General features: G+C 32.4%; 6 protein-coding genes across 7 annotated transcripts in view; 4 read left to right on the top strand and 2 right to left on the bottom strand.

Annotated features, from left to right (window-relative positions):
- Nucleotides 1-81, bottom strand: part of LOC126656379 (B3 domain-containing protein Os01g0234100-like) — a 4,716-nt gene extending 4,635 nt beyond the window's left edge. For both annotated transcript variants that reach the window (XM_050350937.1, XM_050350938.2), the window contains exon 1: nt 1-81. This exon is cut by the window's left edge and continues 242 nt beyond it. The gene's annotated coding sequence lies outside the window, so the exon portion shown is untranslated.
- Nucleotides 82-8,192: 8,111 nt separating this feature from the next.
- Nucleotides 8,193-9,356, top strand: LOC126655670 (uncharacterized). The gene is made up of 2 exons (XM_050349918.2): nt 8,193-8,698; nt 8,778-9,356. Exons 1-2 carry the CDS (start codon nt 8,204-8,206, stop codon nt 9,270-9,272), a joined length of 990 nt encoding a protein of 329 aa, XP_050205875.1. The 5' UTR covers nt 8,193-8,203; the 3' UTR covers nt 9,273-9,356.
- A 5,890-nt stretch (nt 9,357-15,246) lies between these two features.
- LOC126655669 (uncharacterized membrane protein At3g27390) lies at nt 15,247-20,258 on the top strand. The gene is made up of 9 exons (XM_050349917.2): nt 15,247-15,702; nt 15,817-15,925; nt 16,335-16,530; nt 16,637-16,770; nt 17,204-17,492; nt 17,583-17,689; nt 17,885-18,050; nt 18,819-19,267; nt 19,956-20,258. The coding sequence occupies exons 1-9, from the start codon at nt 15,597-15,599 to the stop codon at nt 20,119-20,121; spliced, it is 1,722 nt and encodes a 573-aa protein (XP_050205874.1). The 5' UTR covers nt 15,247-15,596; the 3' UTR covers nt 20,122-20,258.
- A 4,467-nt stretch (nt 20,259-24,725) lies between these two features.
- On the top strand, nt 24,726-26,750 carry LOC126655625 (uncharacterized). Its single transcript, XM_050349866.2, has 2 exons — nt 24,726-25,802; nt 25,882-26,750. Exons 1-2 carry the CDS (start codon nt 25,308-25,310, stop codon nt 26,374-26,376), a joined length of 990 nt encoding a protein of 329 aa, XP_050205823.2. The 5' UTR covers nt 24,726-25,307; the 3' UTR covers nt 26,377-26,750.
- An 8,956-nt stretch (nt 26,751-35,706) lies between these two features.
- LOC126654568 (cyclin-dependent kinase inhibitor 7-like) lies at nt 35,707-37,233 on the bottom strand. The gene is made up of 4 exons (XM_050348475.2): nt 36,762-37,233; nt 36,553-36,605; nt 36,210-36,389; nt 35,707-36,080 (listed from the first exon to the last, which is right to left on the bottom strand). The coding sequence occupies exons 1-4, from the start codon at nt 37,140-37,142 to the stop codon at nt 36,011-36,013; spliced, it is 684 nt and encodes a 227-aa protein (XP_050204432.1). The 5' UTR covers nt 37,143-37,233; the 3' UTR covers nt 35,707-36,010.
- Nucleotides 37,234-56,783: 19,550 nt separating this feature from the next.
- LOC126657622 (methionine aminopeptidase 1D, chloroplastic/mitochondrial) lies at nt 56,784-62,067 on the top strand. The gene is made up of 10 exons (XM_050352332.2): nt 56,784-56,945; nt 57,097-57,172; nt 57,262-57,490; nt 57,644-57,805; nt 57,904-57,945; nt 58,117-58,188; nt 59,013-59,092; nt 59,457-59,554; nt 60,385-60,432; nt 61,784-62,067. The coding sequence occupies exons 1-10, from the start codon at nt 56,828-56,830 to the stop codon at nt 61,927-61,929; spliced, it is 1,071 nt and encodes a 356-aa protein (XP_050208289.1). The 5' UTR covers nt 56,784-56,827; the 3' UTR covers nt 61,930-62,067.
- Nucleotides 62,068-63,850: the final 1,783 nt, after the last annotated feature.

The following is a 63,850-nucleotide window of genomic DNA, read 5'->3' as shown; positions in this document are numbered from 1 at the left end:
GAAAAAGTCCCTGGAAAAGAAAACCCTGGAAAAAAGCTTGAAATAAAAGAGAGAGAAATGAAATAAGCGAGTCTTTCAGGCTTACTAAATACGCTCATTATACTATTTTTTTTACTTTTAAACTGAGTTACCTAACTTGTGAGATTTTTAAAATTTACTGCTTTAACTGTTCAGGATAAAACACATAACTTTAAGGTTTGTGTTTAAGTCTTGGTGTAGATCTCTTTTTCATTTTTGTTTCGCAGGCACCTGATTTTCACGTGTTCTACACCGTTTGTCACGCTTGGGGTATTTTTTCCTGTCATCCCTGACATTCGAGCTTTCCATTACCATAGTCCCTTCGTTTTTGGCCAGCGAATTCTTTAAGTTTTAATTTGGCGATCACAAAAATCCGTTTGCCCAAAAAATGACTAAAATACTCATAGTTAATGTGTAATTAAAAAAAAATTAAACTGATCCAACTCAAAACAATCAAACCTAAAACTACCTAATCAAACCTAAATTCATCTAATCAAATTTAAAATCGACACCCACCCACCCACCGCTACACATCCGACAAAAATTACCTCTGCTACCTCTGCTATCTTCGGATTTGTTTTGGTCACTGAGTGTTTTCTCACCTTAGAAGACGAACCAACTGGTCATCTTCTCACCTAAGAAGACGAGTCAACGGGTGGGTGGAGCGACGGTGGATGGGTGAGGCGGCATCGGTGGTGGGTGGAGCAGCGGCGGGTGGCGGCAGTTAGGTTGCGTGGGTAAATGGGTGGCGGTTAGGGGATTGGATGGGTAGTTTTAGATATAATTGGGTTGGGTTTGGTTTGGTTCGATTTTTTATTTTTTTATTTAGGGGTATTTTAGCTATTTTTTGGACAAAAAGTTTTTTGTGATCACCAAATTAAAATTTAGGGGGTTTATAGGCCGAAAATAAAATTTAGGGACTATGATAATATAAAACTCGAATATCAGGATAGACGGGTGAAATGACATAATAAGTGAAAATGGTCAATGTAACATTATCTCCTTTCTCATATTTCTCATATTGTAAAAATATATTGTACTAAATCTATACTATATATAAAAGCACGGATTGGGGGGAAGGCACATTTACGTTAATATCCTTAACACTATTTAAATTATTATACAATATTAACTATTCTACCTAAATATTAGCTAATTGAAACTACTTTCAATACAATTAAAATACTCACCTATTTTATAGAATTTTATACCATATCTACAACTACAAATTTTTGAGTAATTAAATTTTTTTCTTACTACAACTTGAACAATTAGTAAATTGGCAATAATATCAAATATTCAGCACCGCCGTCCCATTAGTTTTATATATCTATCCATATTTGCAATAATACAAGAAAAATTACTAAAAATATAAGTACACACAATATTGATTAATGTATTTGTAGTGTATTAGTAAATTTTTAAATATTAGTTGTTTTATTCAAATCAAATTCATGAACTCCCAATTCATCTCAAATTTCAACTATATTATATTTTTAACGATTAATAATTATTTTATTCATAATTAATCAATCAATGACCATGAAACTTTTAATAGTTAATCAATTAATAATAAATTAAAAAATTATTAACATGAACATTTAATAGATGCAACAAATCTAAAGTATAATAACTAATGGTTTGCATTAATATGATAAAGAGGAAATTACACACACCACCGTTAAACACATAAATAATCTCACTAATACGACTGGGCATGGCTCGCCACAAAAATACGACATTCTTCTTCTTCATTTCTTTTTCACGTTCTTATTTGATGTTTTTACCGCTCAATATATTGAAATGTACAGCTTCTTTTTTCTAGGTAACATGTTATTCTCAACACGGTCTTTTTCTTCCTTTAATGGCCTGCCATTACTTGGCCATTGTTGGTAGAAGTAATCTGCTAGTTTTTGAGTTCGCTTGGAGTAAACGACAACGTCGAGATTGTTGAGAGTGACGATGATGAGATCGGTGAATCTGACAGTCGAATATTTAATCAAATCTCTTTCGTCTGTTCTAAACATGAGATAGCTCACCAACTGTTTGTTGTTTTATCCAAGTGAAGCTTTGAGCTTATTTTGATTGGTGCTACTTTTTCTTTGGTTTTGATACTGATGGGTGTGTGCCATTTAGAAATTAATGATGATTATTGTGCAGAGTTGAGTGATTTGTACTATTTAAGGAGAGTTTTGTGAATTTGAATTGTAATTATTTATCAATGCTATTAAAAGAATGAGCCATAAAGAATTTGTTTGTTCAGGTGATAAAGAGGGTGGGCTAAGTTTGTGTGCAGTCGGGCCTTTTAAATTCCATGTCACTTTTTTTATGAATAAAATTCCATGTCACTTGCACAAAAACAAGGACATCGTTCTAAATTATTTCTGGAAAATGGATCAAAATTCCACTATATGATTGATTGCTACGGACGCGCCGATAATGTTGAAATGGCTTTCAACTTGTATGATGGTGCTAGAATTGAGAGATGGCTTTTGTTTATTTGCTAATTTGGTGTTCCTGCTCAAACTGCAACCTACTTCGATGATGCCCAGAAGCAAGTTATCAAGGATTGATATGGTAGATGGGAATTGTCTCTAACAAAAAAAGATTGTGTACTGCATACTTCATTTGATAAATCTATTCATTTTTTTATTTGTAAATATTCGTAGTTTGCTATTGAATTACTCTTAGTTTACTAATAACAGAATTATTTTTTAGTAAATTAGAATAAACGAATAGTAAATTTTTGTTGAGTAATTGATAGTAAATAAAGTGAAACTAGTTTCATACATATTTTATAATAGTGATAGTAAACTTAATAAAATAGTATATTATAGCTTTATAATTCTGAAACTCAGATTTTAAGCCAATCCAACATGAAATGACTGAAAGCATAGTAGACCATTAATAAACCGTTAGTGAACTTATAATAAAACAGATATTTAGTACACCGTTAGTAATCTGTTAGTAAACTGAAACTGTATTAAATTAATAGTAAACTTATTTCTATTGCAAAATAAAAGTAATAAAATCGAAACTAATTTAGTACGTTTTTTATAATAACGTTGGTAAACTGATAGTAAACTAAATATTTTATAATTTGAAAGTAAAAATTAAATATTTTATAATTTGAAAGTAAAAAATAGTAAATTAATTGAAACTAATTCAGTTATAAAGTTGAAACTAATTCAGTACATTTTTTATACTATTGTTGGTAAACTGATAGTAAATTAAGTGATAATTCATTTTAATATTTTATGATTTAAAAATAAAAAATTGTAATTTATTTTTTAAGTAAACCGATAGTGGACCTTAATAAACTGTTAGTGAACTAATAGTAAACATATATTTAGTAAACCGTTAGTAAACCAATAATAAATTAATAGTATACTTATTTTTATTTTAAATAAAAGTAATAAAGTTGAAACTAATTTAGTACATTTTTTATACTATTGTTAGTAAACTGATAATAAATTAAGTAATAATTCATTTTAACATTTTATGATTAAAAAATAAAAATAGTAATTTATTTTTTAAGTAAATCGATAATACACCCTTAGTAAACTGTTAGTGAACTAATAGTAAACAAATGTTTAGTAAACCGTTAGTAAATCGATAATAAATTAATAATAAATTTATTTTTTACTGTAAAATAAAAGTAATAAAGTTGAAACTAATTTAGTATATTTTTTATACTATTGTTGATAAACTGATAGTAAACTAGGTAATAATTCATTTTAATATTTTATGATTTAAAAATAAAAAAATAGTAATTTATTTTTTAAAAAACCCAACAGTAGACCCTTAATAAACTGTTAGTGAACTAATAGTAAATATATGGTAAACTTATTTTGTACTGAATGAAATTTTAAAATGGTTTATTATGTTAAAACAATAAAAAATCTATGGTAGTTTAAGTTTATCTTTCTAACCACCAAAGTTGATGAATAGAGAGGGAAAATGCATAATTATGAGAGTTTAAGTTTAGGAATCAAGAGTTGCAATAGTAAAATTAATATGAAAGCATGCTCACATCAATGATTTGAATATGTTATTTCTCAATTTACCCAGTAGTAAACCGATAGTAATCTAATAGAAAATTATTTTTTAGTAAACTAAAAGAAATTTTATGATAAGCACATGATAAATTTGTGGTAAACTAAATTTAAAAGATTGAAATTTTTAAATTAAAAATTAATTTCAGACATTTAATAACCTTGATGTTAAACTCTAAAACAATTAATTTAATAACTATTTGTATTTGAAATATACTAAATTATATACACCTGATCATGCTGGGGGTGCATTGAAGAGGTTTAAGACATCTGATGTAGCATCTTACTCATGCGAATGAAGTGTATGCATCCATTTTTACATTTTCCACAAAAAAGTATATGGAAATAAGAAGATCCATGTATTTGGCTAACCAAAGATATAAGCCTAATGTTTATTTCCAGACTTGATGCATTAACTGAGTATTTGAATTAGAAGCATGAACAATTGAACATAGCCATTTTGTCAGGTTACTCTTTACCATTACGGTCTGTCACCACTCCCCTAATAAAAAAAAGTGCATGGAAAATTTTAAGTTATTGATCACTCCAACATCCATAACTTCTTATGAAGCTGAATTAAAATTGAATCAATTAGTTCCAAAATCGACTTCAGATCCGCTCGCACCATCAATGAATTCGAATTGGCCATCTGCGGTTTCCTAATTTTCATCAGGGTTCGTGTTATTCTTGCCTGTTTCGTCTAGGTCTTTTGTGTCGCCACCCACCCTTTGGTTTTTGTCCACTATTGGGAATCTCAGGTCGCGTCTAAACATGGTTCAGATTTAAGATTTTGCAGCAATGAGTTACCAAGACACTATGGCTGCACTACAAAATCAAGCACAATTCTTAATTTGGGAAGATCAAATTCAATCTGTCAATTTGAAAAATGAGTGCGACAGTAAAGTGGCAACAGAAACAATGGCAGGTGAAGGAGAGCCAAGTGAACTAAGTAATTGCTTGGGTAAAATGAATAAGTCGTATTTTTTAAAATAAAAAGTTTATTTCTGCAACAGATCTTGGTCAAAGAGTAAATTTTAATTAATTTTAGTCAATAGGTGTTGTTGAGAATATTTTGGTGTTTTATAGGTATTTGTCTAAAAATCCCTATGATAAATTGACAAATTACGTTACGAGCCACGTGCGTAGCACGTAATGCGAAACTAGTATAATTAAAATGCCTAACGTTATAAAAATTCCAACCTTTCAGCCTCTTTTTAATCCTACCATGACGTTAAAAAATAGTCAGTTTTACCCTATTTCGCATTTTATTACTTCAATTGTATCTCAATTTTTCAATTTTTGATAATTGTTTTACTTAAAGGATGAAATCATTCAATTAACTAAGTTTAAAGATAAAAATAGATTTATTTTCATTCAAAAAGTACAAATAAATCTTTTATTTTTAAAAACTAACTAAAAACCACAGTCAAATTAAAACTAATTTAAATTATTAATTGATTTAACTAAATTTAAATAAATTTTAAACTTATACAATTAATATATGTTAGACATGGAGAACGTTTTTGAATTTTTTCCAAATAAAAAAGACATCAATTTAATATTTCAGGGTACAATTGAAACATAAAATTACGAAATAGGATAAAATTGACCAGTTTTTAATGTCAGTGTAGGATTGAAAAAGGGGCTAAAAAGTGGATTTTTTTAAGAAATTAGGCCTAATTAAAATGGTTAAATTTAATTTTTTAAAATATTAATCTTTTAATTCATATTTAAAATGATAACTTATCTTTTATAATAATAATAAATATTTTATTGATAGAAAAATAGAAATACAATTTGATCCAGATTAAATAATAAAAATAAACTCAATAAATACAAGGTGAGGATTTTATTCAAATAATAAATGAGCAATTCAACAATATGTCCACTTTAATAGTTATTTCAAAAAAATTAGTCTAATTTTAAAAGATATTAAAAACAAAATTTTCTTTAATAATAATTCATATTGCCGCTTTATTAATATATTTATGAAAAAATAGTACAATATATAAAACTAATTGAAAATAGAAAAACATTTGCAGATGACAAAATAATAGATCCAAAATTTGTATATATAAAATTAAAACAAACTTAATACTAAACTAAAAAAGTGAATCACTGCCGATTTACAAAGGTGGATATGGTTTTATTTTTTTAACGATATAACTTATTAATTATTGATGGAGTCTGCCTTCTGAACCGGTGAGTGAACCTGCAAAACAGGGTAGAAGCTAACCGGACGGTGGTTGTCCGATTAACTCTCCGATGCTAAAGTCAGTTTAGAGCTTTGAGCAGCGTTTTGAGTATATCAATGTAATTGTGATTCTAGGCATACCTCGTGCTCCTTTTATAGTAGTCGAATATACCTAGTAGAGTTGTATTAGGCAGGTGAATCCTACTTTGTAGGGATTCGGCCGTATCGTAAGGATTCTCCTGATTTGTCGAGATCTACCTTAATCTGATAAGAGTCCTATTTAGGAACGTCTTCCTAAATAGTCTTATCTTCCTAAAGTAGAGCTTATCCTTCCATATGTAGTGTTTGTGTCCAAATAGGACAAGATTTCCATATTTAGTCGTTTACCCGAATTCCGGACCTGACGCGCTCTTGGCGGATCATGTGGGATTCGGTCTTTATCAGTGTGTTACCGAATCTTAGAGATTCGGTATCTCCTTCATATCTTTCCGTCTTCAGGGGGAGTCCGGTGTCGCCTGAGAGTGGATCTCCTGCAACTCGGCTCCATTATACTTACAGTAGGATTCGGTATCCATCATTAGCCCCCCCGCAAGTGAGCTGAAGTAGTTTGGCATTTATGCCTTAGTGGATTTTAGCTCTTTTGGAGCTGAGTTCTCTTATACGGGCGAGTCGCTTTGTATTCCGGGCGAGTCGTTTCATATGTTTGTGAGTGACGTTTCTTCTTTAGTAAGATTCTGTATTGCCACGTGTTGTCCATCAGTAGAGGGTTATGACTGGATGAACGACAAGTGTCTTCGTGCGCCATTAGTATTATGGGATCTCGTCTTTTCAGTTTCTTTGGTTCAGGCTATATAATAGTTCATTTTCTTTCATTTTCTTTCTTTTCCAACCTTTGCTTTCTCTGCAACTGCTAACCTTCAATTTCTTCAAGCTTTTCGTGGGTTTCCTTCTTCTGCTGTCAAGATTCCTCGTTTTCAAGTTGCTCCTTACCTTTCTTTTGATCCTGCGTATTTGCTTGCGAGGTATTTTACCTTTTCTTTAATTTTAATTTCCTGGTAGTTCTTCATTTTTGATTTTGTTCCTTCTGTTCTTGTTCTTCGCATTGTTCTTCGTCTTGTTCTCCTTCTTTTCCCTTCTTTTGATCTTTTAGAGTTTTAATTTTTTCATCATTCCGTGTTTCCCCCCCATTTAAAAATTTTAAAATGTCAGAAGTAACTGAGGGGGCGAAGGGTGCTCGTGATGAGCTAGAATATACGCGGAGCTCCTTGTCAAGAGAGCAGATACTCGGTTATGCCGAGGATTTTAGCTTCCCCGGGTCGTATGTTATTTTGAGGCCGGCGAAATCGTATCGGGCGAATCATAGCACGGATTCGCCTTCTAAGATAGTAATTTTTCACGAGCAACTTTTAGCGGGTCTTAGGTTTCCCTTAGAGTCTTTAATCGTAGAGGTCTGTCATAATTTAGGTGTTCCTTTGGGCCAGCTGCATCCGAACGCGATTCGCCTTCTTTGTTCTTTTATGGAATCGTGCAGGGTTCGGATGCAGGAGCCTTCGCTTGCTCTTTTTAATTATTTTTATGTTTTCTCCCGCCGAAAGGGTGAGGAATTTATTTTTGCTGGTGGTCGACCGAATCGGTCTCTTTTTAGTCTTCCTTCTTCTTTGAAGGGCTGGACCCCTAAGTTTTTCTTGGTTCAACACTCTTCTTTCTCCTCTTTTTCGCGGAGTTTTACTTCTAGTAAGGTTTCGCTTACTAATGTACCTGATTTGGATGATGGGGAGAAGGACTTCGCCCTGTCTTTGCTGTCGGATTGTCGTTTTGACAAGCCCAAGCACAGCGTTCTTTTAGAGCAGTATTTAAGTCGCCGTGAAATACTTTTGGCGGATCTTCCTTTAGAAGGTATTTTTCTAATCTTTGTTGTTATGTTTTGTTTTGTAGGATGTCGACTTCTCTTGAACATTTGCTTGATAATTTTCATGTCGATATGACTGTAGATATGGGCGAGGTGACTAGCGGCGTTCCTAATCCCTCTACAACTGCTGTGCCGAATCCGACGCCTGATTCGGTGAATCCGGATCTTGATCCTGCTTCTGGAGATCAAGTTCCTGCTGCGACTTCCGAGTCGCCTCTGCTTCCTTCGAAGGAGTCAGGTCCTTCTCTGAAGGGGTTGCCTACCGCCGGCCAGAAGCGTCCTGCTGAGGACCAGGCTGGGGCTTCTACCAAGCGTCCCAAGAAGAAGAAATCTTCTGGGGTGTCTTTCGAGGAGGCACCTCGGTTTGCTGCTTGGGCGGACGCGCAAAATCCGCCTCGTCTCTCAAACGTCGCCATTCTTCATGCTTGCATGGAGAATATTATGATAAAAGAGGACATTGAGTCCATTGATCGCGAACATGGCGATAATTTGGCTGAGTTCGCCTGTCTCGGCGGTTTTTCGGTATGCTTCTTTCTTTTTTATATTATGATTTGTTTCTCTTTTTTCTTTTGTTTTTCTTATTTGTTGTTTTCTTTCGCAGGTGGTCCAGTCCATCGCTGTTTTGGAGCGCCGCCGAAGGGATGCGGTGGATCAATTGAAGAAACTCCAGAGAGATTCCGAATCCTGGCTCTCCGAGAAACAAAAGATGGAGGAGGAGGCTGGCGAGGCGACCGGTCTGATCCAACAGCTGAGGTCCTCCGTATCTACCAAGACTCGGGAGATTTCCGCTTTAGAGGCTCGGGTTCGAACTTTGTCCGAGGAAGTCGAGTCTCTACAATCTTCTTCAGGTGCTCTCGCTAAGGAGAGGGATGATCTGAAGAAAGAAGAGGGGCGTCTCCGCCGGCGATTGGGTGACTCTGGGAGCTTTTATTCCCAAGTCATGACTCAATACCGGTTGGCGATCGGGGCAAAGCTGCGGGAGCAGAATCCTGGCGTCGATCTTTCTGGAGTCAATCAGTTGGATCCTGCTTCTTTAGCGAAGGAGGTGAAGGCGAAGCTTGATAAGCAGAAGCAAGATGCTTTGAATAAGGCTTAGTTTTTATTTTCTCCTTTTTGTATTTTTTGCTTTTTAGTATTTGTTGCTTTCGCCTCTTTTTTTGTATTGGATCGTGGGCGGATCCTTTGTAATTTTTCTTCTGTTAATATAATGATCTTTTGACCATTGCCTTTCTTTATTTGTAGAGTTAATCTAAACTCGTTTGTTATTTTGAGAAGTTAATCTAAACTTCTGCTGGTGTAATTTATTTGTAGGTCCGAATGGATCCTTTTATTTATTTGACTCGGACGAGTCTAAATTATTTTTTAACTAAGATTCAAACGATTCTTGTTAAGTTGTATGTATTAGGTCTCGAGCGAGCCTATAAGATTTGTTTCGCCGAATCGCTTTTTATTTCAAAAATGGAAACAAGTACAAGCCCTGAATTTATTGATAATACTTTCTCAGGTGTTCTACATTCCAATATCTGGGTACCATGGACCCAGTTATTGTCTTTAGTCTATATGCGCCTTTGCCAGTAGCTTCTTCTATGATGAAGGGGCCTTCCCAATTAGCTTGCATTTTCTTTACTCCTGCGTTTCCTCTGCCAACTTCCGCGTTTCGTAAGACAAGATCGCCTCTTTGAAATTCTCTAAAATTCATTCTTTTGTTATGGTATTTTGCGGCTTGCTTCTTGTATGTAGCGGCTCGGGCTACCGCTTCATTCCTTCTCTCTTCTAGTAGGTCTAGACATAGTCTTGTTCTAGCCTCATTGGTTTCTTCTTCTAGATAGTTTACTCTGATACTGGGTATGCCAATTTCTACTGGAATTACTGCTTCAGTGCCGTAGGCGAGCCTGAAAGGTGTTTCGCCAGTTCCTTTTCTAGGAGTTGTTCTGTATGCCCATAGAACGCTGTATAATTCTTCTACCCAGTTCTCCTTGTACTGAGAAAGTCTCTTTTTTATGCCTTGTGCTATGGTTCGGTTGGTGACTTCTGTCATTCCGTTTGTTTGGGGGTGCGCCACCGAAGTAAATTTCAAATTGATCATTAGTCCTTTGCAAAATGCCTTGAACCGCTTGCAATTGAATTGTTTGCCGTTGTCTGCTATTACAGTGTGGGGTATGCCGAATCGGCATATTACTTCGTTCTTGAAGAATTCCTCTACTTTGGCTGCGGTGATGGTTGCGACAGGTGCTACCTCTACCCATTTTGTGAAGTGCTCTATTGCGACGATTAGGAATTTCGCTTGATGTTTTCCCGTTTCGAACGGTCCAACTATGTCAATCCCCCAAGTGGCGAACGGCCATGGGCTTTCCATTGATCCTTGAGGCACTGCCGGTACACGACTGATGTTGTCGTGTCTTTGGCATTTATCACATTTCTTGACTAATGCTTTTGCGTCTTCTTTGATGGTTGGCCAGTAGTATCCCTGGAGTATTGTTTTTCTTGCTATGGTGACTGCTCCTTCGTGCGCGCCGCATATTCCTTCGTGGATTTCCTTTAGGATGGATTCTCCTGTCTGAGGCGAGACACACCTAGACCATGGATGAGTTAATGAGGTTCGGTAAAGAACTTCATTGTGAAAAGAGTAGTTGGCAGATTTTCTGATGGTGCGAATGGCTTCGACTTTGTCTATTGGTAACTCGCCGCAGTCTAGATATTTGATCAGTGGAGTCATCCATGAGTCGGCTTCCTCGATTGCCATGACCTCTGTTTTTCTGGTGCTTGGTGACTCGAGAATTTCCTTTAGCTGCATTTTAGTGAATAGATCTCCGAGTTCTGACGCTGATTTGGCGATGGCGTCGGCTTCGGTGTTTTCCTCTCTCGGGATTTGAATGATTTCCCATTGTCCTCCTTGTGCTTCTAGCTGTTGAAGCTGTGTTTTAACTTGACTCAGGTATTCGATCATCCCTGTTTCTTTGGCTTGATATTCTCCCTTGACTTGATTTACCACCAGCTGGGAGTCGCTATAGATCTTTAGGATTTCTGTTCTTATTTCTAATGCGAGGCCGAGGCCTGCGATTAGGGCTTCATACTCAGCTACATTGTTGCTGGCGGCGAATTGGATGTTTACTCCATATTCAATCTTGATTTTGTCGGGTCCTTTGAGGATGGCTCCTGCTCCAGCTCCTTTTTCATTTGATGCTCCATCTACGTGGAGTTCCCATACCAAGGCTGGTTTGGGTTGGCCGGTCTCGGTTGGAGTTATTTCTGCTACGAAGTCCGCCAAAGCTTGTGCTTTCAGAGTTGGGCGAGGTTCGTATCTTATGTCGTGTTCGCTGAGTTGGATGGACCAGTGGACTAATCTTCCGGAGGTTTCTGGTCGTTGGATCGCCTTTCGCAATGGTTGATTTGTCCTTACTACAACATTGTGACTTTGGAAGTAGTATCTCAGCTTTTTAGCTGTGGTTAGTACGGCAAGTGCCATTTTTTCGATCTCGGGGTATCGTGTCTCCGCGCCCTTCAGGACTCGACTAATGTAGTAGATTGGCTTCATCTCGTTATCTTCTTCCCTTACCAGCACTGTCCCGATGGTCTCGTTCGTGGTGCTGATGTATAGGTATAGTGTCTCCCCTTTCAGCGGTCTGCTTAGCAATGGTGGGGTGACGAGGAATTTCTTTATTTCTTCAAAGGCGTTCTCGCAGTCTTCATTCCATTCAAATTTTTGTGTTCCTTTGAGGGCTTTGAAGAAAGGCAAGCATCTTTTTGCTGAGCAAGACATGAATCTACCGAGTGCTGTGATTCGCCCGTTGAGTTTTTGAACTTCATTTATGCTTCTTGGTGCCTTCATGTCCATAATTGCTTTGATCTTCTCGGGGTTCGCCTCTATTCCTCTTTGAGATATCATGAATCCCAGGAATTTCCCGCCTTGTACGCCGAACGTGCATTTGTCGGGGTTCAGCTTCATTCCAAACTTATTCAGTATGCTGAATGTTTCTTCAAGATCTTTTGCATGGGTTTCTTCCTTCTCGCTCTTGATGATTAGATCGTCTACATACACCTGGACTCGCTTTCCTATCTCGTCTTTGAACATGAAATTCATAAGTCTTTGGTACGTTGCTCCAGCATTTTTCAAGCCGAAAGGCATTGCCGTGTAGCAGTAAGTTCCTCCCTCCGTGATGAATGAAGTTTTTTCTTGGTCTTGCTCCTTCATCTGGATTTGGTGGTAGCCTTGAGCTGCGTCGGCTAGGCTATACATCGCGTGTCCAGCAGTAGAGTCCACTAGTTGGTCGATATCGGGGAGAGGGTAGCTATCTTTAGGACACGCTTTGTTTAGATCGGTGTAATCCACACACATTCTATTTTTTCCGTTGGCTTTCTTTACGATAACTACGTTAGCTACCCATTCGGGGTAGTGGACTTCTCGTATGAATCCTGCTTTCTCCAGTTTTTCTACTTCTTCAGCGATTATTTTCTGTTTTTCTTCCGAGAACTTCCTTTTCTTTTGCTTCACTGGGTTCGCCGCTTCTGCTACATTTAGATCATGAGTAATGACGTGGGGGTCTATTCCGACTATTTCTGATGCGTTAGCAGCGAAGGTTTTGACGTTGTTTTTCAGCATGGCTGTGATTTCGCTTTCGATCTTTGGGTTCATGTTTGCGCCGAGATTTACTCTTTTCTCCTTGTCGAGTTGGAGTTTCTTTGTTTCGCCTTCGGGTGCTGTTTCTTTTTCTTCGATGTCGTGATTAAGGATTTCTTCTATTGCCATTGCTTCGCCTGATTCTCTTATTGCTTGTTCGTAGCACTTTTTCGCCTCGGCTCGGTTTCCTTGTATCGTGATAATTCCTTGTTTCGTTGGTATCTTCATGGTTAGCGCCTTTATGCTCGTCACGGCGGCTGAGTCGTGGAGGAAAGGTCTCCCCAGTATCGCGTTGTACGGCAGGTCGATTTCTACGACGCTAAACCGTGTAGGTAATTCCTCGCTTTTCCTTGTCCTTCCTAGCTTGACGTCGAGAGTAGTTGTTCCATTGGGCTTAATTGGCAAGCCCCCAAATCCTACCACAGGCGTGGCATTTCTCTTTAGTTCCGCTAGGTCTCCTCCTAGGCTTTCGTAGGCCTTTTTTGTTATCAGGTTTATTGCGCTTCCTTCATCGATTAGGATTCTCTCAACGTTCCAGTGTTCGATGATCATGGCCACTACCAGAGCTTCGTTGTGCTCTTCGGCTATTCTCCCGAAGTCCTCTCCGTCAAAAGTTACTGGAGGAGGAGTTGAGAGTTCTGTTGCTTTTCGTTTTCTCTGTGTCGTTTGATCTTTCAGGTTTACTCTTTCAGAAGTCATCTTCTTCAATGAGATTTGTTTTTGAGTTCAGAAAAGCTCCTTCTTTTGAAGTTTAGTTAAGCTTTTCCCACAGACGGCGCCAATTGATGGAGTCTGCCTTCTGAACCGGTGAGTGAACCTGCAAAACAGGGTAGAAGCTAACCGGACGGTGGTTGTCCGATTAACTCTCCGATGCTAAAGTCAGTTTAGAGCTTTGAGCAGCGTTTTGAGTATATCAATGTAATTGTGATTCTAGGCATACCTCGTGCTCCTTTTATAGTAGTCGAATATACCTAGTAGAGTTGTATTAGGCAGGTGAATCCTACTTTGTAGGGATTCGGCCGTATCGTAAGGATTCTCCTGATTTGTCGAGATCTACCTTAATCTGATAAGAGTCCTATTTAGGAACGTCTTCCTAAATAGTCTTATCTTCCTAAAGTAGAGCTTATCCTTCCATATGTAGTGTTTGTGTCCAAATAGGACAAGATTTCCATATTTAGTCGTTTACCCGAATTCCGGACCTGACGCGCTCTTGGCGGATCATGTGGGATTCGGTCTTTATCAGTGTGTTACCGAATCTTAGAGATTCGGTATCTCCTTCATATCTTTCCGTCTTCAGGGGGAGTCCGGTGTCGCCTGAGAGTGGATCTCCTGCAACTCGGCTCCATTATACTTACAGTAGGATTCGGTATCCATCAATTATACATTCAAACTTGAATTTGTAATAAATGAAAAATAAAAGTTGGAAATAATAAAGGGTAATGGTAATTTAAATTCAATGGTTTTCCTTGACCGTGACCTATTATAACCTAACCATTTGATATGTCACATGCTTTCCTCAACTCGACGAACCATGGAAGTTGTGTCTCTAATTTGCCAATGCTATTTCTCCATTCAATGTCGTAATTTCTACTCAACTAAAGTTTAGATTTTATACTAAAAGTTATAGCTTAAATGATATAAGCGCATAATTACAATTAGATCGTGCAATTAATTTTTCCTATAAGCTTTATTCTTTTTTAATTTTTTTTAAAAATTTAAAATTCATTATCGATGGTTTTGCCTTGCATGGAGTTAGATTCTCGATCGAACATGCAATTATAAATGAATTAGAATGCATTGACCTTTACAACAGTGAATGACATATATATTTAATACATTTTTTATTTTTTATATATTTTTAAAATTTTCAATTTTTTGCATTTTTAATTTCCAGTTTTTCCCACTCTCCTCTCTCTAATTCTCCAATTTAGATAAAAAGAAAGTTTCAGAATCAGATGAAATTGCATAGTGATTAGAAGGGGGAACCATTAGGAATTGAAGAGGCTGCCGTCCTTCATATACACCCTCATAAATAAGAGAGACAGCGCCGTAGATTTCCTGATGTTTATAAGTCAAAAAAATTAAGATCATCATTTGAATTTGGTGACATGTTTTTATTTAGAATAATTAAATTAAATCATTAAAAGACAATGAATTCATTAAATGATAAATATGTTCTAAAAAAGTCTCTTTTTAATCAATTTTTAAAGAAATTATGACTACCAAATTTAATTTCTCTCTGAGATTTATTTCTAGAAATGTATTTTTAAACAGATTTATTAGAATTTAACAAATTTTAAATAAACTTTAAAATGTTCGCACCACAATATAGTGTTAACGTGTTATTCTTTTATTAGTAACCAAAACCTCTCACTCGGTCAAACTCATTTGCTGCACAAAATTTGTCGTCAAAATTGAATTTCCCTACATACTATATTAAAATGTAACAGGAAAGTTCTTAACAAATCATTTGAACACTCATCATTTGACCAGCCAAAACTTATTTTCCACGTCTGCGCCAAAAAAATGATCGAACTGTCTGAATTCAACAATAGTTATTGCAATGATAATCATCCCTTCATTAATTTAATCTTAATCTAAAATACTTTTGATTCAAGAAACTTTGTTTATGTAATGGCACATGTCATCGGCTGCTTCTTTTAACGTCTCATCAGCCTAAAATTCTGCAAATTGTAGTCTTTTTTTTTTTCATTCATTTTATTCTGGTTTCATGGTGATGTGAGTTTTTTTGGGTGATTTTGATTTTAAATAAATTTTATTTAAAGTTGGTTTTTTGTTTCTATGGTGGTTCTGGATATGGATTCTTCAAACAATTTTGATGGTTGTTTAAGGATCTTGTACGTGGTGTTTGCCTTCTTATCAGCTTTTTTTCTTGGTCTTCTCAAAGGTACAGTATTTTTGTTATTTTTGTATGATTTATTTGATTAATTTTATTCATGTTTTAGACTTTTTTAGCCAATTTTGATGATGGTTTTTTGAATTTGGTATTAAATATTTGCAGCTTTGTTAGTGGGTCCTATTGCAGCTTCAATACTAATAGGAGGGAATGTTGGAGTAATTCTGGTTATGTTTCCTCCACATGTTGCATGGACTGTTTATACCCTTATAAAGTAAATACTTCAACAGAAACTTTTATTTTTAATTTGTTCAAGAACTAGACAGTGATCTTCACATTTTTATTGGTTATTTTATACTAATTTTACATATTCAATTTGTTATATTTTGATAAGGCAACAATCATTCTTCAAACGAAAGGTTATCCGATCAATTCAGGCTAAATTTTACTTGTGGCAGTCCGTCGGTCAAGTGGTACAGAGGAAAATTCGTCGGCCATTTACAATTGATTGGATAACCTCTCGTTGTTTGAAAAATGAATGACGAGTTATGACAATATAACGAATTAAATTTCGGTAACTTACATGTAACTAGTTGAGTAACCGCAATAATATTTAATCCGGATTTCTTGTGGTGTCCTTTGAACTAAAATGTATGGCATTATTGTTCTATGCCTATGTGCAGGACTAACAAATTCGACGCGTTACTAAAAGCTGCGATTTTGGTTGTTTTGCCTGTTTTATTTGGTGTTTGGTTGGGTTTAAGCATAGCTTGTAGTGTTCTTGTTGGCTTGGGTTATGGCTATTTTACTCCTTGGGTTTCCACTTTTGAGGCTTTTAGACATGACAGTGAATCCAAGAAGTTCTACCACTGTTTAGTGGTAAGTTTTTGTTTTATATGTGAATTGGTTTTAATTCTTGTATAGTTTAGTCCCGAATGTTTGATCTGATTTCCTTATTTTTTAACTTCTTTTTGTGAAAATTTAGGATGGAACATGGGGAACTATAGAAGGAAGCTGTACTGTAGTTACAGATTTTGCTGATATATGCTATCATTCTTATCCTATCTACCTAAAAGAGCTGCGTGGTTCGCCTGCTTCGAATGAGCATCCACCTGTTAGGTAATTGCAGTATCTTATCTTCACTAGTGATATCAATCAATCGTTGTTACATTGCGCTATAATTCCTCTCAATGTTGCACGGAAACACCGGAACAGAAGGCAATAAAACGTTATTTTTCGGGAAAAGATAGGTTATAAATATGAAGTTTTAGAGTTTTATAAGTATTTCAAGAAACAGAAACGAAACACTGAAAACATAGGACTCTAGAAATTTTCGTGATGCATTTGTAACCATATAGTGTATGTTGATCCTGGTTTAACTAGCTAGGCTGCCAAGGGTGTGAGTTTAAAACATTATAGTTATGTTTAAAAGTTGTGATTCTTTAGTATTCGAATGGATATAATTGTAGAAGATAAGACTATAATTTTCTGTTTGTTCTTATTTATTTCATTGTTTTTACTTAGAATTGATCACTTTCATGTTGTGTGATAGGTTCATTCATGTGCCTGGACTTATAATTGCTGGGGTGATTGGAGTAATAGTGGATATTCCCCTTTTTACTGCAATTGTGATAGTAAAAAGTCCATATATGTTGTTCAAAGGCTGGTTCAGACTGATGCATGATCTTATCAGCCGAGAAGGTCCGTTTCTTGAAACGGCTTGTATTCCAATTGCTGGTCTAACAATCCTTTTGTGGCCACTTATTGTTGTTGGGAGCATACTAGTGACCATTCTCTCGAGCGTTTTCATCGGGTTGTATGCTTCAGTAATCGTCTATCAGGTGAGTTCATAACTCATTTTACAGTTCTATTGCTGTTAATTAACTATTTGACATTGATTGATTTACATGTTAGTATTCTTTTGGATTCAGGAAAGATCTTTCCGACGAGGTATAGCTTATGTGATTGCGATGGTAGCGGAATTTGATGAGTATACGAATGACGGTCTCTATCTTCGGGAGGGGACCTTTCTTCCCAAGTAATATTTTTTTCTTTTCATTCACAATTATAAGGATCTTTGGTCCATATTATCTATGTTGTTCGGAAACTTATTTAGGCCTACGCTTCGTTTTCATTTTCATAAGCCCTTCTCATTTCAGCATTTTCTGTCTGTTTTTATGCTACATAGGCTATTACTGCTGCTAACTGTTGAAACCACATTTGTCACAGCCAGGCCCCGCTATCGAAGGAAAAAAGCTTCAAACTCTTCGGAGCATTCTGGGGGAGGAAGTCATGGAAAATTTGGTTCTGGTTCAACAGAACATTCAGCAAGGTTTGTGCCAAACTTGGCTCCTTCAAGATCTGTTAGGGAGGCTATACAAGAAGTGAAAATGGTTCAGGTAACTAAGTCTCTCTGCTAATGTGAACTAAGTGGTTGATTTTCTTTTTCTTGAGCTTGTTTTAGAACGTGGTTAGTTGCTCTTATATTGCAGCAATTAAGTACGCAATTATATACATTGGTTATGCAATCTTTGGCATCGACAATGCTTGAATACACTTTATTGTGCAGTATTTGGAATCGTCCACTGTCTGATATTTATGCTTGGAAGACTGCAGCAATGTTTCACAGAAACTTATCGAGTCTTACGTTTTAGCTTTTCGTTTATGTGCCCGAAGACGCTTCTGAAAACTCTAAAATTTTATAGTTATGACCTAATCTTGAAAAATCTATTGTTTCACAGTTTCTCATTTTAGCATTTTACGATTCAACGTTTTCGTTTTTGTGCAACATACCCTTTGTTTGGATTGAGTAACATGAGTCCACTATATATATATGTATAGCTCTTCCTAATATCAAATAACTAAAGTTGTGCTGCTTAAAGAGTTTTTGCATAAGCAGTGCTGATAATGACTAAAGAAGTTATAAACATTAATTCATATGCCAAACTGATGATAGAGAGGCACATTTATCAACTTGTGTGCAACTTCATTGCCAACCTACGGAAAAAATATTGTCGAGTACTACGTTTCGGTATCTTGCTTTTATTTCCAGAAACACTTTTGAAATTCTGAAACTTTATATGCATAACATATTCTTATAAAATTGTAATTTTGCAATTTTTCGTGTGAGCGTTTCTCGTTTCAGCGTTTTCATTTCCGTGCAACAGATTTGGGGAGCGATTATGAGGTCATGTGAGACAAAAGGAAAGGAACTATTGGATGCTGGTGCAATAATACCAGCTGATCTATATGAAACTCTAAAGGCCAAGAATTCTCATGAAGGAGCCATAATTGGTGTTGGATTGCCCTGTGTTTCATTGTTACATACTCTTCTCTACTCCATAAAAGCCGGTTCGGACGGATTCGTGATGGTTGAAGGTGTTGAAATCACATATCTGAATAGGCCTAATGACAAATTGTTTGACTGGTTTTTTCAACCAATGTTGGTGGTAAAAGAACAAATTAGAAGCATGAAATTGGTGGAAGGTGAAGAAAAATTCTTGCAAAAAGTAGTTCTTTTCGGAAACGATACGCAGCGGATAGAGGCTTGGAATAATGGTAGCGTAATACCTGAAGAAGCTCTCAGAGCTGCTCAAATACAGGGTATCAGTAGAAGGTATGAACTTTAGTTTTGCAATTTTTAATACTATTAAACTCATTAAAGAAGCCAATTAAGTTAATCTAGTTTAGTTTAAAAAAAATGTTAATCTAGTTTCTAAATTTAATTCATTTTCTTTCTTAGGATGTTTCTAAAAATTATTTAGTTCATGTGTTTGAAGGATTGCTGTTTGGAAAAATAGATTAAAGGATACTTTTTTGTTCAAAAACAAGTCTGGAAAAAAAAGTACTAGTAGTTTATAAAAGGTCTAATTCATATGTGTTTTTTTAAAGTTTAATTTTATTTTTGTAGTTTTAAACATATGACCTCTAAAAATTATTTTATTAATGCAGCATGCCGCATATCATTTAAATAATTTTTTGAAATTGGGTTAGAATTGCTGTTAATATTTAAAATCTGTAATTAAGATTACTGAAATTATAAAATTTATTTAGATCAGTCTAAATTCGAAAAAGAAAATGTATCTGTCAAGCCTTTATAAAAGGTGATGTTATTTTTAGAGCAACAATTGATAGTTACTGATAAAATAACATTTTTCTATTTGATTAAATTACAAATTCTTTATAACTGAAAAGAAAGAAATGAATTCAAATTTAAAGAAAGATATAAATTTATTGAAGAATTTTTTTTTTGCTATATTTCTATCAATTATCATTCTGATAAGAAATTCGGTGACACGTAACAGGATGACGGGAATGGTTCGAAGTGTATCGAAACTTCCGACATACAGAAGGAGGTTCCGACAAGTTATCAAGGCATTAATAAGTTATTCTACAGGGGAGGAGTGTGGTGGTGCAACTGTAAGGTCTAATTCCATGAGATCAGTAGCTAGCATTGATAGTATTGTATAAAGTAAATCTCAGCTTTGTTAAATTATTTTCTGATTGTATGTCTTGTAAGCTCATAGTTTGTGAATTTTTTCTAGGTTTTACCAACAAATTAATTCCTGTACAAGTAGCTTTTTCTGGTGATTAATACCTTTTCTATATGTGGTTCCATGCTAGTTTTTCTCTTTTTGGGTTAATTGACGAGTCTCGATTGATTTTGATTTTCTTAAAATAACTATATTCACCATATCCTCCATAAATAAAGCCAAGTGAAATATATATATTTCACTTGGGTTAATTGGCGAGTCTCGATTGATTTTGATTTTTTTAAAATAACTATATTCACCATATCCTCTGTAAATAAATTAATAAACCCAAGTGATATATATATATATATATATATATATATTCTAATCGTTTTAGGGTGGATTTAGTAATTTTTCTCCTACTTTTATAGCGATTCGAGTTTAATGTCTATTAGTCTCAATTGAGACGCTCTTCACTGGATCTAGCTCATCCCGTCAATTGAGATACATATAATCATGCATTTTTTTATTTTTTATGACTTAAATAATATTATATCCCCTGAATTTGTGTTTAATAGGCAATTCACACCACAATTTATTTTTTATATTTTCCTAAGATCTAATATCGATCAAATTCGTTTAATCAAATAACCGAATAGACTAAACTCGGATTATTTACATTTTGGTTTGTATATATTTTTGTCATAACTCAATTGAAAAACTATATTTCGATTTTGATTAATTCGGTTAGGTAATTTAACCGACCGGTGAACGTCTGTGGGACAATAAAACATAAAAACCAATTCGTTTGGTGGTGGAAGCAGATCCAACATATGACATGACTGCAATTAAATTAAGCTTGAAGAACAAATGACTTTGCAATTAATTCTTATATTTAGCGACGAAAATGATTTTTCCTTTTGAGTTACGATAACCATAATGGGCCATGTTCGTGGTCGATGGCGTAGCCAACAATTTGTAGTCAATTTCCAAGCTTTATCTACACGACTTGCTTCCATGTGATATGATGGAAGAAAATTGACTTCACGTTTGAATGTGGAAAATTTGGTTTGTAATTTCATATTTGATCAATATAAAAAATAAGTTATTTTATTTTTTTCATCTTTAATTAAATATAGTCGGTGATGGAATAAAATGTTAAAAACTTAAAGGAGTGAGTCGTGAAAGGAGAAAAACGGTTGATAACTGTTTAAAAAGACTAGATGAACAATTAAAAAACGGCCTAACTATTTTAAAAAAACTCTATCTTATAACATCTTTTTGTTTATATCTTGACTTAGAAAAAAATTTATATGTACCTTTTTTTTTTATTTTTCATTTTCAACTGTACCACAAAGCATTAAATTAAACTTTTTTTATTTAGAAAAAAAAATAAAATAGTCCTTCATTTTTTAACTTATATTCTAATTAGATTTTAATATTATTAATAGTGCAAAAATACCTTCTTCTTTACAAAATTAAACTTATAATAATTATTTAATTTATATTGATAATTAATAATTTTTAAATACAAAACCGTAAAAATATATAATTTTTAATAAAAAACAAAATTTCCCGACACTTCGGAGGAGCAGCAGACATGCTCTCTGCTCCTCCTCTCTCCTCCGGAAAAAATTGAAAAAAAATTATTTTTAATAAAAAAATTATCGGATTTTGGTAGCGGATTCGTAAATCGAAGAAGTACAATGGTGAGTCGGAAGTTTTTTAAATTAAAAAATTTAAAACGATTACTTTTTAGGATTCATTTGAATAGTTTTAAAGTTAAAGGATTTGTTTGTATTTTTACAAATAGAAAAAAGTATAATAATCCTTCTATTTAATTGTTTTTAATATTTACATCCTTTAATTAATTAAATTGTCAAAAAATTAAATTTTGAGGTACAGTTGAAAATGAAAAATCAAAAAAATGGTACATATGAATTTTATCCTAGATCAGGGTATAAACGAAAAAATGTTACAAGGTGGGATTTTTTTAAGTAATTAGGCCTTAAAAAAAATGAGATTTGGTTATTAAAAAATTTCTCACTTTTTTTTTTGCTTATGATCTAAATTTTTAAAATTTCCAAATAATATTAATAATAATAACAATAATACAAAATTATATTGGCGTTACTAGTACAATAATAAAAAATTGTATCAAAGATGCTAGTACACTAATAAAAATTACTAATAAATTAAACATATTTATACTTGATGAATTTTATAACTAAATGATTAATTGATATTAGTTTAATAGTGATTCAAACAATTTTTAAAAATTGGACTAAACAACAAGTTGCGTAAACAATAAAAATAAAAATAATAGTTGAACGACATGTTAGAAACTGATAAAAATATCAAACATCAAACGAAATGGAATTGAAAAAGTAAAATTTCTCTTGTTTAAATATAATTTCGTGATTCGCCATTGCCCGCGTCCAGATAAGTGGCGTGCAATTTAATTAAAATTAAATCTACTGATCCATTTTGATTAGTTTAGTTAAATATTTTCGGTTGATTCAGTTAGGTTGATTAGCTTGATTCGGTTAATTAAAAAAATAAGTTTAGATTTTTAACTAAATTAACAAAATATTTCTTTATATAATTATTAGTTTATTTTTATTGGTTTAACCCAAATAACCGACCAATTTGGTCGGTTCGATATTATATTTAAGATTTTAGCTAATTCAAGCTGGTTGGATTAAAGAAATAAAATAATTCATTTAATTCAAATTTATTAAATCGACCGGTATTTAATCTAACCGGCCATTTGCTCACTTAGACATTCTACCACCTTGCCTTTGCCTCACAACGCAGTTCATTTAAAAATGAAAGGGATTATTTTATAGTAAAGTCTTGAACTCAAATTCCATAAGTATATTAAGAATGTATAATTTATATTCCCTCCGTCCAAATAAAGTTATCTACTTTGAGAAATTTTGTTGTCCCAAAACTCTTATCCACTTTCAAAAAGTAACCAACTTTTACACTCAATTTTTCTATATTAGCCCTATTTAAAATCCACTAATGAATAAAGTAAAAATAAATTGCTAGTGGTCCCTATATTAACTAGGGGTATGATAAGAAAATTAAAGAAAAATTTATAAAATTTATAAACAACAATTGCTTTTCTTAAACTGTGTGATAAAGGTAAAATGGACAACTCTATTGGGACGGAGGGAGTATTTGTTATTTTAGTTTTTATAATTCTTGATGGAGTCTGCCTTCTGAACCGGTGAGCGAACCTGCAAAACAGGGTAGAAGCTAACCGGACGGTGGTTGTCCGATTAACTCTCCGATGCTAAAGTCAGTTTAGAGCTTTGAGCAGCGTTTTGAGTATATGAATGTAATTGTGTTTCTAGGCATACCTCGTGCTCCTTTTATAGTAGTCGAATATACCTAGTAGAGTTGTATTAGGTAGGTGAATCCTACTTTGTAGGGATTCGGCCGTATCTTAAGGATTCTCCTGATTTGTCGAGATCTACCTTAATCTGATAAGAGTCCTATTTAGGAACGTCTTCCTAAATAGTCTTATCTTCCTAAAGTAGAGCTTATCCTTCCATATGTAGTGTTTGTGTCCAAATAGGACAAGGTTTCCATATTTAGTCGTTTATCCGAATCCCGGACCTGACGCGCTCTTGGCGGATCATGTGGGATTCGGGCGGATCATGTGGGATTCGGTCTTTATTAGTGTATTACCGAATCTTAGAGATTCGGTATCTCCTTCATATCTTTCCGTCTTCAGGGGGAGTCCGATGTCGCCTGAGAGTGGATCTCCTGCAACTCGGCTCCATTATACTTACAGTAGGATTCGGTATCCATCATTAGCCCCCCCGCAAGTGAGCTGAAGTAGTTTGGCATTTATGCCTTAGTGGATTTTAGCTCTTTTGGAGCTGAGTTCTTTTATGCGGGCGAGTCGCTTTGTATTCCGGGCGAGTCGTTTCATATGTTTGTGGGAGACGTTTCTTCTTTAGTAAGATTCTGTATTGCCACGTGTTGTCCATCAGTAGAGGGTTATGACTGGATGAACGACAAGTGTCTTCGTGCGCCATTAGTATTATGGGATCTCGTCTTTTCAGTTTCTTTGGTTCAGGCTATATAATAGTTCATTTTCTTTCATTTTCTTTCTTTTCCAACCTTTGCTTTCTCTGCAACTGCTAACCTTTAATTTCTTCAAGCTTTTCGTGGGTTTCCTTCTTCTGCTGTCAAGATTCCTCGTTTTCAAGTTGCTCCTTACCTTTCTTTTGATCCTGCGTATTTGCTTGCGAGGTATTTTACCTTTTCTTTAATTTTAATTTCGAGCAAGCATCTTCATTTTTGATTTTGTTCCTTCTGTTCTTGTTCTTCGCATTGTTCTTCGTCTTGTTCTCCTTCTTTTCCCTTCTTTTGATCTTTTAGAGTTTTAATTTTTTCATCATTCCGTGTTTCCCCCCCATTTAAAAATTTTAAAATGTCAGAAGTAACTGAGGGGGCGAAGGGTGCTCGTGATGAGCTAGAATATACGCGGAGCTCCTTGTCAAGAGAGCAGATACTCGGTTATGCCGAGGATTTTAGCTTCCCCGGGTCGTATGTTATTTTGAGGCCGGCGAAATCATATCGGGCGAATCATAGCACGGATTCGCCTTCTAAGATAGTAATTTTTCACGAGCAACTTTTAGCGGGTCTTAGGTTTCCCTTAGAGTCTTTAATCGTAGAGGTCTGTCATAATTTAGGTGTTCCTTTGGGCCAACTGCATCCGAACGCGATTCGCCTTCTTTGTTCTTTTATGGAATCGTGCAGGGTTCGGATGCAGGAGCCTTCGCTTGCTCTTTTTAATTATTTTTATGTTTTCTCCCGCCGAAAGGGTGAGGAATTTATTTTTGCTGGTGGTCGACCGAATCGGTCTCTTTTTAGTCTTCCTTCTTCTTTGAAGGGCTGGACCCCTAAGTTTTTCTTGGTTCAACATTCTTCTTTCTCCTCTTTTTCGCGGAGTTTTACTTCTAGTAAGGTTTCGCTTACTAATGTACCTGATTTGGATGATGGGGAGAAGGACTTCGCCCTGTCTTTGCTGTCGGATTGTCGTTTTGACAAGCCCAAGCACAGCGTTCTTTTAGAGCAGTATTTAAGTCGCCGTGAAATACTTTTGGCGGATCTTCCTTTAGAAGGTATTTTTCTAATCTTTGTTGTTATGTTTTGTTTTGTAGGATGTCGACTTCTCTTGAACATTTGCTTGATAATTTTCATGTCGATATGACTGTAGATATGGGCGAGGTGACTAGCGGCGTTCCTAATCCCTCTACAACTGCTGTGCCGAATTCGACGCCTGATTCGGTGAATCCGGATCTTGATCCTGCTTCTGGAGATCAAGTTCCTGCTGCGACTTCCGAGTCGCCTCTGCTTCCTTCGAAGGAGTCAGGTCCTTCTCTGAAGGGGTTGCCTACCGCCGGCCAGAAGCGTCCTGCTGAGGACCAGGCTGGGGCTTCTACCAAGCGTCCCAAGAAGAAGAAATCTTCTGGGGTGTCTTTCGAGGAGGCACCTCGGTTTGCTGCTTGGGCGGACGCGCAAAATCCGCCTCGTCTCTCAAACGTCGCCATTCTTCATGCTTGCATGGAGAATATTATGATAAAAGAGGACATTGAGTCCATTGATCGCGAACATGGCGATAATTTGGCTGAGTTCGCCTGTCTCGGCGGTTTTTCGGTATGCTTCTTTCTTTTTTATATTATGATTTGTTTCTCTTTTTTCTTTTGTTTTTCTTATTTGTTGTTTTCTTTCGCAGGTGGTCCAGTCCATCGCTGTTTTGGAGCGCCGCCGAAGGGATGCGGTGGATCAATTGAAGAAACTCCAGAGAGATTCCGAATCCTGGCTCTCCGAGAAACAAAAGATGGAGGAGGAGGCTGGCGAGGCGACCGGTCTGATCCAACAGCTGAGGTCCTCCGTATCTACCAAGACTCGGGAGATTTCCGCTTTAGAGGCTCGGGTTCGAACTTTGTCCGAGGAAGTCGAGTCTCTACAATCTTCTTCAGGTGCTCTTGCTAAGGAGAGGGATGATCTGAAGAAAGAAGAGGGGCGTCTCCGCCGGCGATTGGGTGACTCTGGGAGCTTTTATTCCCAAGTCATGACTCAATACCGGTTGGCGATCGGGGCAAAGCTGCGGGAGCAGAATCCTGGCGTCGATCTTTCTGGAGTCAATCAGTTGGATCCTGCTTCTTTAGCGAAGGAGGTGAAGGCGAAGCTTGATAAGCAGAAGCAAGACGCTTTGAATAAGGCTTAGTTTTTATTTTCTCCTTTTTGTATTTTTTGCTTTTTAGTATTTGTTGCTTTCGCCTCTTTTTTTGTATTGGATCGTGGGCGGATCCTTTGTAATTTTTCTTCTGTTAATATAATGATCTTTTGACCATTGCCTTTCTTTATTTGTAGAGTTAATCTAAACTCGTTTGTTATTTTGAGAAGTTAATCTAAACTTCTGCTGGTGTAATTTATTTGTAGGTCCGAATGGATCCTTTTATTTATTTGACTCGGACGAGTCTAAATTATTTTTTAACTAAGATTCAAACGATTCTTGTTAAGTTGTATGTATTAGGTCTCGAGCGAGCCTATAAGATTTGTTTCGCCGAATCGCTTTTTATTTCAAAAATGGAAACAAGTACAAGCCTTGAATTTATTGATAATACTTTCTCAGGTGTTCTACATTCCAATATCTGGGTACCATGGACCCAGTTATTGTCTTTAGTCTATATGCGCCTTTGCCAGTAGCTTCTTCTATGATGAAGGGGCCTTCCCAATTAGCTTGCATTTTCTTTACTCCTGCGTTTCCTCTGCCAACTTCCGCGTTTCGTAAGACCAGATCGCCTCTTTGAAATTCTCTAAAATTCATTCTTTTGTTATGGTATTTTGCGGCTTGCTTCTTGTATGTAGCGGCTCGGGCTACCGCTTCGTTCCTTCTCTCTTCTAGTAGGTCTAGACATAGTCTTGTTCTAGCCTCATTGGTTTCTTCTTCTAGATAGTTTACTCTGATACTGGGTATGCCAATTTCTACTGGAATTACTGCTTCAGTGCCGTAGGCGAGCCTGAAAGGTGTTTCGCCAGTTCCTTTTCTAGGAGTTGTTCTGTATGCCCATAGAACGCTGTATAATTCTTCTACCCAGTTCTCCTTGTACTGAGAAAGTCTCTTTTTTATGCCTTGTGCTATGGTTCGGTTGGTGACTTCTGTCATTCCGTTTGTTTGGGGGTGCGCCACCGAAGTAAATTTCAAATTGATCATTAGTCCTTTGCAAAATGCCTTGAACCGCTTGCAATTGAATTGTTTGCCGTTGTCTGCTATTACAGTGTGGGGTATGCCGAATCGGCATATTACTTCGTTCTTGAAGAATTCCTCTACTTTGGCTGCGGTGATGGTTGCGACAGGTGCTACCTCTACCCATTTTGTGAAGTGCTCTATTGCGACGATTAGGAATTTCGCTTGATGTTTTCCCGTTTCGAACGGTCCAACTATGTCAATCCCCCAAGTGGCGAACGGCCATGGGCTTTCCATTGATCCTTGAGGCACTGCCGGTACACGACTGATGTTGTCGTGTCTTTGGCATTTATCACATTTCTTGACTAATGCTTTTGCGTCTTCTTTGATGGTTGGCCAGTAGTATCCCTGGAGTATTGTTTTTCTTGCTATGGTGACTGCTCCTTCGTGCGCGCCGCATATTCCTTCGTGGATTTCCTTTAGGATGGATTCTCCTGTCTGAGGCGAGACACACCTAGACCATGGATGAGTTAATGAGGTTCGGTAAAGAACTCCATTGTGAAAAGAGTAGTTGGCAGATTTTCTGATGGTGCGAATGGCTTCGACTTTGTCTATTGGTAACTCGCCGCAGTCTAGATATTTGATCAGTGGAGTCATCCAGGAGTCGGCTTCCTCGATTGCCATGACCTCTGTTTTTCTGGTGCTTGGTGACTCGAGAATTTCCTTTAGCTGCATTTTAGTGAATAGATCTCCGAGTTCTGACGCTGATTTGGCGATGGCGTCGGCTTCGGTGTTTTCCTCTCTCGGGATTTGAATGATTTCCCATTGTCCTCCTTGTGCTTCTAGCTGTTGAAGCTGTGTTTTGACTTGACTCAGGTATTCGATCATCCCTGTTTCTTTGGCTTGATATTCTCCCTTGACTTGATTTACCACCAGCTGGGAGTCGCTATAGATCTTTAGGATTTCCGTTCTTATTTCTAATGCGAGGCCGAGGCCTGCGATTAGGGCTTCATACTCAGCTACATTGTTGCTGGCGGCGAATTGGATGTTTACTCCATATTCAATCTTGATTTTGTCGGGTCCTTTGAGGATGGCTCCTGCTCCAGCTCCTTTTTCATTTGATGCTCCATCTACGTGGAGTTCCCATACCAAGGCTGGTTTGGGTTGGCCGGTCTCGGTTGGAGTTATTTCTGCTACGAAGTCCGCCAAAGCTTGTGCTTTCAGAGTTGGGCGAGGTTCGTATCTTATGTCGTGTTCGCTGAGTTGGATGGACCAGTGGACTAATCTTCCGGAGGTTTCTGGTCGTTGGATCGCCTTTCGCAATGGTTGATTTGTCCTTACTACAACATTGTGACTTTGGAAGTAGTATCTCAGCTTTTTAGCTGTGGTCAGTACGGCAAGTGCCATTTTTTCGATCTCGGGGTATCGTGTCTCCGCGCCCTTCAGGACTCGACTAATGTAGTAGATTGGCTTCATCTCGTTATCTTCTTCCCTTACCAGCACTGTCCCGATGGTCTCGTTCGTGGTGCTGATGTATAGGTATAGTGTCTCCCCTTTCAGCGGTCTGCTTAGCAATGGTGGGGTGATGAGGAATTTCTTTATTTCTTCAAAGGCGTTCTCGCAGTCTTCATTCCATTCAAATTTTTGTGTTCCTTTGAGGGCTTTGAAGAACGGCAAGCATCTTTTTGCTGAGCAAGACATGAATCTACCGAGTGCTGTGATTCGCCCGTTGAGTTTTTGAACTTCATTTATGCTTCTTGGTGCCTTCATGTCCATAATTGCTTTGATCTTCTCGGGGTTCGCCTCTATTCCTCTTTGAGATATCATGAATCCCAGGAATTTCCCGCCTTGTACGCCGAACGTGCATTTGTCGGGGTTCAGCTTCATTCCAAACTTATTCAGTATGCTGAATGTTTCTTCAAGATCTTTTGCATGGGTTTCTTCCTTCTCGCTCTTGATGATTAGATCGTCTACATACACCTGGACTCGCTTTCCTATCTCGTCTTTGAACATGAAATTCATAAGTCTTTGGTACGTTGCTCCAGCATTTTTCAAGCCGAAAGGCATTGCCGTGTAGCAGTAAGTTCCTCCCTCCGTGATGAATGAAGTTTTTTCTTGGTCTTGCTCCTTCATCTGGATTTGGTGGTAGCCTTGAGCTGCGTCGGCTAGGCTATACATCGCGTGTCCAGCAGTAGAGTCCACTAGTTGGTCGATATCGGGGAGAGGATAGCTATCTTTAGGACACGCTTTGTTTAGATCGGTGTAATCCACACACATTCTATTTTTTCCGTTGGCTTTCTTTACGATAACTACGTTAGCTACCCATTCGGGGTAGTGGACTTCTCGTATGAATCCTGCTTTCTCCAGTTTTTCTACTTCTTCAGCGATTATTTTCTGTTTTTCTTCCGAGAACTTCCTTTTCTTTTGCTTCACTGGGTTCGCCGCTTCTGCTACATTTAGATCATGAGTAATGACGTGGGGGTCTATTCCGACTATTTCTGATGCGTTAGCAGCGAAGGTTTTTACGTTGTTTTTCAGCATGGCTGTGATTTCGCTTTCGATCTTTGGGTTCATGTTTGCGCCGAGATTTACTCTTTTCTCCTTGTCGAGTTGGAGTTTCTTTGTTTCGCCTTCGGGTGCTGTTTCTTTTTCTTCGATGTCGTGATTAAGGATTTCTTCTATTGCCATTGCTTCGCCTGATTCTCTTATTGCTTGTTCGTAGCACTTTTTCGCCTCGGCTCGGTTTCCTTGTATCGTGATAATTCCTTGTTTCGTCGGTATCTTCATGGTTAGCGCCTTTATGCTCGTCACGGCGGCTGAGTCGTGGAGGAAAGGTCTCCCCAGTATCGCGTTGTACGGCAGGTCGATTTCTACGACGCTAAACCGTGTAGGTAATTCCTCGCTTTTCCTTGTCCTTCCTAGCTTGACGTCGAGAGTAGTTGTTCCATTGGGCTTAATTGGCAAGCCCCCAAATCCTACCACAGGCGTGGCATTTCTCTTTAGTTCCGCTAGGTCTCCTCCTAGGCTTTCGTAGGCCTTTTTTGTTATCAGGTTTATTGCGCTTCCTTCATCGATTAGGATTCTCTCAACGTTCCAGTGTTCGATGATCATGGCCACTACCAGAGCTTCGTTGTGCTCTTCGGCTATTCTCCCGAAGTCCTCTCCGTCAAAAGTCACTGGAGGAGGAGTTGAGAGTTCTGTTGCTTTTCGTTTTCTCTGTGTCGTTTGATCTTTCAGGTTTACTCTTTCAGAAGTCATCTTCTTCAATGAGATTTGTTTTTGAGTTCAGAAAAGCTCCTTCTTTTGAAGTTTAGTTAAGCTTTTCCCACAGACGGCGCCAATTGATGGAGTCTGCCTTCTGAACCGGTGAGCGAACCTGCAAAACAGGGTAGAAGCTAACCGGACGGTGGTTGTCCGATTAACTCTCCGATGCTAAAGTCAGTTTAGAGCTTTGAGCAGCGTTTTGAGTATATGAATGTAATTGTGTTTCTAGGCATACCTCGTGCTCCTTTTATACTAGTCGAATATACCTAGTAGAGTTGTATTAGGTAGGTGAATCCTACTTTGTAGGGATTCGGCCGTATCTTAAGGATTCTCCTGATTTGTCGAGATCTACCTTAATCTGATAAGAGTCCTATTTAGGAACGTCTTCCTAAATAGTCTTATCTTCCTAAAGTAGAGCTTATCCTTCCATATGTAGTGTTTGTGTCCAAATAGGACAAGGTTTCCATATTTAGTCGTTTATCCGAATCCCGGACCTGACGCGCTCTTGGCGGATCATGTGGGATTCGGGCGGATCATGTGGGATTCGGTCTTTATTAGTGTATTACCGAATCTTAGAGATTCGGTATCTCCTTCATATCTTTCCGTCTTCAGGGGGAGTCCGATGTCGCCTGAGAGTGGATCTCCTGCAACTCGGCTCCATTATACTTACAGTAGGATTCGGTATCCATCAATTCTCATGAATTCTTCCTAAATTCATGTAGAAACAAATTATACACCACATACGACAATCTATGTTGTATTTTGGTGATTTGATTTGATGATTCAATAAAGGATTACATAAAATTTTGTGTGAGAGAAATGACTCAATGTTATAGGATCTTATGTAATCAGTCTCCAAGCTATCTAGTGTAGTGTCTCTCTATTTCACTGATATCTCTAACTTTTTTTTTCTGATAGGCTTTGTTGAAGGACTACGGTTCTTCCTTAAAGAAGAGCATCACCTATTTCTCTACAATCTAGTCATGAGACAAAGAGACAAGGAGTACAATAATGTGACTCATGGCTAGTACATTTTGTACCAATGTACATATTCACAAAAATTAATGTGAGGAGGAAAAATAAAAAGTGGTATCATACCATTGAGAATTATGCATAAGTAACTTAATAGAGCGGATATTCGTCCGTCTCATCACCCGCTTTTATTGAATTTTTGACGTTGTTTGCTCTTAAGTAACTTAAGCCTGGATTTTAATTATTTACAATGATTTCGTTACATATGTATACTTCAAATATAACGATTAACAACCAAAAATAATTGAAAATTTCATTAGCTCCCCTTCCATCAATGACGAAGGAAGGGGGACATTGGATCTCCTTAGCCTCTTTCAATTTTTTTAAAATTTATTGAATTAATATAAAAAATTGAATTATATTACAATGTGGCTTTCTAATTTTCAAAATTTATTTTTATATATAACATGTATTACAATTTAGCGTTTCATATATAGAATTTGTAGTTTTGTGATCTTCCTCTCATGCAACCAACGGAAAATGACTTAAGTGGCAATTTGCCCCCTAACTTGTAAACAATGGGGTAATTAACACATAAATTAACTTTGTGGGTAAATTAGTCACGATCTTGGTAATTATGGGCAATTAACTCCAATTGAAAAAATTAGTTTACAAGTTGAATGAGTAAATTTTCAATTTAGGGACCAATTAGCTTATAAATTAAGGGGATAAATTATCAAAATGGGGTTAATCGTTCATAATCAATAAATTCGTGACTAATTTGCCAATAAAGTTAGTTTATATGTTAATTGCCAAGTTGAAAGGGCAAATTGCCATTTAAGTCAACAAAAAATATTGAAATTGAGAGGTCATCTTTATCAACAATATTCCCTTAATTATAATAACCTATAATTTCGTCCCAAAAACGAGTCCTATTTTTAAACCCTAGTCGCAGCCGCTATCTCCACACAAAAAAAAACTAATTCTATTCTTGGCCTTCTTCAAGGCACCGTCGATTAATATTTTAATCGGCGTCGACCTCGTCTTCCTTTATTTCAGTTTTTATTTACATTTTTTATATTTGATCGTTGTCTTTTATTAAATTATACTCCCTCCGTCCCAATAGAGTTGTCCACTTTGCCTTTATCACACAGTTTAAGAAAAGCAATTATTGTTCATGGGTTTTGCAAAATTTTCCTTACTTTTCTTGTCATACCCCTATTTAATATAGGGTCCACTTTCACTTTACCCATTAGTGAATTTTAAATAGGGGTGATATAGGAAAATTGAATGTAAAAATTAGTTACTTTTTGAAAGTGGACAAGTATTTTGGGACAAAAAAATTTCTCAAAGTGGACAACTCTATTGGGACGGAGGGAGTACTTTTTATTTATGGTTGTTCTTATCTCTCTTTTTATGCAATTCATATTTTTCTTCGTAAAATTTTTATATTGCCATTTATGAGAAAACATCAAATCTCATAGTGCATTTGTTAGTAAAAATTCATATTTGTAAATGAAACACTATGCTAATATGACATTATTAAGACAATTTAAAATTTAAAGTGAACGGATATTAATGGATTTGTTTGGATTTCACATAAAAGTATACTCTTAAAAAGCCATTACAAATTGATGATCTCATAAACACAATCATGATGTGAAGAATATTGTACTCCTCAATCAGTGACGTAGCATTTCTTTTTGGAGGCAGCTAAGGTAACACCACATTATCCAATTTTTCTCGAGGTCGAGATACATGAATAATTATTTTTAAATTAATTAATTGCTTTATCCAATAAATAATAAATGTATTTTTTAATATTAATATTAAACAAATTAATCACTTAATTTATTTATAATATAAATTAGTTATTATTATGTTATTTATAAATTTAGGAAAATTAGAAAAACAAATTAGAAAAAAATTAAAAAAACTAATTAATCAATTTTTATTTATTTATATTCTTTTAAACAGCCTATAATTTTATAACAGAGGAAATAATAAACAGTACACCACCATCCAAATTTAAAATAGTAAGAATGTTAGGGAAGGCCGCTCCCAGCCTTTCTATGGTAGTTTTAGCAACTGCAGTGTATAAACTGTATAGTATTCTCCTAATTCAATTTAATTGACAAGTCTAATTTAATGGTGTAAACCAATTTAAATATTTTGATTTTTTATAAATTCTTTCAAAATGTCTTTTAATTTTAATTCTCAATAAGCAAGTCTTTAATATTCAGTTATTATTAATGTCGTTTAGGTCCAGTGGCGAAGCCACTAATCTCCAATGGTACTCTCCATTTTAAAGAGCATATTTTATAAAATAGAGAGCATCTTGCATATAAAGAACACATTTTTTAATTTTACTCCAATAGACTCTCTAAATATAACGTTTTGTTTAATAAGTATTAATTTATTTAATTAATATATTTACTTTTTTTATTATAATTTTTATTTCTATAACTTTTTATATTAAAATAAAATCAAAACATATATTTTTTAAAATAAAAAGATAGTCTATATATTTTGAAATTTGAAATTTTATTAAAAAGATAAGAAGTAGAGAGTGAGTTTGGCTCTCCACATGTGGAGAGCCAAACTCACTCTCTACTTTAAATTTAAATTACGGAGAGTTCATTGGACTTTAATTTTTGCATGAAACTCTCTAAATTAAAGAGTTTGATATATTTAGAGAGTGCATTGGAGATGCTTTAAGATAAAATGGTGGCCAATTGACCACCATTTTACAAAAAAATTACATGAAAATGTTTTACTAATCAGTCTATATTATATTCATTTTTAATATATTGACCACTTTATTTATAAAATTTATACTGATTTATAAGATTTATCTCCCTTTAAAATAATTTCTAATTTCGCCCATGGTTAGGTCTATCTTTGATGATTACATTTCAAACATTCATTTTGCTCTCATAATAATTTAAAATTCATTAATCTTTAGAATTTATTGTATGGATAATTTTCAAAATCTGAAATTACTTTGAATTAGGATATTCTGAAATTAGCTGCAAAGTGTACTTAAGTTATTCAATATCCGCCTTATAGTGACTGGGTCAAGATCAACACAGTCGGGTCTTCTTTAGGTTTACCAATTGCAGCAGTTTGAGGAGGAATCTCCAGTATAGCGGCAAGTTTTGCTAGAGTAGCTTTTGCATTTCATTTGAACACTGATTTTACTTTTAACTTAAATATACAGTCATCTTATACATCAGTTTCAGTGTTTATTCTTTGTACTCATATTTTACATTAGAAGCGTGATGCAAATACTAAAAAAATGTCAGCCTCTTTAAAATACTCAGCTGCGTTTTCTAATTCTATATTCCAACATTATACTTAAAAATATTTTAGTTTAATCAATCGAAAGTTTGTAATTATCGTCTTTACTGAATCAATCTCGGTTTGTTCTCTTTAATTGATCTTTATATATATGATGTATTTGACATATTGTAAAAATATGAAAATAAAATTTATACTATTACATATTGATTTTTATAACTTCTCTTGAATTTTGCATGAAATAGGAAAAAAAGAAGAAGGATAAACTAGTAAAACTAAAATGAAAAAATGGGATTGAAATTGAAGGCCTGGGAAAACAATACTAGTGATTATTTACTGATTAGTGATAAAAGCAATTTCACATGGGGATAAGATGAGCATCCCACATCTCAACACGTGTCCGTTCCTTGCACGGCATGGAGCGTGCACTTGCTCCTTCTACTGTCTGTATCACCACCACCGTCCCTCAAATTCCACCCTTACCCATTTAGCCCTTCACTATTTCCCAATACCAGCACTTTATTTCATTAAAAAAAATACCTGTATATTATATACAGGCATTTAATTTTATAGTATGATTGTATATTTTTAATTTATTTTTCTTTTCTTCTACAAAATTCTACTCCGTGATAAATGAAACCAAAAAGAAAAAGATCCAAAATAGAGAAAAACACAGCAATTCAACTGAAAACGACGACCTCAAAAGATTCCTGTTTTTTCCTCTTCCAGAGTAAGCAACAGCCTAATGCCGATAAAATGGAAACTCTGATGTCGTACCACACAAGTATCACAAACATTAACAAATTAAAAAAAAAATTATAGCAGAGAAAGTGACAGAAAGAAAATATTTTTCACTTACAAAATCAATTAAGAGCTTCTGTTATTAAATTTTCTGCAACTTTTTTTTCTTGTTGCAGAAAAAAAAAGACTTAATTAATTTCAGCGTGTAAGAGAAGCTTCTAACCATAATTCTAAATGACAGAGAACTGTACAGAGAAACACAACGGAGAAGAAAGAAATTTAAAAGAAAAAATTCAGCTAGCTTGAGCTACAAGATTCTAAATTAGATTTGAAGAACTAATTAATCGAAACTAACACTGCCTGTGCTGCGTTATTTTTGTTGTTTTTTTGCTTTTTATGGCTTCAATCGTACCCATTCGAGTCGTCCTTTTAATGGTTCGTCCTTCACAATATCGTAGTTATATCTGCAAACATCACAATTTAATTCAATGTCATTCTACTACATTTTCTCGAGAAACAAACAGATGAGAGAAAAAATTATTTATATGCATGCATGAGATTTTTTTTTTGAGAAATTAAATTAAACCGCTTACTTGTCTGCAAATTGTTTTTGTATATTCTTCTCAGCTTCTGCAAAGAAATCTTCAAGCTCAGACTCCGTTGGCATCATCCTCGCCGTTGATAATCTACGGCGAGAATTTACCGGTTGTCTCGCCGGTGAATCCAGCTCTACTGATGATTCTTCTCGAAACTTGCTTGACGGAGTCGTCTCTCTTCAAGAACAAGACCAGCATAAGACATATATATATAAGAATCATGAAAACGGAAGAATTAAATGGATCGAATAAATATTAAATTCAATTTCAAATTTGAATTTGAATTTGAATAGACAAGTGACTAGTCTATGTACGTTGAATTATGAAAAAAAATTAAAACCTTTCTCTACAGCCATAATTCACTGACGTTTCAACTTCAACGCTCCGTTCATTCTGTAACATAAACCAAAAATAAATTAACAATAAATCATAATTAATTGAAGTAACAGCAAGAAATTAAAGAAAAACTCCAATGAACAGCTCAAATTATTCAATTTCTCGTATAAACTCGTTCTCTCCGGTTATAAAAAATTACAGTAATTTAATTACCTGTAGCAGATCTGCAAATTTGTTAATTCTTTCATGATCTTCGATTGATCCATTACTGGAGCAACAAGAACCCGAAGCTTGATCCGACTCCGACAACTCTTCTATTAACCTAGGGTTAGTATATCTATCTTCTTTTTCTTCCACATTACTCCGTTGACCGGGATTTAGTAACTCCGGTGATGTAGAAACTGAATTCTCCGGCGTACTACTGATTAAAACTCGTCGTTTTCGTCGAGTAAATTCAATATGCATAACGAGCCTTTGATTATGATCATTATTATTAACTTTCCTTTTTCCGCCTCTTGTTGCGGCGGCGGTGGCAGTGGCGACGGCTAATGCTTTAGCTCTGGTTTGAACGCCGACTCCAGCCATTTCCATCATGAAATTCTCTTGAATGCAGTGATAGAAAAGGATTTTAATGGTGGGAATTTGAGTTTTGTAGTAAGAAGAAGAAAGAGAAAAGTGAGGGTAAAAAGGACAAATGAATAGCTCAAAATCTGTTTTTATTTATTTTTTAATTTGTTTTTGTTTGGTAGCGTTTTGTAGTGGTGGTGGGTCCAGTTTCAGCGTCAATAGTGACGGGGTAACGGGAAATTTGACGGCGCCGTTATGCTGGCTGTTGAGGGAAGAGAGGAAGAGAAAGCGCCGAAGTCTCGGCGAATGATTGAGAGCCACGTGGGGGAATGATATTTTAACAGTGTTGTGAGTGGTTAAAAATGGGATCCGTACGGTGGAAGTTAGAAACGGTTACAGTGAATAAGTTGAGAAAATAATGTTTGGCAGAGAGAAAGTGTATGGTTGGTGTGCTACTCCGTTTGGCTTCATATGTAATTATTGTGCTATGCTACAAACAATGTTTAAAAAAAAAAAAAAACTTCAAGAGTCTTCTTTTATACAAAATCTATTTTAGATTTTAAATAATCTAAAATTTGATAATAAAGTTCACATGAACATAACAAAATTAAAGAATAAATAGAAAATTAAAGCAAATATTAATGTCTAAAAAACCGATAAATAATGGGTAGACTGTAGAGCTGAAAATTTATATCCGCAGGTTGTATATACGATTAGATTAAAGATATGTGTTATGATATAATATATTTAAAATAACACATTTAAACATAGTTAATCATTTAAATTATATAGATATTTATTTAATTAAATGTAAATATGAACAAGTTGACTCGTTTATAATCTAAATCCATTTATATTATCATATTTAAATTAGTCTAATTTCATATCGCGTGTCTTGTCCAAAATTATTAGGTATGACAACTTCAAGGCACATATGAGTTGGTAAAACGCTCTTTTGACTTAAGTGAGGTCGCGGATTCGAATACTACTCATGTGCAGCCGTTTAAAACTTGGGGTTAGAGTTTTGCCTTCTGCAAGGAACCTACCAGCTCGAGTGAGGATTAGTTTGAATGTGGAAGAATTAAAAGTGTTGTTTTATAGTTGGAACCCGTTTAAGACACCTCATGCACTACTAAAAAACTGTATTTTAGCAACGGATTTTTCCGTCGCTAAAGGCTGAAATCCGTTGGTAAATTCAGTTTTCCGTTGGTAAAAGGCTAAAATCCGTCGCTAAATCAAAAAACTTCTGTCGGTAATTCTCTGTTTTCTAGTAGTGATGGTCAAATAAAAAAACAATTATTAGATATGCAGTGGCAGGTCCATAATTTTGTTGACAAAAAAATTATAAAAAATTATATAATCACATTATTAAATTTAGCATTATATACTCCCTCCGTTCTTTTTTAGTTGTCCATTTAGCCAATATTGCACATACCAAGATGGTGCTCATTTTGTCTTGATTTATAAAGAGAAATATTAATATAGCCCTATTAATTAATAATTGCTTTTTAAATAAAAACATGGAGTCATTTATTAGAGATGGGTAAATTTGGAAGATAATAGCTAAAATCACTTTGAAATTCTAAATGGACAGCTAATTAGAGACAAATATATTTTACTAAATGGACAAGTAAAAAAGAACGGAGGGAGTATTTTATAAAGATTCTATCACTAAAATGTTGTTAAAAATGAAAATTTTACCAACTTGGATCATATAGATGAGTAGTTAGTTGGTTGGTAACTAACTTGGTGACAGACTATAGAAAACGTAAATCAGGCAAGGAAACATCACAGAGAGACATAATGGACATTTAATTTAAGGGCCATAATTGCATAATGAATATGTAAGTAAAACCAATTAATGAACATATGTGGATACGTCACATGCCCAATACAGCTAGATAAAACTACATAGCTACATATAAAAATTACACTAACATAGAATTCTATTATGATCTTTAAAAATTAATAGTTTTATTCAGTGTTTTTTTATTTTTACAATTCTATCAACATTCAAAAACCCGACACTACAAAAAATATTAGAATTAACAGCAAATAGTTTTGCCGCTAATAATGCTAAAATTGTTACTATTAATATATAGCAACAAAAACAAATTGTGTTATGCTGCTGCTAATAAAACGTTACCTTAAATAATTGATAACAAAATTTGCTGTAAAATACTGCTATAACTTAACTAATGGCAGCAATTTTTAAAATTAATGCTGCAAAATATTTTTTAGCAGAAAAAAAAATTAGCTGCAAAAATATTTGTTGTCATATACAGAATTCTTTGTAGTGCGACCACTTATAGCCAATATGACGATATGAAAATGATGTAGCATGACAAGTAAAATTTTACAAGTAAATATCATTAAAAAATGTTACATGTAATTAATCATATTGCTAAATTGGCTATTCATCTCAAAATTTAATTTGGTAGTACATGTTCTTTTGAAAGAAAATATGCAGAATGCAAAATTATTTTTCAAAATATCAGTAAAAATTATGACCAATTACTTGTGGCATCTGACTTTTATGCTATATTATTTTGTAGTCGTCATATCAGCTATAGGTCGCCAAATTTTCGAACGGTGATAAAATTGAAAAAAAAAAGATAGTAAAAAAAATTAATAATTTATAAAAAATGTAGTAGAATTGCAAGTTATTATAAAAATGGTAATTTTATACGTATCTAAGGCTTGTTTTATTCTATAATTTTTATTTATTTATTTGTTTTTAAATGGTATGGAAATACTATGCTTAAGGATATGCTAGATAATAGCGGTAAAAGCTTATAGCTTGTTAGCACATCGATCGTTAAAATCAAACGTGGGGCTCATCTTATTTGGACCGTCCAAATAGTTAGGGGTATGCATGGACCACTGCCATAAAATCTTGGGTAAACGACACTTTATTGATTAACCTCTTGCATAAAATTTGCATCAATGGTTAAATATTTAGTTCTTTTATAATAAGAATCAAATTATATATATATACTTCGAAATTATAACTTTTTTTTTGATAAATGATCAATGAATTAAAGTTTGTTATTAATATTATTTATATTTAATGGCAAATCAAAATCAATTTTAGTTTAAAGGGAAACGGGTCAAGCCCCTAACATTTAGCCTATGGGTTAAGTAAGCCCTCATCATCCAGAAAGGTACAACAAGAACCCTAACGATTATAAATTATATCATCTAAGACTTCCTTATGAGTCCTCGTTAATATGATTTAATAAATATTATGGTTCTCGGTGACCCCTAAGGAGGACTTAGATGATACAATCTAAAAATATTAGAGGCTTATTTGACCTTTTTCAAACGTTGAGAGGCTATTTGACTCATAGGTTAAAAGTTAGGCGCTTATTTGACCCTTTTCCCTAGTTTAAAAGGTGAGTCATAAATATAAAGTTAATTTGTTTAAGAATTTTTTATATTTTTAAAAAACAAGAGTCATAAATATAATTGTAATATAAATCTAGGATATTTGAACAACCCTAATATATATCTTTCTTTGTGTTTGATTTTATCATAATAAAGATGAAGATAGCTTTGGAAAAAAAAAAGATCAATCAAATCATAAACCAAACAAAAATTAATTAAGATCGACTTTTATATATTTTAAAAGTTCAATTAATGAAAATAAGATATAAATCATAATCGATGGATGCGAAAATGTAATGATGGAGATCCGTCTTTTAGCAGTTTCAAAAGGATCTGAATTACCTGCAAAAAGCGAATGTAAAAAAGAAGAACTTGGACTTTGGACCTCGAATTTACTCTCATGCTTAAATTAGTAAGAGTAATTGTAATATTTTAATAAATAATATATGAATCATAATGACATATGTGTGCGAGAAAATATTATTATTACTTCTTTTATAGGTTTCTTTGAGTCTCTCTTCTTTTACAGGCGATATAAAATTTTATGCCCTTACATAAAAAATTTATGGTAATTTAGTTCATATTCGAAGAAACTTTTGTAAAAATATCTTATAATAATAAAAACATTATATATATATGTATATACACACACATACACACACACACACACACACACACACACACAGAGATATATATATATATATATAAAATTATAAAATTAGTTTTATAATTTTTATATATGAGCTAATTTATTATTAATATTACTATAAAAGATAATTTTATTTATATCAGTTAGATCTTTAATTTTCTTTTTACTTGAATACCATTCCCATGATAACGTATGAATATGCAAATTATACCATGATAACGTATCATGATTATGAATATGCAAATTATTGTATCCTAATTACAATCCAAAGCAGAAATTCCAAATTGGAACTTTGACTGTTAGCTTGTGGAAGAAAAACATTTTTTTTAATCCGAAATCTCTGCTCCTTTTGAGTTTTTATATTCATCATCCTTATTATAGTAATAAATATTTCGGTGATTACATTATTTCCGAAATTCACATGTTAGTTGTTATTTCTATATCAAGACAAATACTTTAATAGAATAAAAATTAATTATATTAGACTTTGTCAATTAGAAGAATGATAAGAGCCTATAACATTAGGGCTGATGTATGAGTTCCATTCCAACACAATTCATTAAATTTTTATATAAGTGACAATTTTCATATGAGTTAATTTTATAATTTAAATAATCAATTTTATTCATCTAAATTCCATTTACAATATACTACTCAGACATATTGTCGCTAGCCTGATTAGTGATTGAATCAATCTTAACATTATATGCATGTGGGTATGAAACCTTAAACATCACTAAATTTTGATATTATCACAAATTTTAGTAGTACTAAATTTTAGTTTTTTTTATGCTCACTTAACATTAATGTTTGTTATTCGCTATTTATTCGTCACATCAGCACACACATAGCAAATTTTTTTAAAATTATAGCTCGATGTTAGAAATTATTTTTTATTTTGTAATGAAATTTAAGCTAAGTGAATAAGAATTACATGTGATTAAGGGTGTGCTAAAATCACAACAGACTAAAAATAAATGACCTAATCGAAATTGTAAGAGTGATTTGGTCATTGAGAAAAAAATGGGTTGGCCCTGTATGAATTTTTACAAATGTTCAATTTTAGTGTTTGGCTAGGTTTGAATAATTTTAAAAGAAAAGTAATATAAAAAATTGAAACAAATAAAAATAAAAAAATCTAATAAATTTATTATAAATACATTTCTGTATATATATTCATTGGTGTATACTTAAAAATAAAATTATTTACTATTTCTCGTATTATATATATATATATATATATATATATATGGACTTTCATAGACAACATTAATGTTTAAACTAATTTTAAAATAAAAACAATTTTAACAAAATTAATAATTGAATTTTCTAGCTAAATTAAACCGAATCAAACTAATCAAATAGATCAGTTACATGTTGGTTTGAACTTGTACTATATTATGGTTCAGTTAGACGTTTGATTTGATCGGTTTTGGCCACTTTTAGATTGAACCGAACCGAACAAATCCATGCATACCCCTTCGTGTGATTGGCCAGAAAGTCACCCAACTATAGTTTTATACGTAAATAATGAGGAGTTTGAGTCAAGCTCAGAAATATTCAGTAGTGATTCTTTTCACGTATATGCAGTAGCATGTAAAGCCCCAAATTTCTAGCTGCGTCTACACATACCTTTCCTTTTTCTTTTCCAGGAAACTTTCTGCTCGTATACATAAAAACATTATTGTTAGTAAAAATTATGAACTTTAATGTGTTTGCAATTACGATTCACGAATTTTAAATTCTAGCATCAACGCTGTTTTTTGTTGATAAAATGCCGATGTGGCTACATAACATCGCATATTCGGGTGTCTACATCATCGTATTTTTAACGGAAAATAGTTTGAGTTCCGATTTTCCAAAACATAATAAAAATTAATAATTGATTTGTCAAGTTTTTAAAATCCATACTTTATATGTAGATCACGCAAAAATCTGTTACTTAATTTATACTACTAGAAAATAGTCTTTTAGCAACGGATATTTCCGTCACTAAAAGGCTGAAATCCGTCGCTAAATCATGATTTTCTGTCAGTAGTTTGCTGCTTTCTAGTATATTTAATCAAAAACTTAACTAAATTTCAATGCAAAATGAACCAAACTAAAAAAGGTAAACAAACCAACTAGTTTATTTGTTTTTTTTTTTGGATAAATAATGATTTATTAAGTACTACCACAAGCAGTAAAAGATAAAACACCCAACAAAGGATCAATCAAAGGAGGTTACAAAAGAATTCAAACATCTAAACATGTTATTTCCGCTATAAGAAAAATGAGGATGAAAACTAGAATAAAATTGCACCGCTTTATCAACTAGTTCAGTTTGAATTGATTAGATTTTACTTTAAAGAAAAAATAACTCAGTTCGATTTGGTTTCAACGGAATCCACGCCCCTTTTGCTATATATATTCAGGTGACCAATTATAAGATACTCTATAAGAAGGAAAATTATGTTGGATTTTCTAACAGCTCATTAGATAGATTTATGAAAAATTTATAGATCAGGTCTAGATTAAAATTTTCCATCTAGGAATTCCTTTTCATTTTCCCCTATTCTTGGAGGCTACCAAGAATCAAGATGCTTGATGTTGATTTACTATTTACTTTTCTTTTAACTTTCAAATGTTTAGTTTTAATATTATTAAAAGAGGAGAGCTCGCATGAATCTTTAACTTTCTTATGTATTAGCAAGGCGGTTCATTTTTATTCGGCTTTTCATCCTCATTTTCCATATGACGGAAATGATGTTTTTAGGTGTTTGGATTCATTTGTGGTTTCCTTTTGATTGAGCCTTTTTTGGTTTCTTTGCCATCCACTCCTTATGGTTGTGCCTAATAAATTATCATTTATCCAACAAAAATATTATTAAAAGAATCCTTTTGAAGAAATAATTTATAATGTTATTATATAAATAATGGCAGAATAAGAAAAAAAAAATAACTAACAACTGAAAAATAATGCAAATAATTAATTAATTAAATCAAAAATGTAATCTGATTCAAAAAAAAATCAAAAATATAATCAAAAACTATATGCAACTGTGAGAAAGATAAAATGATTTTATGCACCCCTAACTATTGTCCATTTGTTAAATATACTAAAAAAATTGTGCCAGTTTGATCTATTATTTATTCGACATGTGCCAAATATACCCACTGTTTTTTAAAGTATAATTTAAATCTTTAAATAATAATATAAATTATTTCAAAACTGTAACATTTTAATACTCCTTAACAGTTGTATGGATATATTAGCACATATTAAATAAATGATGGATCAAATTGATATTTTTTAAAAATTATTATAAATTTGGCTAACACACTATAACTATAGGTCATATAAAATTATTTTTCCTTTGAAAAACTACCTCCCAATCTGCGCTAGTAGCGTAGCCAGAAATCAAAATTAAAAGGGCAAAATAGATTTTTTATATAATATATAAAATTTAAAAATTTGTTAAAATTAAGGGGGTCAATATGTAATAATTGTCTAAATAACATAATAAGTTTTTAAAACAATTACTTAATAACTTTTTTTTTTCAAAAAAATAAGAGGGGCAAATGCCCCTCTATTCTCTATATGCTCGTACTCCCAGCATATAAATGATCTGTAATGTTTAAGGTTATAATTCTGAAGACCAGAGTATAATTAGTTAGGGTACGCTCCAAACTTTATTTTTATGTCATGATTCGTACGCCGATCCACCCTAGCTAAATTTTATTTTATTCCTCCTTTTTGGCTAGACAAATGCATAAATTATTATTTTCTTTCAAATAAATTGGATTAAATTCAAACCATAATCATGATGGACAGGGATTCAAAAAATAAAGAATAAGTAATGAATAGAGTTATCCAAATTGGTACGAGAGATAAAAATAATTAATTACATTAATTAAAAACCATATCTAATGTCCAATAATTATTCCAAAACAGGAAGCAGATGAAGTGAATGTTGGATGTTTGGTTCAAATTAAAGGAAAATTAACATTATGACTATAATTATGATTTTTTATTTTATTTTTAAAGGTGAAAAAAAAAACATAAAGCAAGATTCCTTCGAAGTAAAGGAGAGATAGACAAGGGCACATACATATCTTAGCCAATGGTGGGCACAGAAAACTATAATAAGAATTGAAAAAATTACACTACTCATGTACGAACTTTTTCAAATATACAATTCAGTGTGTAAACTTTTATTTTAAAAATTTAATATCTAACTTTCAACTATTTTTCAGTCACTGATATGTTTAAAAAATAAAAATTATAACTTTAATAATATGTATAAATAATACATTAATGTATGTGGAATTAAAATGACAAACCACAACAATAATTGAAAATGTTATTTTTTTTAATTTTGTTAATAGTTTGGTGATGATTTATGAGTAAAAACACTCATTTGATACAATTTTATAAAATATAAAGGGTCGTTGAGTCCCTAAATATGTACATTATGGTCAATTAGGTCACGCGCATCTATTTTAATTAATTAAAAATAATACTCTTTATTATTAAATTAATTAGGGATAATACTTTCTATTTTTAGGTCAATTAACTCTCAAATTATGTCACATTGGTCCCTGAACTCGTTCTTTTTTTATGTACAACTTAAGAAATTAATTGACTTAAAAATAAAAATTATCGTTAATTAATTAAAATGATTAAGCGTGAATTAATTAATTCCGACATAGAAGTTTTAAAACTGAAATTGATTTGTTGCTTGTTTTATAAAGTTAAAATATTAATTTAAATAAAATAAAAGTTTGATTGCTAAAATGGCAATATTTATATAAATTCGGACACACATTATGTATAATTTATTTACACTTTAAGATATTGTCTAGTAATACTATAAGTGTTACTATTAGTACTACTACTGGTAGCATTCATAAAAATTTCAGCTTTAATCTGAAAGTGATTTTTCTACTATTACTTTAGTTGAAGTTGTACATAAATAATTGCAAAAGCTGATTTGAATGATTAGAGCAACCTCATCAAAGAGTCCCTACCTAATTAATTATATTTTCCTAATTAAACTACATACGTGGTTCATATTATTTTAGGCCTAATCACTTAAAAGCCCTCTACTTTTAAACTTTTTTTTAATTGCACCCTGACGTTGAAAAGCCTCTCAAAACCCTCCCACCTTTAAATTCCATTCCAATTGCACTCTGACGTAGGAAAATCCTCTCAAAATCCCCCATCTTTAGATTTTTTTTCCAATTGTACCCTAAATTGGAAAATTTTATGGTTTTGATTTTAAAAAATTATTGGATATAATTTTAGAAAGAATGATTTTTTACATTATTAATAATATTAGTGTTTAATTAGAATATAGATCAAAAATAAAAAATTATTTTAAATATTTTTTCATGTGAAAAGAGGTCAATTTAATATTTTGGGGTACAATTGAAAAAGAATCTAAAAGTGGGGGGTTTTTGAGAGGATTTTCCTACGTCGGGGTGTAATTGAAAAAAAAAATAAAGGTGGAGGGCTTTTGAGTGATTAAGCTATTATTTTAAGATATAAGAAGAAAAAGGATCAAATGTTAACTATTGTGAAATAATTTTGTAAGCAGCTTGATTCAGTAATTTTGTAGTAATTTGTATTAATTACATCCGAGCACCAAATAAGAAGATAAAGTGTCCAATTAATAAAAATAAATTATCACTTGGGCCATGTACTTATTTTTATGCTAAATTGGTTCATAATTAGAGAAAAATCATAAAAAAACAAGAGAACCTATCAAATTTATCAAAATGTTTATGTTATTATCAATTTTTTTATGAATTTGATATTATTATAAAACTATTTATTACATTATTTTCTAAATATAGATTAATTTGTCATAAGAATAAATTAAATATTCAAATATATATCATTTAGATTCTTGATTTTTTGTATTTGTTGCTTAGATATGATTTTTTGTAATTGACTTAAAACCTAAATATTTTTGTTGCTTAGATATGATATAATTGACTTAAAACCTAAACATGTTAATGCAATACTCAAACTAGAATAAATTACAATGTCGACCCATTCTTCAAGAGAATTAAACCAATGATCAAGTCAAAAACGATTAGATAGTGGTGGATCCAAGAGGGAATAATAATTAATTAGGCCATAATTGTTGCATACTTTACAGACAAATTTATGTTTAACTCACAAAGCTTTAGCTAAAACCTAAAACTAAAAGGATTAACAAACTTTAAGTTTTGTTACCTCTTTATCCTACTTATAACAGTAGAAAAGACCCATGAAAGGAAAAAAGTAGCAATGAGGAATCTCAATGTAAAGAGAGAGACTTTCAATGAAAATAAAAATAAGTACCAAAATAAAAGTTTGATTAATAAAAATAGGAATGTGCATAACCAAACCAAACCGAATTGAATATAATTAAAATTATATTTTTTAATTGAAATCATGCTCTCTTCCTCCCAAATTGATGAGTATGTTAGAACAAACATAAATAATAAACAATTTAATTTATTTAGATAAAACGAGTGTAGTATGTGAAAAATATCACACTTATTCTTATTTAATTACTAGTATGTTATCCTTTAGCAATGTCTTTTTTTTTTATGAATTCTACTATAATTAATGGAAATATATTTGATAATAAATCATTCAAGTAATAAATGATTGTTTATAATTTAGATAAGCAAAATTAAATATTGCCTATTAATTTGTAACGGCTCTAAACTGAATTGTACTATTTTTTTGAATCAAGCCTAAATTACAAAGGTGTAAAACAAATTCAAACCGAACTGAATAAAAAATTTGTATTTAAAAAATAATCAAAATTTGGAGAATGTAAAACTTTTAACCAAATCAAAATTTTGCTTATTTTTTTTTTCAAAAATGGACCAAAATTATAAGAATGTAAAAAGTTTTCTAACTAAATTAATCGATTTTATTGAGTTTTTCAATTTAGTTGTACTACAAGTAGTCTATAACATAACTTCTTATAGAATGAATCAAATTTATCAATTCTATTTATTTTGGTTAGATTTTTTAAAATTCCCTTAATAAGAGTAAAAATGTGTGATTGATTTTTTTGATGTGTAAGACATGTTTTCCTATGTTTGCTAATTACTTAAATGGTCCTTGTAATTTCAAAAAAGCAATAAATCCTTTATCTTTCCATAGTCATAACCTTTGGTTCAGACATTTTTTTCTCTCTTCTTTTAAAAAAATGACTTTTGCGGCTCATGTCTTTTTATTTTGCTTCTTTCCAAAGTCATCATCGGAAAAAACAAAAAAGAAAAAGCTAAATTAAAGGAAGAAAAAAAAAAGAAATTTTTTTAAGTTTCATGAATGGTTTCTGAGTGTTGTCTACGTTCTTACATTCAGAAAATAATTAGCCAATCTTAACTTCATCAGAACTATAAGGTTTTAACCTGTAAGAAAATGCCACTTGTCATTCGTATGTTTGGTATTGGTTTGCCCATTTAGGATTGGTGATTGTGGGCCATTTACCTTTAATTTGGATATGGATAACATTGCGATTTTGGCGGGATTAATTTGACAGAATTACTTGGAAATATTACTGCATTCCTAACTTAATAAAATTTCGTATCACTTTTCCTCAAAAAAAAAATTAAAAAAAATTCATATCACTCTTCTAAATTATCTAAAAATATAAAAAAAAAATATCACAACTTATAGAGGTGTAGCTGAAAATTAAAATTTAAAGGGACGAAATATAATATTTTTTATATGCCATGTAAAAATTAAAATCTATTAAAATTATATGATACTCGTAAGTAACTTGTGTTACATATTTTACCTGTAATTTTTTTTATCGTTAGTTTGAAGAGAGCGGTTTGCTTTGATAATTCGTTTTAGTTTGATTTTTGAGAACCCCTAATTAAATTAGCTTACATGATCGTTGGAGAATATTGTAAGACGGTCTATATTTTAGCAGTTTATGAATTCATCTTTCACTAAAATAACCTAAGTCATTGTAGTTTTAATTCACTCATCAATTATTATATTTCTCACTCATAAGCATTCTGAAATCACATTTCTATAAATGAAAATTTATATTTATAATTTAGTAAAATTACATACTATAAATTGGTAAGATATAAAGGAAAACAAAGATGGGTTGGATTTGTGTTGTATAGATCAAATGTTTAGATAAACACTCTTAGAAGATTGTGCAAAAGAGCACATTATCTCTATTATCTTAAACTTCAAAAGCTTATCCAATTTCGAGATGAATTTATGCTAAATGAGAAAAAATTAAATCAATTTTTTCCATAAATTAAAGGTCTAATCAATATTTTAAAAATTGAATCAGTAGCAAAACCGACGTAGATATCAGTTCATAGTTCAATTTCCAATTGGAACGATTGATTAAATAAAAAATATTAAAAAAATTCTATTTATGACCCAATTGTCGGTTCAACTGGTTCCACATCTGGTTCAATTAGTTCAACTACTGTTCAACCATTACAAGCACTGGTTCTACCTCCAGTTCAGTTCGACTTGCTCGGTCCAATTTGATTTGACTAGGTAGGACTGGATTTTAGATTCTCTGAATTAATTGGTATAGTTTTTAATGGGTCGTGTGAGCATAAGAGTAGCTTATCTCCTTAGAATTACCATAAATAAATCATCTCCTAATCTTTTCTATTATAATTAATGCGTTGCTAGATCTCCAGTTTAGAAAGTTAGATGGACAATGACAAATGCGGTATTTGACCGGAGGGTACCCTTTCATTCATTATTTCTTTCATGATGAGTAGACCGTGTCTGCATCAATTCAAGTGTTTCTTTTTTAAATTGTATAGTGCCATTGTCCTGGTTTTGTTGTAGATTCTTCCATCCCTTTTCATATGTTCATTCGTATAGAATTATCTATACCACATTGGTCGTGTTCGTTCATAGCTCTGCATTTTCAGTATCCTATAACCTCTCTTTTTTCTTTTTAAATTCAACTCTCCAAATTCAATTTCATTGATCCTCTTATTTCGTTTGAGCAAACACGTACCTTTTCAATCGAGCACATTATAATCTCAAAGCTAACACTGAACTTATAAACATTATGATACAATGTGAATGTCCATGGAGACACTTTTTGAAGGCCTTAACAAAAGTTTTCGACGGTTTATGAATGCGAAACTATTAGCTATGCATGTTTTGCATAAGCTACTATTGTATATGCATAATGCATTTCCTTCCACTTGCTAGAATATGTATCAAACTCAAAACCTTAACAAAATTGATAAATACGTAAATATTAAATTCCTCCATACACTAATTCTTCTAAAATCAATTCTTTTTTAACAGATTCAAAAAAACTATGGACTAACCAATCATTTCAACATATATGTAAAAAGACAATGATCAATCCAACTGGCTAGCTAAGGTTTTGATGAAGTGGTCCAAAACTAGACAAAAAACATGAAAAAAAATAGCAAAATTCAATATAGAAGATGCAACATAGGAAAAATGTCATAATCAAAACCCATTAAGGTCCATGTGCACTTTATTATAAAGAATCTTTCATTGTTGCACTTAACACACTCAGTGGTCCAAAAAATTTCAAGACCTTAGCTAGTCTAAGTACTGTGGTCCTTTTGTCCTCATTTTTTAATAAAATTAACTCAAACACCTACCAGTTTTTTTAGCCTCTTCCAAACTTTCATTATTTACTAAATCAAACCGAACCGATTGACTCAACCGATTCAATAAAAATAGAGGTAAATTCACTCCAAAAAAAAATAAAATTGTTAGGTGAGACTTCGATATTGTTATTGTATTTAACATACTTTTACCCAAATGTTTATTAGACTTGAAGCGTGAAAACGTATAAGTTAATTTTTTACTTATATTTTTAATTAATCAAATGAGTTACCAATGATAAATTCTAGTTTTTTTGTCGACCGTGAAAATTTTAATAGTATAAATTTTTAAAATAGTGAATCAGTTGACTCATAAAAACCGCGTAATTTTATATATTTTTAGTTAGTGTATGGTTTATTCAATAATTTTAAATTAATTTATTTTTATATAACCGGTAGGATTGGTTCAACTATAAACTAATGGCCACACTAACCCGGTTACTGATTCGATTTTTAAAACACTACTTTTTTTATTTATAATTCCTTACGAACCTAGATAACTTTCTGAAACTTGCCAAGTTATTGCTGAATTATTTTAGTTGTTGTACATGCTTAGGTCATATTTCTATGTATAGTGACTGTTAGTTTACTGAATTTTTTTCATTCAATTGTAACTTTTTATATTCTCCCTTCATAGGACATGTCTAAAACCTTCTGATATTGGGATTGATTTTGTTTCCTTCTTCTTTGGCTGCAAACAGCAATATATTTCTTAGTTTATTTGGTTATACTGCCATTGGAATTTTTGGTTACTTCCTATGGTAATATACATAAATAATATTCACTCTTTTTCTGCTTTAGCATTTACCATTACTATCTATCAACTCAGTGTACTCTCTGGGCAATTTAGGGGTTACTTTAAAATTATTTTTTTAAAAAATGAGTGCTTTATTTGATATACTGAAAATTATGAGTTATTATTTAATGGCCTAATAGTATTAAAAGGTAAATCTTTTTAATCTTTTAGTAATATATCTAAACCTTTCAAAACTTGTAAATCTACCCCAATTTGACTAATTCATTGAAAATTTATCTAATTTTTTAAAATCGATTTGATGTTTTTTAAAATTGATTTATCCGAATCATGTGGCGTTCCGATTAACAATTTTTTTTCTTTTCAATTTTGAAAAAACTTCATATATTCCATTGTTTTGTAGGCATAATTAAATCAATTTTGGTAAAATCGATAGATTTACAAGAAACTTATTAAATTTGAATAGATTTATAACTTTTGAAAGATTTGGATATATTTTCAAAAAAAGTCAAAATATTTTAGCTTTTTAGACACAATTAGGCCTTATTCAATTACGTTGCTTATGCCAATCTAATTATTTAATAGGATTCAATGTTTTTATAAATTTAATTAAAATTTTGTGTCAATTTTAACTCAATTATAAAAATTAAAACTTTCGGAATTTGTTGTTTCACCCCATACACTTAAATGTTTAGCATTTTCATCCAAGCAATCTAGTCTTAAATTGGTTGGTAGGTGATGATTATGATTGATTCAATCAGACTTGCTAAATTTACCAAGAAAACATGCATGCAGATTATATATGGTGTTCCAGCAAAATGGGAATATGAAAACTTTAATTAATATTGAGTTTGTCACAAATAAGATTTTTTAGGGTTAGTAGTAAAATATGAAGGCTAATGGGATAAGCATGCAAAAAAAGGTGCATGGCAAAGAAGCCGATCATTATGGGACCTTAATAATAATCATTATTTCAAACCACTGACAAATTGATTACACCACACCCAATCTTATATACCCTTTTGAAATCACAAATGATTACACATTGCAAGGAATTGACAGGGTTTATTAGATTTGGACATTCCATATGCCACATATTTTTCTTTTATTTGGTTCCAACTCAAATTTAATTCAATTACATTTACGTTAATATAAATTTTATAGTACTTACTACTATTCGTAATGTTATAAATATTCTTTAAAACTAATTTTTTGTGTTATTTATTTTGGTTAGAAAAACAAAATTTGGACACTAAACTTTATAATTATCAAAAGGTATTTTAAAATTATTTTTTTATTTTTATACTACTTTTGTCAATTTTAAAATGGGTAAAAGTGATTATAATAATAATAATTCAATGATAAAAAAATGGAATTAATAATTTGAAATCAAACTAATTTATATAAATTAAAATAAATTACAATTTTTTTAAAAAAAATAATTAAATAAAAATTTAGTGAACTCAAGATTTAAATGCACGTTGTTTTTATTATAATATGACAAAAGAACTAGCTAATGATTCATGAAGTAAAAAACGAATTAAATAACAGCAGTGAATTACTGATTTTCCTTTTATTTTGAAAAATCACCTCTATCTAATTAGTATTTGAGTTGGCTACCAGTACAAACTTTTTTTCATTTCTTTCAGATTTTGTTTCAATTTCTTCAAGTTAAAGCAAGATTTTGCCAATGGCCCAATGCTGTACATTTCACAATAAGTTGCATGTGCAATTGTTTAAGGGCAAACGGTACCCAAAGAAAAACCATGAAAAATAGTAAAAACCTGGAGTGTCCCAAAATCACAAAGAGAGTTAGTTAGATTTTTTTCCAATTTAAATGAAATTTCTTAAATCATACATAAAATTTAAAATTAGAAATTTGGATCCCACATAAAATTTATCCAGCTCAATTGAAAATTAATATAAATATAAAATAGTTAAAAATGTCATCCATAGTTAAAATTCATTCACGACGCTTCATGCATTTTATGAAAATAAATGATAAATATTCATCCAAGTGTATTAACTGAATATATTAAATTAAATTATTAATCAGATTAAATAGTTGAAAAATTTAACTAGTTATTAAATTAAATTAAATTAAAATATAATATAATATAAAATAGTTTTAATTTTTTTAATAAATTAGTTCATAAATGATTTAATTAAGTTCTCTACAGTAATTAAATTGTGTTAATAAAAACTGTTGATTTTTAGATAATTTAAATTTTTATGATTTTTTTATCTATTATGGATTAATTTATCATAAAAATAAATTAAGAAATAAAATTTTAATTTTATTTTATTATTGAAATTATTAATCTTCTAATATATCATTCAAATATGATTATCAGAATTCATAAAATTGATGGGCCAACTATTAAAATGATTTTTATTAGTTTAATTATATTTGTAAATAGATAAATTATCTTATATATATTTTACCACTCACATCTATCATAAAGTTAACTGTCTGTTGTATAATAATTTGAATTTGATGATCCAATTACGAAACAAAACAATGGATTATGTTTTTTTTCTTTCCCTTTTCCCACCAAGTTCTTGAATTAATTTTCTTTTTAAGCAACTAAAAGTCAATTTTTACGCTTCCATTTGTCAATTTTCATATAATCCAGCACAAGAATTAAGTTTGTGTTGCTTTGTTTCCACGGTAAGGGATGAAAATGATAAGATTCATATGCAACCAAAGACACGTTAACATGGCAAGTTATTGGTCAATCGTTGTCAATATAGAAACACAAGTCGTAAGAACAATAATACAATCAATGCCCATTCTGACCTTCCAACAAGTCAGGATCGATCGATCTTCTCTGTAGTAATTTCATTTAATTATCCTCTCGTGAGCATTTTATAAATTTATAATTATTATTCGATAAAATAAAATTTCGATAGTTTCTTCCGTACCATTTGACTCTCGGTTTATTGAGTGTTTGAGTTTTTTTAATATTGAGAATGTCCGTTGAATGAGCAATTCAATAAAAGATATTAGATTCGATCCGAATATCTTGAATATATAGACTATAAAGACTCATTCTTGATTCTTTAGCACTGAATGAGACATTTTCTGATACTATAATAATAATCTATTTGACTTGGAGAGATGGTGGTTTAGTGACAACGAGTGATAAGTAAACTTGATAGTTTGAGTATGAAAACTATATATGGTTATGTTTGTCTAAATACGAAATACGAGTAAGTTAAAACGAACACAACATAAATAATAAATGTGTTTGATCTATAAATCTCAAACACGACACAACATGTAACGTGTATAAACACAATCAGTTAAATGTGTCGTTGAATCGACATGTTTAAAAGAATACATTTGAATTCATTTAATTATTTAAATAATATATATTGTTATTTAGTATACATATCAAAATAAATAATATTATAATAAAAATAAAAATATAATTAATTTTTTTTATAATTGAAAAAGAGGAGCACTTGTGAGAGAATTTTAGATTCAAATAATATTTAATTATATTTATATGTGTTAAGCGTGGTTAACCAATTTAGACACGAATCTCGTTACATCAAAATTAAATTTATTTAACTTTATATTGTGTCTAAAATTATAAAATGTAATGTTAAACTTGTTTTGTTATCTATTTCATTACAAATCTGTATTTTCATGGTATATAACATTCATGTATTTACTATTTACTATTTAAAATTAATATTATTTAAATTAAAGAACGTTGGTGAAGAATGTAGGTGGACAAGATGATCACAAAAGAAGCAGAACGAAGAAATTGGAAAAATAAAGCGCCCCCACAATATGGGCAAGGCCTGACCCGACCCTTACTGCCTACTGTCACCACCACTGACTCACCCCTAACTATCTTCACCGCATCGGATTCCAAAATTTGTCAAATTTTTCTGCGGGTCACTAGAAAACGACAGGTCGTTCTGTCGTGTATATGGCCGCATTTTATGCGGGACGGGTACGGTCCAGACTTTGGCTTCATTCACTTATTATATATTCAAATTGCTATTTACTAATAACATTATTGTCCACTTACCAAAATTATCTTTACTAGCTATAATATGTTCAATTCAAATAAATTTTTTTTTTTATTAAATTTAAAATTTATGAATTTCATAAATTTTTATGAAATTAATTTATTAATAAATACAATTACATTTAATTTTTAAATTCTACAGAATTAATCATGTTTATACCCAATTAACTGTAAAATAGATCTACTTATATAAAAGTAAGGAATTGAAATAAATAAAAGATTACTATGAATTCAATGCAGATATTACAATTATTGCAATATATAATTAAAAATTAAATAAAATGATAACTGAATTCATTTTTTTAGTTAAAATGCCTGTTTTTCCATTGATATGGAATTGAAGCTTGGATTTTTGTAAGTTTATTAGAGACAATATCTTTTATTATTATTATTATTTCTCTGAAAATAATAATGTCTGACCACAAACAAAGTTATTTTTGGACCCAGATGGTTCTTCTAATAATTAGTATTTTTTTCTAAAGATAATAGAAATTTGGGTCAAAAGTGTGATGATGTTTTTCTCTGGAAAGGAATTGAAAAAGTGTCATGATGTTTTTTGTGGGTCACTTAAATTATCAACCAATAATTTTCCATTAGAAGCTCAAGCCAAAAGAATATATTTTTTTCTCTCCACTTTAAAATTTCTAATGAAAATATTTCTTGTTTTATAATTTGTAAATGCACACATGCATCATATAATTTACATTCACACTAAAATATACTAAAAATTTACTATTAATACATTTTTTTTTATGAGATATGGAATTGAGAAGTCGTTGTTTAGATCAGATTCATATTTATTCATATATCTAATTAATTGAGATATTAGAAAAATAAAAAAAAAATTTATTTTTCCTAAATTACTGATTGTATCCATTAATTTTATTTTGTTTATAAAAATTGAAATAAAAACCTTCAAATTAAGGACTTATAAAAATGAAAAAATATTTGTTTTCTTTTACATTTTAACTTTTAAATCATTTTTTTAATTTTCTTTAGTTTTCTTAGGTATTTCAAAATATTTAGGCTATACCAATTGGTGATTGATGTGAGTGCAATGGATCATATTCCAATAAACATTGGGCCATAAAATCTATATTGGGCTTGAATATGTACTTCAAAAACATTTTTATTGGGCCTGAATATGGACTTAGATTTGAGCCCAAAATTTATCTTTAAACTAACACAAACCATTTCAGAGCCAGAATAATATTTTTTGAAGAACAGTGTAAAAGAAACAAAAATGGCAGTAACAGGCGCCACTTCTCTGCAACAAAGACTATTATTATCTTCATTTCTAGGAGATTGTTTTATTCAATCCAAACAGCTTCCTCTCAGTAACATCTTCCACTACAAGCCAGGTCCTTTCATTTATCAATTTTATTTGCTTCTCATAATAATTTCTCGTCTTAAATTCAGCTTAATTTAGGATTAAATTGAACTGATTTTGCTTTATTTTATGTTATTTGGCTAAATTCTACTGTATTAGTGATTAATTTTGATTTAAAACAGGAAGAAAACATGTGTCAATGCAATTATCCAGAGCCAGAGGATTCTCTGGCTTAACTGATCTTCTTTTTAATAGAAGGTAATATTATAGTTACAGTTACTAGATTATTTATGGAGATTTAAATATTTAAATGCATATTTAATTAATTGAGTTGTTGAAATAAGTAGAAATGAAGAGGAAGTGTCGAATAATAAGCGTAAACGTCTACAGCCTGGAAAATTATCTCCTCGTAGACCGGTCCCTGGTCATATAGCCAGGCCTCCCTATGTTAATTCGCGGCAGGCGCCGGGAATTGCGAGTGGACCTGAAGTGCATGATGAGAAGGGGATAGAATGTATGAGGGCTTCTGGAAGACTGGCGGCGCAGGTTCTTCAGTATGCCGGGACTCTAGTCAAGGTAAAACATAGTTTTTTAAGCTTTGCATTTAGTGGTTGTGTTGTGTGTTGTTTAGTTAATGAGTAGGCTAGTCGGGAAGAATATGTAGATTATGAATTGGGGAAGGAAGAAGTTCGGTGTATTCAATGTTGTGATTGTTGCTTCTTTTGGCAGCCAGGCGTGAAAACAGATGAAATTGATGAAGCGGTTCATCAGATGATTATTGACAACGGAGCATATCCGTCGCCTCTTGGATATGGTGGGTTTCCTAAGAGTGTATGCACTTCAGTGAATGAATGCATTTGCCATGGAATACCAGATTCCCGTGCTCTTGAGGTCCTTGTTCTTTAACTTTAAAAAAAATTCTTCATCTTACTTAGTTAAGGTTGCCAATTTGTCACTGATGTGTGAATATTTCTTACATTCATTCCCAGGATGGAGATATTATTAATATTGATGTTACAGTTTATCTAAATGTAAGCATTATTTGTTCTTTGTTTTTAATTTTAAGTTTCTGCTGTTACTATACATGTGGGTGAGTTCCCTGAGCTATTTGTATATCCTTAGTACTTCTTTTTCTTTTTTGAAATGGTTGCTCTACTTCATACTCTCCGAGAATTTATTCAGTTGACTCATTCTATTATTAGGGTTATCACGGTGATACATCAACTACTTTCTTTTGTGGAGAAGTGGATGATGCAGCCAGAAACCTGGTTCAGGTAACTTTATGAATTGGTGTTTTCAGATTCAAATAAATATCTTATAGTCGGTGTCATTTAATGCAAATATGTTATATAATTTGATTAGCATGGAAATCACTATATTGTTCGATAGTTGTTCATGATAACCCATCCAGTTTGACAAAACTTGTATGCTAGTAATTATGAATTTTCTGACATCAAAATGTTGATAAAGGAGCCCCTTGGGGAGGATGGAAAAGATTCGGGTAGGGTAGTAAACATAGTGATTGATAATTGATAGTTATCATTACTTTACAGCTGTATATCAAATGTGTTGTAGACGTAGTTAACTAGGAGATTGCGTAGTTTGAAATTACCTTTTTAGCATGTAAAACATCTAGCGATTTAATTTGGGACACATGGCTTGTTAAGTAGTCTACTCTTACGCCTACGTTTGAATTCATGCTGAGATTATATTGATATTAATACTTTCATACCTCATAGTTCTTGTAAGTTAGCAGCTAATCATTCATGTACCTTTGTTGACGCCAACTATTATGTATATGTCCAATGACTGGTGTTACATTAATGAAATGAATCATGGATTTAGTTTTTTCTTTAATACTGACTGTAATATACTCCAGCCTGGCTTAAATGGATACTTGGAATTGGATTTTGCCATTGCTTGATTAAATTTAACATTGCAATTATGTTTTTATATGATAATCACATCATTACATGCTTTGATTGTTAGATTTTCCTGACGTTTTATTGCAAAATTAAAAAAAGAGCTTGTTTGATTTTCTAAGTTGCGTCACTTGAGTTTCTAAGTCATAGTGTCATGTTATTTTGTTTTTTTATAGGTAACCAAAGAATGCCTTGACAAAGCAATATCAATATGTGCACCAGGAGTGGAGTATAAGAAAATTGGCCGAACAATACAGTATGTTGTTTCATTTGTAGCCTGCCCCTATCTGCTTCTGAAGTTTTATTCATTTTCCTTTTCTGAAGAGTTTGTGCAATTTTGATACAGAAAATTTCTTTCTTCTTTTTCTGCAGTTTTATTTCATTGCTTTGACTTTCTACACTGATCACTAGTTGAATCAAATATGAAGTACTTATGTAGATTATGAACTAATCATTCTTTCAATTTTCTGGACAAAAAACATTTGAAATGGCTATGCATAAACCAATTGAGGAATATCAGAAATTTTCATTAATTCTTAAGTTGAATCAATTGCTTTACTTCTCACTTATTTCAAGGCTTCTGTTACTCAATCTGATTTTATTTTTCTTTTCTTTTCAAGTGCCTATGCAGATAAACATCGCTATGGTGTTGTACAACAATTTGTTGGTCATGGTGTTGGGCGAGTTTTCCATGCTGACCCAGTCATTCTTCATTACAGTATTTACCTTGAGCTTTTAATAAGCTAGTCTCTATATTTTATTTTTGTGTATTATATGCTATTGATATATTTGTTCATATATGTATGTCATTTTTATCATGAGGTAACAATTAGGTATAAATTATAATGATTTGAAACTTGGTTTATTAGGTATTTATATTGATAAACATACCTTCTGAATAAATTCCATTGACAATTATGCCAAAAATAATTGCAGATTAACACTTCGTAATTTGATTTTTATCAATTAGCACCACTGAGATTTATTTGAGAATTAGATCATTGAGCAACATGTGAAGAACATATTTTGTCTGCCACTCTGCAAAGATTAGACAGAATATGAGATTTATTTATGGTTTTTTGTTTGGGTTAATTGCAAGGTGAATCACGAAGTTTAGTGTGATTTGCAATTACAACCCGAATTTTAAAACTCGGCAATGTCAATCACCAGCTTTCATTTTTTGACAAATCAGAACACCGAGCTAAAAAAACACTGGCATAATATATGGCTACGTGTTGTATGATTGGTCGGTGTTTCAATATGCCCAAAAATGAAAGTTGGTCACTGACATTGCCAAATTTCAAAGTTCGTGTTGTAATTGCAAAACACGCTAAAGTTCGTGATTTAATTTGCAACTAATCCTTTCTGTTTTAATGCAAAGGATTAATTATGGGGTCTGCCGGTCTGGCATTAGATACATGTGGTATAGACTTATAGTTTCACTGGGGAAGGGGAAGAACCACTTTCATCATTTTTTACTGGATGCGTTCTTCAAGGCTTTCTTGCCCTCTTGCGTAAATAATACTGCAAATGGTGTCTCTTTTTCAGGAAACAATGAGGATGGACGCATGATGTTGAATCAAACCTTTACTATTGGTAAGCATGCAAATCATAATTTTGATTAATTGGAATGTCAATATTGTTCATTTTATCAAAATTTACTTTTGTAGTCAAAATGAACTTGGCATTGCTGCAGATCCGTAGAAGTTGAAATAAATAAAATAACTTTACAATATAATGCAAAATCTTTAAGTTGCTCAGCACAGCATAAGCTAAAAAATTGCTGTTGTGAACACCAAAGGTTTATGTTATGATATCTTTATTTTCGTTATACCAGTATAAGAAAGGAATAATCATATCACAGTAGCATTGAACTCTTTCGGAATCGCTAATTCAATATTGAACTCTTCTATGGACAAATCAGTTATTGAACTTTAAAAAAATTGTACCATTATGGTGCTTCTGGCCGACTTGGCCTCACGAGAATACTGATCATGCAAAATCCTAAAGCGGCTTAGCTGACTTTCTAGGGTGCAAAATTGAATCTAAATTAATTAGATTTGGAACCAATTTTTGCACAATCAACATTCAATTATTGCATTTTGAATCTCAAATTTTGCACAGTAAAAAATAAATGAAGACACTTTGGGACTCAATATTATAGTGTCAGTGTTATTTCTGTGAGGCCAAATCAGTCAAAAGTGCCATATTGATATTCTTTTTAAAGTTCAGCAACTAATTTGGCCAAAAAAATTAATTTCGACACTAAATTGCTAGATTCGAAAGAACTCAAACACCACTAGTGCAATTAAATAGGTCTGAGTAATTGAGCTATAGAAAATAAACTTGGTTTGGGAGGTATTTTGATCCTTTATTTAGCAATTTGATTCTAATTTACTTCTCAATCTATTACTGTTGAGAATCAGGGATGATTGGTTTAAACATAGGTGAGATTAAAATCTGACACCACTCCTAAAGCAGGCAGCTTACCACTAGGCTAAGGCACTAGTTACAGGAAGTTGGAACTTTGTGCCTATCTTATTCTATCTAATTATATTGAAAAACCGGAACCTAATTTATTCGTAATCTTTGTTTGCTTATAAGTTTGCTAATTAAACTTTAATTATCATTTTGTTGTTACTGGGTCCTACTTGCAACACACAATGACAGAGCTATTATGTGAATCCTTTTAAATATTAGCATCTTATACATTTACAGGTATGTAGCACGGAAACAGAAATACCGAAACAATAAACACTGAAATGACAAACGATGAAATGATGTTTTTATGTTATAAAAATAGACAAAAAGTTTCCTTGTAACGTAAATTAACAACGTTAATTGTGGAGTCCTCTCATAAATAATTTATATTTTTGCTGGCTTTGATAAATGACATATCGTAGATAACTTGCCGATTCATTTCTGTGTTATGGTGAAATTTGTACAGAGCCAATGCTGACGATTGGTAGCATAAACCCAGTAATGTGGAACGATAACTGGACTGTGGTGACAGAAGATGGTAGTCTATCTGCTCAGTTTGAGCATACCATTCTAATTACTAAAGACGGTGCTGAAATTATGACCAAGTGCTGAAATAAGGTTTGAATCTGCCTCTAAATTCTAATACTAAATATTTACTGTAGAGGCAATTTGTTCTCTTCACAACTAATATGTATTTTTTCTGGATGCTAATGAATCCAGTTTTTATATATCTGATCATTTTTATTTCAAGTTTTTTGCATAGTGCTCGAGTCAATTTTCTTTCAGGAGGTCATTTTACTTTTTAACATTTAATTTACTTCAAATGGATTGCTTTATTCGGTTTTGTTAAAAAGGTCTAAGATTTATCTCAAAAAAAATAAATAGAAATTATACATAAAATTATTCTGATTCAACTAATTATTTTATTTTATAAAAAATGTATTTTTATGCATGTTCATCAATTTTCTTTTTGAAGTACTAAAAATATGTTTATTGTTATTAAAGAAGTTTCTGATTTATTTAAAATTTATCGGTGTTGCAAAAATTTGAAGTTTGAACTAAATTTAATCAATTTTATAAAACCAAAAAAATCCAAATAAGTTTCATTTCATTTGAAAATTTACAATATTTATATATGGACAAAGGATATATTCAACCCCTCAAATTGAGGGGGTGAATTGACCCTCTGTTCATTTATATTTTAGTTTCTATTTTCATCCACTAATTTTTATATTTAGTTGATGTTGATTGTAACTTGAAAGATACGTAATTGAAATGTGAAGCACATATGATGTTAGCAATCATCCACGAAGATAATGATACATATTTTCAGATGACCAGATTGTCCTTTCGTGTCTAATTAGAGATTGCAAAAATGTAAATTTCTGTCCATTTAAGGAAGGTTATTTAACTAAATATGTTTTAGCTAAAACTAGAATGATGGACGATGTATTATATTCTTTTCTTTATTCTTACTCAAACTTCATCATTAAATTCATGGCATTTAGATCCATTTTTACCAAGGAGGAAAAACTGAAATGCAATTAAATGTTGCAGCATTTTAGATATTCCTACTTAAATTAGCAAAACATATTTGATCTTCTTCTATAAAGCAGAACTTTGAATAAGACGCAACATTGATCTTCTTATCGTTATTTTGATATATTATAGGAGAGATTTTTAGGTAGATTCAGTCTACCACGTTATCCGTGGACTAGTTTATCATATTATGACACGTCATTAAAATAATGGCACTATCGTAATTTTATTTATTACTTATTTACACTTTTGAATAGTAAATTACGATAGTGCCATTATTTTAATGACGTGTCATAATGTGATAGGCTTAGTTCACAGATGACGTGGTGGACTGAGTCTACCTAAGAATTTCTCATAGTATAGTCTAGCTCGACATCAACCTACTTAAATCGATTTTCGAGTTGATTTTGAATATTTAAATAAGTAAAATTTGATTGCTATATGGCAAAAATAAATAAAAATTTGATCACAATATAGTATTTTTGGCCGGAATACCTCCCCTTAAAATGAAACTAATTAGTAATTGAAATTAAATGAATTAAAATTCCATCATCAAATTAAAATAAAGTGTTAGTTTACATGCATATGAAATGTGCTTATATTCAACCATAACCTAGTAATTAGTATCAGTTAATAGGTGGTTGAACCCTCACACTTATAAAAAAAAATTATAATTGTGTTACTAAGAAAAATTGACAATGTTTTAACTCCTCTAGTCTCTTATAGTGAATGCATATAGATATATATTGATAAATAACTGATGTGGCCAAAATGAATTCTATAATTGAAAAGAGTTTATTTTATAAATATTTACTGCCCAGAAATACCATGTGAGCAAAGTAAAAGTGTTTGTTTATTAAATGGGAATGACTTGCACGTTAGGGTTCCAACTAGAAAGGAAGGTTTGGTAAATTTAATTCAAATTAATCATTTTTCTCTTTTGTAGTTTGGGTAAGTTTTCTAATCATGATAACCGAGATAGCTAGCTAAATGA

The sequence above is a fragment of the Mercurialis annua genome, linkage group LG7 (genome assembly GCF_937616625.2).
Source record: "Mercurialis annua linkage group LG7, ddMerAnnu1.2, whole genome shotgun sequence".
NCBI classification, from domain to species: domain Eukaryota; kingdom Viridiplantae; phylum Streptophyta; class Magnoliopsida; order Malpighiales; family Euphorbiaceae; genus Mercurialis; species Mercurialis annua.
This window is presented reverse-complemented; position numbering and strand designations above follow the sequence as displayed.

Excerpts from the sequence above, each read along its gene's own strand:
- LOC126655670 (XM_050349918.2), top strand. The coding sequence starts at position 8,204 with ATGTCGACTTCTCTTGAACATTTGCTTGATAATTTTCATGTCGATATG. Across the intron at positions 8,699-8,777 it reads CCTGTCTCGGCGGTTTTTCG|GTGGTCCAGTCCATCGCTGT; the intron begins GTATGCTTCTTT and ends TTTCTTTCGCAG.
- LOC126655669 (XM_050349917.2), top strand. The coding sequence starts at position 15,597 with ATGGTGGTTCTGGATATGGATTCTTCAAACAATTTTGATGGTTGTTTA. Across the intron at positions 15,926-16,334 it reads ACTGTTTATACCCTTATAAA|GACTAACAAATTCGACGCGT; the intron begins GTAAATACTTCA and ends GCCTATGTGCAG. Across the intron at positions 16,531-16,636 it reads AGTTCTACCACTGTTTAGTG|GATGGAACATGGGGAACTAT; the intron begins GTAAGTTTTTGT and ends GTGAAAATTTAG.
- LOC126655625 (XM_050349866.2), top strand. The coding sequence starts at position 25,308 with ATGTCGACTTCTCTTGAACATTTGCTTGATAATTTTCATGTCGATATG. Across the intron at positions 25,803-25,881 it reads CCTGTCTCGGCGGTTTTTCG|GTGGTCCAGTCCATCGCTGT; the intron begins GTATGCTTCTTT and ends TTTCTTTCGCAG.
- LOC126654568 (XM_050348475.2), bottom strand. The coding sequence starts at position 37,142 with ATGATGGAAATGGCTGGAGTCGGCGTTCAAACCAGAGCTAAAGCATTA. Across the intron at positions 36,606-36,761 it reads AATTTGCAGATCTGCTACAG|AATGAACGGAGCGTTGAAGT; the intron begins GTAATTAAATTA and ends TTTATGTTACAG. Across the intron at positions 36,390-36,552 it reads AATTATGGCTGTAGAGAAAG|AGAGACGACTCCGTCAAGCA; the intron begins GTTTTAATTTTT and ends TTGTTCTTGAAG.
- LOC126657622 (XM_050352332.2), top strand. The coding sequence starts at position 56,828 with ATGGCAGTAACAGGCGCCACTTCTCTGCAACAAAGACTATTATTATCT. Across the intron at positions 58,189-59,012 it reads CAGCCAGAAACCTGGTTCAG|GTAACCAAAGAATGCCTTGA; the intron begins GTAACTTTATGA and ends GTTTTTTTATAG. Across the intron at positions 59,555-60,384 it reads CCCAGTCATTCTTCATTACA|GAAACAATGAGGATGGACGC; the intron begins GTATTTACCTTG and ends TCTCTTTTTCAG.